General features: G+C 40.2%; 1 protein-coding gene across 2 annotated transcripts; it reads right to left on the bottom strand.

The window, feature by feature from the left end:
- Positions 1 to 2,115: 2,115 nt before the first annotated feature.
- LOC140197687 (5,6-dihydroxyindole-2-carboxylic acid oxidase-like) lies at positions 2,116 to 32,129 on the bottom strand. 2 transcript variants are annotated; one of them, XM_072258011.1, is made up of 6 exons: positions 31,432 to 32,129; positions 21,233 to 21,437; positions 10,656 to 10,823; positions 6,868 to 7,047; positions 5,116 to 5,262; positions 2,116 to 3,228 (listed from the first exon to the last, which is right to left on the bottom strand). In XM_072258011.1, exons 1-6 carry the CDS (start codon positions 31,990 to 31,992, stop codon positions 3,020 to 3,022), a joined length of 1,470 nt encoding a protein of 489 aa, XP_072114112.1. In that variant the 5' UTR covers positions 31,993 to 32,129; the 3' UTR covers positions 2,116 to 3,019. The 2 variants fall into 2 exon arrangements, with proteins under 2 accessions (XP_072114112.1, XP_072114111.1); XM_072258010.1 differs by having other exon boundaries at positions 2,118 to 3,228; positions 31,312 to 32,127.
- Between the last annotated feature and the right edge of the window lie 30,056 nt (positions 32,130 to 62,185).

The raw sequence follows: 62,185 nt of genomic DNA, 5'->3' as shown, positions 1-62,185 counted from the left end.
CACTTCAACCAAGACCCTCAGATGCCAAGAAGCTTTTAGTGTAGGGAGTTCCTTCAACCCTTGTGTCAGGTGCCTTATTTTGTGTAGCTGAGAGGCTTTCATTGTAAAGCCATAGTAAAACCTCATCACCTATCCAGATTCTGATAAGATGAGGATGAGGAATCAAAATAAGTAATGAAAGATTTTATTAATAAAATACAGGCAACCCCTCCATTGCAGAGTGCTTGTGTTCCTAGATAACATCCATTTTACAACTTCCCATTATGCAAAACTGCAGTATCTGAGGATATGCCAAGAAATGAGAGTTGAAAAAGAATTACTTGTTTTGGCCAAAGACTTTCATAAGAGCAAACTGTATTCTAGACATTCTTTGGTAGTAATTAGTGAATTCCGCAAGGAATCGTCTCCATTACTGCTGTAATGCTGAGGTTGCTTGCAAATTTAACATAGTGCCTGCAAAGCAAAATTGGGTGCTTTAGATTGTCTAATTTTAAACCTCCAAAGCCAAGTGGAGCAGTCTGTTAGAAAAGCATGAGATCTTTGAGTTACTTCACAAAATAAACCATGAAAAGTTAGTGAGATGTAAGTGGAACCAACCTTTAGGAAAGTTAAAGGCCTGTTGAAAATAATTCTTCAGTTAGTCAGCTAACCCAGGACAGCTAAAATGCTGCAGTTATCTCTCAGTGTTTATCTGAGATAAATGAAAAGCTGTAGAGGTTTTATTTATCATTGATATTTAATAAATCAGTAATTTTTTTCAACTTTTTAGTACATTAATAGGATCACAGAATATAATAGAATTGATAAGACACAAAAACTTAGATTGAGTGGTTAAAAAGGCAGATGCAGTATAAAGTAGATAAATATGATGTTACTTATTCATCTGGGTGTGAGAAATAGACACTGTATTTTATTTAAATAGTCTTGTGTTTGGAAGTGCTGATGTACAAGTAGGCCTGAGTACCTCGTGCACCAGCCAAGAAGGCAAAAAAAAATGGATCTCCAACCAGGAGTTAAGATGGCAAATGGTGTTTTAACCTTCATAGCAAGAGGACTCAAGTACAGAAGCAAGGATGTCTTGAAAAATTAAACTAGGCCAAAGTTAGTTTACAGTCGGAGTACCAACAACACAATGCTACACCAGTTCACCTCATGGAAATTCACCCTTAAAGAATTCATAAATACCTAAAATAAAAGTATTCACTCCAAACAGACACAGAACAAGTATTCCATCCCATTAAATTTGTCAAAAATTAAATAAGTGCAAAATTTATCTTTTCAACTTGTGTTTCTAGACAGAGGAGCAGATGAGTTTGCACTGCAGTACAGGAAATCACAATAAGGGCAGTTTTCTAGGAATGCAACCTCCTATGATATGGGGTGAGGAGGCAGTTGTGTTGTGTGAAACCTTACTCAAAAAAGGTATATAGTTGCTGTAGATGGTATTCAGTGAAAATTGACCAGAATGGCAGTATTACAATATGAAGGGCAATGAGGTTTACTAGGTTGGTATTTACTCGAGCTTACGGGAATGAGATGTGATATCATTGAAACTTACAAAATTCTGACAAGACCAGGGTTACTGCATGCAGGGAGGATGTTTCCTGTTACTGCAGTCTCCTTGCAGGGAGGCAAGACATTCAGGACTGAGATGAGAAATGTTTTGAGGCAGATGGTGTTGAACCTGTGAAATTCACACAGAGCAGTAGAAGCAACATTGCTTAATATATTTAAGGAGGAGATAGGTAATTTCTAGAAGCAAAAAGGCATGACAGGGTATGGGGAGAAACTGGGAATGAGATCAACACACACAAAATGCTGGAGGAACACAGCAGGCCAGGCAGCTCTATGGAAAAAAAGTACAGTTGACGTTTCCAGTAGAGACTCATTGGCAGGACAAGAGAAAAAAAAAAGATGAGGAGTAGATTTAAAAGGTGTGGGAGATGTGTTGTGATGTGGACACTCAGGATGGAGGAGCACCACCTTATATTCCATCTGGGTAGCCTCCAACCTGATGACATGAATATCGGTTTCTCGAACTTGCGGTATGCCCCACCCCATCCCCCACCTTCACCATTCCTCATCCCCTTTCCCCTCTCTCACCTTATCTCCTTGCCTGCCCATTGCCTCCCTCTGGTACTCATCCTCCCTTTTCTTTCTTCCATGGCCTTTTGTTTTCTGCTATTGGTCTCCCCTTTCTCCAGCCCTGAATCTCTTTCACCAATCAACTTCCCAGCTCTTTACTTCACCCCACCCCTCCCAGTTTCATCTATCATCTTGTGTTTCTTTCTACTCTCCCCCACCTTTTAAATCTACTAATTTTTTTTTCCCAGTTCTGCTGAAGAGTCTCAGCCCGAAACATCAGCCATACTCTTTTTTCCATAGATGCAAGCCTGGCCTGCCGAGTTCCTCCAGTATTTTGTGTGTGTTTTGCTTGAATTTCCAGCATCTGAGAATTTTCTCTTGTTTGTGACTGGGAATGTGATATTTATTTGGATGATCAGCAATGATTGCCTTGAATGACATGCAGATTTGAAAGGTTGGACACTCTAGTCCTGCTTTTAACAAACCTAACTTTTGAAGGGTCAGAGTATGAAAAGCTGTAGATGAACTATTGGCTCAATTTTGAATCTCAGGCTCTCATTCACTTTGACTCAATATTATTTTGAACAATGGTCACATTACTGAGTTAACCATAAGGCCAGTAATGTAGTTTATTAAAGATACAATTTACATCAGTATAAATGTCATCATTCTTACTTAACTAAACAAGGCTTACAAATTATCTCCAACGTTCCTCAATTTGAAATTTTATTGAAAGGTTTTCAAAAACAGCAGAAAGATTTTCATTACAATACTGAGTGGATTATTTCACTGATTACAAGGGCAGCATATAAATTCCACGGATAACATCTCGTGTGATGTATGAACAGGAAGCCATTCTATTTCTCCAGCAGCATGTCATTAGCCTTTCAAAAATATGACAAATAAAACCAAAAGGTGCAATCATAGTAGTAGATTAAGCTACATTTTGGAGTATGGTTGATTCATTATTATGTGAGTAGTGCTGCTGTGGAGTGTCTAAGAGAGGTTCATTCAGTTCACTGGCAGCCGGCTTTCTCCTCATCTTGGGTAAAACGATGGTCGAGAGGGTATAAACTACAGCAATCAGTACCAGAGCTGCCAGAATCCCCACCGTAATCATCTCCAACAATGAGAGGGGCTGATCTGCAGAAGATGTGTCAAAGACAAAAATTTTTCAAAACGATCAGTCGCAATCGAACATATTCAGCTCTGAACGTATGGCTGACATTGCATTATTCAATGATACATCATAATTAATGAGCTTCAATGTGGAACTGGTTCAGTACAAATGCTGCTTCTTCAATAATAACTCCTTTTTGAATTGCCATGATTTATGGACAGTAATACTTTGATAATCACCATCCAAGTCTACAGATATACCAAGGGTACAGCTTATGACTCACCAGATGTTTACCATGTTTTGCTTCCACTTATTGGACACCTGATTTCCATGGACCTTTCAATCCAGTGGGGCCTCAGCTCGCATGTTATTTTTTTAATTCACTGGGCTTCTCGTTTTAACTGACCAGCTTCATTGGAAAATCTACCATAATATTACCATAACACAAGTGTTGGGATAATAATAGGAATGATATCCAAAGTATAGACAAACTGCCAGACCCAAAACACTAAAGCTCCATGCTTGCCAGATTATCAGTTTTATTATAGGTGGTAAATTCACATTGTAGTTGTTAAGTTACTGGAATTTACTGGGCCTGACAGCATGTTACTCACTCAAAATTCTTCTTCTATGTGTTACTTGGCATTAAGTACATTTTTATCATATTAGCTTTTAAGGTTATATCTGTTGTTACTGCTTCATTATTTAACGTATTCTGCTTAGAGATGTGTGGAAAGACAGACTACTGGAAGAGATTTTAATGAGTAGTAGTAGAAATTTCTCAATACAAGCCTATTCAATATTGGTTATCATTTTAAAGATAAAAAATATTGTCTGTGTATGACAATGCTGAGCAAAATGTGATTAAGCATCAATCTAGAATGAAGACTGGCTCAGTGTAGTAATATGTGCTGGTTTCAAGGGAGACATGTACAGTATAACCTCTGATGGAATTACTTTAGAGAGAATGACAAGAACAAAGTTATGAAATTATTGTCTATCTGTATACCTGGGCATGTTGCATTTCATTAGTTGAGGAGTACAGGCAACTTGCTTGGCCAGTTCATCACTGAATGAATAATGCTTAAGCTATTTCTCTATTGGGGAGACCATGTCATTTATACCAGGTGAAGTAAAATTCTAACTGAAAGGCTAACTGAAAGTAACTAGTAACTGGAAGCAACTTCAAGATTTGTAACAATCATATTCCTCATTGCCTTCCTTCTTTTGAGACCAAACTTAATCTAGATAGCCATCTTAAGACATTGATACAAATCAGTGACTTTCCATCTGGATAAAAAAAAAGTCGCTCCTCCTCCCCTCTTCTATTCTCCACTCTGGTTTCTTGCCTCCTCTCGCCTGCCTATCACTTTTCACTCCCCCCCCCGCCCCACCAAGTGCCCTCCTCCTTCTCTTTATCCCAAGGTCCACTCTCGCCTTCTTTCAGATTCCTTCCCCCCCCGCCAGTCCTTTCACCTTCCCCACCTATCTGGCTTCACCTATCACTTTCTAGCTCTCCTCCTTCCTCTCCCCCCACATTTTTATTCTGCCATCTTCCTTTCTTTCCAATCCAGAAGGAGGATCTTGGCCCGAAACATTCACTTCCATAGATGCTGCCTGACTTGCTGAGTTCCTCCAGCATTTTGTATGTGATGCAGTGAATTTCCTTTTATTGGTTTCTTAGATTCTGGACTTTCACAAGTAAATGCACCAAATGCTCAAAAAAAGCTGCAATTTCTTCATTAAAATAAAGAAACCTTTTAATTAAACCATTATGCAGACACTAATCTTCTGTAATTTTAAAGGTTATGTTTGATTGGAAAGTGAATTAGTTACTTGAATTGAATACTCAGATTTTTCCCATAACCCCATAGCAGCAGATTAGTCAATGGTTTCAAAAATCAGCTTACTTGGCCATTCAACTTCGTAGCTGTAACCAAGGTATTCAGATGCTGGCACAAACATTTCCAGATTTGTAACAGGAGGCCAGAAAGGAACCATATTGTATGCTCCATTATGGCCGATGGGAGCAAGTTCAACCGGAAAGATGGATATATCTGTAAGGGAAAGCAGTTTGACTTCATCAATACAAAGACATAAATAATGCACAACTTTGGAGCGGGTACAGGTTTATTAGGATGCTGCCTGGATTGGAGAGTTTTGGTTATAAGGAATGGTTGGATGTACTTGGTTTGATTTTTCTGGTAAGCCAAAGGCTGTGGGGGTGGGGAGGGGTAGGCCTGATGGACGTTTATAACATTATGAGAGGCATAGGTAGATTAGCCAGTTAGAAACTTTCTTCCCCAGGGTAGGAAGGTTAAATACTAGGGGAACACATATTTAAGGTGAGAGGAAAAAAGTTTAAAAAGATGTGCCGGGAAAGTTTATATTTTATGTAGAGAGGGTAGATGCCAAAATGGGTTGCCGGGGCAGTGGTGGACACAGATATGACAGTGACACTCAAGTGTTTTAACAGACACATGAATATATGGAGAATGGAGAGATATGGGTCATGTACAAGCAGAAAAAGAATTTGTGATACAGAGATTGTGGGCTGTAGGACCTGCTCCTGTGCTGTAACATGCTACATATTAAACTCAAATTTCACAGTATATAAAAAAAACTGCACCAAGATGGTACAATGTTGAAGTTAGCTAAGAGGCTATTATTTCTTGGTGTAGTGCTGGATGGGATAAAAATGATTTACATTCTGTATAAAGTGAAACAGAGGTGACTGAACTGGGTGCAAGTGGACTGTGGTGAGTGGGAGAGTGGGTGAGTGGCCCAGGATAGGGCTGCATTCCAGAAACAAATACAGGAAAATTGGTTAGATGTCAGCCATCAAGTGCCTGTGGATAAAGAAGTCAATCAATGTTTTGGGTCAGCATCTTCATCAGATAGTGTACCAATGAGCAAGTGATCACAGCAGTTCTGGTTCAGAGGGCCATCAGAGATAGCTGGTAAACCAAGTCTCCTGAACGTGCAGACAGAGAAGCTTATGGTAGTGTCCAACCTTTCTGAAAGTCCCATGAAATAAAGAGTCTTAGAGAAATACAACAGACACAGGCCCTTCAGCCCCCAGGTACACGTGGACTTTCACACCCATTTACATTCAGTCCACTTGTTTTTATTCTCCTCGTGCTCCCATCAGCTGCCCCCACCCAACCCCACAGTTGACTACGCACCAATATATTAGGGGGGCAGTTAGTGGCCAATTAAACTAGCAGCCCACATCTTTGGGATGTGAAAAAAATATATAGGTGGCCACAGGGAAAATGTACAAATCACCTCAACCCCCCTACCCACAGACAGCACCTGAGGTGAGGATCGAACCAGGTCTCTCGCACTGTGAGGCAGCAACTCTATCAGATGTGGATGCTGGGAAATGCAGCTCCAAAAAAAAAAAAGTCGATAAATCAATAAATCAATCGCACATTGTGTGATGGAAAGCCCTGGGGGGCACCTTACACAGGTAGAGGCAACATGATGAAGCAGCACATGAAGAGGAATCACTGATCAACACATAGCAAGAAATATTATCGTATGGATTATTAGAACTGAGGTTAAAACATTCTTATGTCAATGCCACAGATCTATTTAAGGTATAAATAAATAAATAAAAGGCCTAGTTAACAGTAATTAAAACCAGTTATGTCATTTACCTGCTTTGCTTCTCTTCAACCACTCATCAAATATTGCATCAGTAAATGTATGCAATAACACAAAGATTGGGTCATTTGGGGACAGGTGAGTTTGTCCACCGGTTCCATTAAGAAACAAATGTGCCAGATTATGCAAACTGCGAACTGCTGGATTGTATGTTCCTGAAGGGTCACTATAACCTAGAAACAGAACACAATCCAGGGTAAAAAGATTTATAAAGATTGCACATTCCAGATCATTCTAACCAAGCACAAGAGATCTGGTATAAAAGAGCATTGACAATAAAAGATATAATTTCTCTAAATGCAATTGATTTGCAGATTTAAATTATTTATTTAAAGGGCTGCATAATATATATTGCCCTAAATGAGAGTCCCAAATGGATCTTTAGATTGTACACAACCCAAAACTAAAGAACCCCTTGGAATGACTGCCTAAACTACACCTTGAATCCCCTCTGCCATCTAATTTCTGAATGGATATTGAACCTACGAACACTACCTCACTGCTTTTTTATTTTTGCACTACTCATTGAACTTTTATATACCTATTGTAATTCAGTTTTTCATCTCTATTATGTAATTTTATTCACTGTTGCCACAATGACAACATTTTTTTATGACATATGCCGGTGATATTAAGCCTGATTTTGATAAGTCTGGAGATGGCAAGGTTGCAGACGTAAACCAATATTATACAGTGATGCAAGCAGTAAAAAACAATGATCATTGTATGGTATCTCCTCATTTCGTTGACTACCTTCTTTCAGATAGCAGATACAAAAATATGTGAAATAGATTCTTAGCACAATTAGTTAATACAAATTGAATTAATAGTTCAAGTGTAGCTGGACAAACTCCTTTAGGACCAGTATGCAAGGTTATACAAGCAGATGTAGTTAAAATCACTTTAATTATCTCAGATATGGTTAATAGTTCTATTATCTGAGGAATACAGACAGCTACTAATATACTATAGAGACGAGAAAATTTTCAAATGGGTGGCAGGTCTGTTTTTTCAGAATCTCAAGTGATCTAATTTAGTTTGCAGATGTCAAATTCTATGTCAAAGTAGCACTTCAGATGGGTCACATGTGCATCGTTGTAAACAGAAATAACATCATAGTCGTTAAGTATAGCGCTCAGGTGCCAATCTGAACAATGGAAAATGAGAATGTGACCTCTAGGTAAATGTATAAATATTTTAGTTAGCAATCATCAAACAGAAAGCATCAATGCCATCTGTTTACATGACCACCAGCACATACTGATGCACTGGAAGACTATACATTGGTATTTTATCACAACTTTATCAGCTGACTAATGAAAAAACTCAGTTTTATCAGATATCTATGGAGGTGGCCATCCCTCTGGATCTTATGTCAATTACAATAAATCTATTTCTTTTGGTTGCACAACCTTTCAGCACTGGAAACAATTCCTCCTCTATCACTGTACACATTAGGAGTGTGTCACCCTGCCTAAAGTGAGGTGCCTAAAATTGGATACAAATAAAGGATTGGCACAACATTCTTGCTTTCATGCACCATGCCTTCATGAAGTTAAGAACTGTGAAGACATTTTTAAAAGTTTTCTCAATTTTTCTTTAGCATTGTGAAAAGACACTCATGTACAAGAGCTGCTTTTGTTCTTGATAGTGATAACATTTCAGGAGCTTAGATGTTTAATTTAAGTACCATTTCTACATAGGAGATCGCAGACACTATGTGCTGAAGTGAAAATGATGATTTCCTTCTTGAGGTTGGTGGGCTAACACTCAACCAGGCTATATTGTCCTGGGTACCTCACTGAAGCTTCACTGATCCAAGCAAGTGGAGTGTATTCAATCTCATGTCTGACTTTGAGTCACTCACCACAGGATATCTAACTTCTCACCTTTTGGCCTTTTCAGTTTTGGTCCAAGACGTTAATGATGGGCAACTCTGATGCTAATGAAAATCAAGTACAGGTGCTTAAGCTCTCTCAGTGGAAATGCCTGGCACCAATGTGGCAGGAGTAACACCTTATATACCCAGGTTCAGGACACGAATACAAACCAATGTTGCAGTGGTCATTATGTAAATCATTCCAGTCTGAAAACCATTCAGCATTAAATCCTAAACAACACACACAAGTTGCTGGAGAAACTCAGCAGGTCAGGCAGGGTTATAATCTGCTGCTTAATTCCGTATCCATGTTCTCACAACCCATTAAATAAAGAGATTTTAATTCAGCTAACAAATTTTATGTGGCAATTATTTAAACTGCACTAACTTTAATAATATCACTACCTACAACCAAGGTTATCACATGTTGTCTACTCCCTCCTGCTTTTGCTATACTTCGAAGCTACCAGAACAGGCACACACATTTTGTCCCACAATCTTCAGTCAAGAATTGTGGTGAGCAATTAAATAAATATTAGGAGGAGATGGCTCCAACAACCTCCATATTCAAATGATTTCAGAGCTGAGAGTGCCAAAGGCAAAACACTGAAGTGTTAGCAAACATCTTCAGTCAGATGTATTGGATGCTGACCCATCTCAGCCTCCCCCCAAGGTCCTCATTATACCGGAGAAAATTTCTGCTTGGCTACTTCTATTAATTGACTGTAAGAGGATCAACTGCTGTTTGTTCTTATTTCTGAATGTTTAGTTTAATGGAATTAGAACAAATTGTGTAGTGGTGAGCTTTCACTTGGATACTAAAGATAACTGTATCCCTTATATCTTTAATCATGCATGGAGAATAGCTTTGGGAATGTGCCTGATCTGTATCCAAAATTTCTTCTCTTCAAAGTCACTAATTACACATTCATTAGTTAACCTGCCAATTTTCATTTCAAAGTATCTGGAAAAATTACCTTTAAAATTCACTGAAATTAGGACTCCAGGAAAAGTATTTTCACCTTCATTGTCCTTCTTTTCTCCAGCTAATCTGAACCTGCGGTTGATCTTTAACAGGTGCTTCCTCATTTTAAACAGGTCCTAATGCCCTGAACCAGACTGAGCACCATCTCTCCGATTACATTAAAAAAATTGCAATCAAGGGATTTCTCCTAAATACACTTCAAGAATTCCACCTTTAAAAAAAACATTCACAATACTGTTTTACAGCATCTGCATTATTGTCGATGTTCTCCATTTTATGGATCCATAAATCTTGCATTTGTATGAAACCTGCTTACAAATTTGGCCAACTTTTCATCTCTTTCTCACAGTTTCGTAGTCAATTGTATACAGCATGTATCATGTGGCTCTATTATTCCACTTTCTTAATCAAATAGATTCAGTGTTCAGGTGTATACACTTTGTTACCATGCTGTAACTGTGTGAAAGTACTGCCATTCACACTTTTTCCTTCATACTGGGACTTTAGATACAAGATTCCCAAACTTGCATTGTTTAAGCCCTATTTCTATAATTTGCCATATTAATATTGTTGCATAGGGAAATATCTTTAGCTTATTCCACTTTACTACCACATCATCCAATTAATTCTGCTTGCTACAAATCCATCTAAAAATGCATCATATTGTGTTTTCTTCTATTCAGATCTCTCCTGTTACCGGCACCCAATCATTTAAACTTTCAATCTTGCCTATGGTTTGTAGTGACTAGTGCTCAAGTTCAGAAGCACTGTGCTCACCTCATCTGTAGGTGCTGGTTTTTGTGTATAGTTGAATGGATACCAACCAGCATGGGCTTGTTTATAAACTTAAGATAAACCTTTCTGTCATTGGGATAATTGTACAAATCACTATTCAAACATCCTTTAAATACACTTACCTTCAACTGAATTTCGGAAACTTTCAGTTGAATTGGAGTAGAAAGGCGGTGTGTCATAAGTTGATATGCCTAAACATTGTGCTATATCCTCGGAATTGGGTAGACGTTGCACCAGTGGTCTGGCAACATTCCCACCTGGATTCCGGCGAATTGGGCCACCTTCAGTGCCTGGATGAAACAACAACATGGCGGCATTAGGATTGATCTCCAATTTACTGTAACAGAGGTACTCTTTCTACTAAGCAAAGAGTGAGATTGTAAGGAATAAACATGGCAGCTTGTCATTAACACTTTGTTTCCTTAGCCATTTTGGGGAAAAAAAAGCAAAATAAATTATTGTCCAAAAGACATCGGAGCAGAATTAAGCCATTCAGCCCAACAAGTCTGCTCCACCACTCGGTCACGGATCCTTCCCAACTCCATTCTCCTCATAATCTTTCATGCCCCGACTTATCAAGAACCTAATCAACCTTGTCTTTAAATATTTCCAATCACTTGGCCTCCACAGCCATGTATGACAACAAATTCCTCAGATTCACCATTCTCTGACTAAAGAATTTTCTCCTCATCTCCATTTTAAATAGGTGCCTCTCTATTCAAAAGCTGTGTCCCCTACTATAAGAAACATCCTCTCCACATCCACTCTACCCAGGCCTTTCAACATTCAATAGGTTTCAATGAGATTCCCCACTTATTCATCTAAATTCCAGTGAGTGCAGGCCCAGAACCATTAATGCTCCTCATATGATAAGCCTCAGATGATATGGAATCATTTTCGTGAATCTCCTTTTAACCCTTTCCAATGTCAGCACATCCTTTCTTAGATAATAATCCTGTCTTGGACTGCTTACTAGACTCCAAGTGAGGCCTCACCAATGCCTTATACAGATTTAGCATTACATCTTTGTTTTTATATTCTAGTCCTCTTGAAAAGAATGCTAACATTGCATTTACCATCCTCACCATTGTCTCAACCTGCAAGTTAACCTTTTGGGAATCCTGCACAAGGATTCAGTCCTTTGGCAACTCAGATCTTTGAATTTTCTACCTGTTTAGAGAATAGTCTACGCTTTTACTAAAGTAAATGACCATACACTTCCTAGCACTATTCCATCTGTCACTTCTTTGCCCATTCTCCTAATCTGTCTAATTCCTTCTCTTCACAAACAAGAGAAAATCTGAAGAGGCTAGAAATCTGAGCAACACACACAAAATGCTGCAGGAATTCAACGGGCCAGGCAGCATCTAGGAAAAGAGTACCATCGCCCAAAACTTCGATTGTACTTTTTCCATAGATGCTACCTGGCCTGCTGAGTTCCTCTAGCATTTTGTGTTAATCAGAAAAGGCTCCCTTTATTCCCATTTTTTGCTTCCTGCCAATGCTCCAACCATGCTAGTATCATTTTTTGTAATATCATGGGCTCTTACCTTGCTAAGCAAACTCCTTTGTAGCAGTTTGTCGAAGGCTTTTTGAAAACCCAATTACACAACATCCACCAATTTTCCTTTGTCTATGCTGCTTGTTACTTCTTTGAAGAATGCCAAGAAATTTGTTGGACAAGATTTTCCCTCAAGGAAACTATGCTGACCTTGGCCTATGTTATCATGTGCCAAGTACCCCAAAACCACTTCCTTAAAAATTGACTTCAACATCTTCCCAACCATTAAGGTCAGGCTAACTGATCTATAATTTCATTTCTTCTGCCTCCCTTCCTTCTTGAACTGGGGTGACATTTTCAATTCCTCAAATCTCTCGAACCATGCCAGACTCTTGATTTTTGAAATGTCATTGCTAATGCCTGAACAATCTCTTTCAGAATACTATGGAGTCGGCCATCTGGTCCAGGTGACTTATCAATCTTCAGACTTTACAGCTTCCCAAGCACCTTCTCCTTAGTAATAGCAACGGCATTCACTTATGCCCCCAGACACACTCAAATATCTGGCAAACTGCTAGTGCCTTCTCCACAGTGAATTCTGATTCAACATACTTCTTCAGTTGGTTGGCCATTTCCTACCTCTCAAGTGTCATCTCCCAGCGGTCCGATACCTACTCTCGCCCCTCTTTTACTCTTTATATCTCTGAGAAAAAACTTTTGGTATCCTCTTTGATTATACTGGCGAGCTTACCTTCATATTGCATCTTTTTGCTCCTTATGGCTTTTTTTAGTTGCCTATTGTTAAGTTTTTAAAAGCTTCCTGTTCCTCTAATTTCCCCACTAATTTTTGCACTATTATATGCCCTGTGTGTTGTTTTTATGTTGGCTTTGACTTCCCTTGTCAGCCAAGGTTCTGTTATCCTTTCTTTAGCACACTACTATTTCTTTGGAATCTACCTATACTGCACATTCCTAATTCCTCCCAGGAACTCCAGCTATTGCTAATCTGCATGATCCCTGCTACTGTCCCCCTTCAAATCAACTTTGGATAGTTCCTCTCTCATGTCTCTGTAATTCTCTTTACACCAATCTAATACTGATAATCTGACTTTAGCTTCCCCTGCTCAAATTGCAGGATGAATTTTACCATATTATGATTACAGGCTCCTAAGGGCTCCTTTACTTTAAGCTCCCTAATCAAATCCCATTCATTGCACAATACCCAATCCAAAATAGCTGATCCCATAGTGGGCTCAACTGTTGTAAAATGCCATCTTGTAGCCATTTTACAAATTTCTCTTGGGATCCTAAATCAGCACCAACCTGATTTTACCAATCTACCTGCATATTGAAATCCTGCCAAACTATCATAATATTGCCCTTTAACATGCAATTTTTTATTTCCCTTTGTAATTGGTAGCCCATATCCTAGCTACTGTATGCAACTCCCACCTGGGAGTTTTTACCCTTGAAGTTCCCTCTACCCACAACAATTCAACACCTTCCAACCATATGTCACTCCTTTCTAAGAATTTGATTTCATACTTTTACCAAAAGAGACACATCAGTCCCTCCGCCGACCTGCCTGTCCACAAGACCATAAGACAAAGAGCAGAATTATGCCATTCAGGCCATCCAGTCTGCTCTGCCATTCCATCATGGCTGCTCCCAGATCCCACTCAAACTCGAACACCTGCCTCCTCGCCAAATACTTTGACAGCCTAATCAATCAGGAAATGATCAACTTCCGTCTTAAATAGATGCACATACTTGGCCTCCACCGCAGTCTGTAGCAGAGCACTCCACAGATTTCCTATGCTTTGGCTAAAAAAAAGTTCTCCCTTGCCTTTGTTCTAAAGGGTACAGCCTCAAATTTGAGGCTGTACCCCCATTTCAATGAGATTTCCCCCACACCCCTGCATTCTTCTAGATTTCAGTGAGTACAGGCCCAAGGCTGCCAAATGCTCTTCATATGTTAACCTATTCATTCCCAGAACCATCCTCATGAACCTCCGCTGGACTCACTCCAATGACAACATGTCCTGAGATACGGACCCCAAAACTGTTGACAATACTCCAAGTGCAGCCTGACTAGTGTCTTATAAAGGCTCAGGATTATCTCCTTGCTTTTATATTCTATTCTCCTTAAAATAAATGCCAACACTGCATTTACCTTCTTTACCACAGACTAAACCTGTAAATTAACCTTCTGGGAGTCTTGCACAAGGACTTCCAAGACCCCTACACTTCTAATGTGTGAACCTTCTCTTATTTAGATAATACTCCACACTACTGTTCCTTTTACCAAAATGCATTATCATACATTTCCCAACACTGTATTCTATTTGCCACTTTTTTGCCCATTCTTCCAATTTGTCTACGTCCTGCTGTATTGCTTCCTCAGCACTACCTACCCCTCCATCTATCTTCATATTATCCACAAACTTTGCCACAAACCTATCAATTCCATTATCTAAATCATTGACAAACAATGCATCCCAACACTGACTGCTGAGGAGCACCACTAGTTATTGGCTGCCAACCAGCAAAGACACACTCACTGCCTGTCAGCCATTCTTCTATCCATACCAATATCTTTCCTGTAACACCACAGGATTTTATCTTGTTAAGCAGCCTCATGTGTGACACCTTATCAAACGCCTTCTGAAAATCCAAGTAAATGACATCCACTGCCTCCCCTTTGTCCATCCTGCTTGTTATTTCCTCCAAGAACTCTACCAGATTTGTCAGGCAAGATTTCTTTTGACAGAAACCATGATGACTTTGAGTTATTTTATGCTTTTGATACAATGTGTAGCCTTGGATGTTAAGCTCCCATCTATAATCTTCTTTCAGCCATAACTCAGTGATATCCACAACGTCATACCTGCCAATGTCTAACTGTGCTATAAGATAACCTTATTTTGTATGGAGTTTGCATCAAATATAACACTTCCAGTGCTGTATCAGTCACCCTTTTTGATTTTGTCCCCGTGTTACACTACTCCACTGACTGCAATTCTTCCCTCCCCCCCCCCCCCCCCCATCATCTGCCTGGCCTTCCTGACAGTTTCACTACACTCTACTCTTACTTGTATGCCAACTGCCCCATCCTTAGCTCTAACACTCCAGTTCCTATCCCATGCCAAATTAGTTGAAATCCTCCCCAATAGTTCTAGAAAACCTGCCCGCAAGGATATTAGACACCCTCAGGTTCAGATGTAACCCATTCTTTTTGTAGAGGTCATACCTTCCCCAGAAGGAATTGCAATGATCCAGAAATCTGAAACCCTGCCCCCTGGACCACCTCCTCAGCCACAGATTAATCTGCCAAATCATCCTATTCTTACCCTCTTGTGCGTGGCACAGGTAGCAATCCAGAGATTACTACCCTGAGGTCCTGCTTTTCAGTTTTCTACCCTACTCCCTAAATTCACTCTTCAGGACCTCCTCCCATTTCCTACCTGTGTCATTGGTGCCAATATCTACTATGACTTCTGGCTGCTCATACTCCCCCTTTAGAATACTGTGGACCCAATCGGAGATGTCCCTGACCCTGGCACCTGAGAGGCAACGTGCCACGCAGGAGTCTCTATAGTGTCCAAAGAATCTCATGTCTAATCCTCTAATTACTGAATCCCCTATCACTACTGCAGTCCTCTTCGCTCCCTCTTCCTTCCCTTCTGAGCCACAGCACCAAACACAGTGCCGGAGACCCGATCACTGCAGTCGTCCCCACCTTATGAATTTAATACGCTCAATTGAGTCTTGTTAATTGTGTTATATTGTTTGTTTTTAACACCTTTGTTTCATTTATTAATTTCAGGTGCATTTCAATTATCTAAATATAGTACATTGAACAGACTTCCATTTACTCATGAGCATTGTTTCCTAATACATTTATGCTATTTAATTACTGTACTTCTAAGAGCGCACTCATAGCTCAGAGTAAATGAAGCTTGAAGCTGATATCAAAATCTCGACTGAGACCAGAAGAAATTATTTTATTGTCATTTTGGGCCTTCATACCCAAATGGAGCTATAATTAGTATTTATGAGAAGGTTGAACTTGCATATCATATACTTGGGGAAAAAGAAATCACAGCATCTTTAAAGAAATGCAATTGATAACAACTAGTAAGGAACAACTTAGTCACTTAGGACCAGTTCCTGGAAAGTTTCATGTAATGACAGACAGTTAGCATTAAAAACCCAATGCAGCATGGGCAGATGTCAGGAGAATGCAAGCATACTCAATAAAGGAGTAAACATTTACTGAAAGAGAAACCGCTTGTTGAAGCTTATGCTTTGCATACGATCAAAACTGAAAATGTACATAGCAAAGTTATTGACATTACAATGTTTTCAAAGGTTTGATAAGATAGATGCAGAATTGTTTCCTTTCAGCAGTGCCTTGAGCCAGGGGGTCAGTATCTCCAAATAAGGTATATGCCATTCAGAAGAGCAATAAGAGGAAGTTTCTTCATTCATTTATAATGTATGCTCATAGTCTCTGCTGAAGAGAGATGCAACTGCTAAATGTCTTTGAGACAGAATGATAGAAACGTTTGATATTTGGACATGAAGGATATCAGGACATGAGATTGCAAGTGAATAGCATTGAACTAAGATATCAGCCATGACCTTATTAAACGGCAGAGTACACAAGGGGACAAATAAACGACACCTGCTTCTACCTTTTATGAATAAGAGTTAAAGCAAGATATAATTGCTTAGAATTTGTCATGTACCTTAGAATCTGTAGAATAGTGTCTTTGTCCAACATACCAAGGAAGTGTTTTGGTTATGGGCCCCACTGAGGCAAACTTCAGTTAAGCCCGAGTCCCAAGGCTGACTGGGAAATTGGGACTTAGCCAGGGTTGGGGAGGTGGAAAACCTGGGACCTTAAAGTTAGGATGACAAGTGCTGGGGTCATTTTAGTCTAAAGGCTTGGGCCAATTGGCCAAAGATCAAGAATGATGTTTTTAAATCACTGGGGCAAGGTGGAACTAAGAGGATTTCATTGGGGTTGGGGTGCCATTGGTGTCCTACATTGCAGAGTAGATACTGTATTACGACTGATTTGTTCCAGCAATGCACCATAATATATGCCCTTAAAACCACATCCTAGTTTCTCTGGAAATGCTTTTGAGTATTTTTGCATTGAAAATACACCAATTGAGCACAAATGAAGCAGACGTATAGTCAGATGCAAAATGGTAAATTCATAGGCAGATGTGCTTGGCTGAATTTCTAATATGACCAAAATGAATCTGGATATGGCCCCATCTAAATTCCATTCAAGAAACTCAAAATAATTTTCGAACACACAACTCTGATAAAATATGCTATACATCTAACTTTTCAAGCCAAGGAGGTAATATTCCTGACCGTGGGATGGAACTGCAGGAACGGTTATGGGAAAGCTGATGAGGGTTTGGTTCTGGTGTTTGTACAATGATAATCTCCAGCACGTGGATGAGATGCCTGTTCACTTCTCAATTTTACACTGTAACATGGCTGGGTAAAGATGCCTCCATTTCTACTCATTAGTAATAATAAGCTAATACTTATTGATGGTAAGCATGCATTCCAGGATATCATCTAGATATGTCACCCATAATGTCATTAACAACACTTTAGTTTGAGAATTAATTGCTTTTCGACCAGCACATGCCAAACAGCAAAACTTTGGTTCTATATTCCTGGTCCCCTTGGGAACTGAGCTTATTTTATTCTATGGAAAATGCACTACTTATGGGATTTGAGAGCATCAAGACCACCCAATTTTGAAGGCTATACCTGGACTACCTCTTAGCCCAGTTTTAAAATTATAACTCTGATCTGAAGATAAATTGTCCCAAACTATTGCTAGTGGTGTAAGAGATTCACGAGAACTTGCATTCTGCAGGTGCTCTCTCCTGTAGTGGATTCAGTCACCAGGTATAACATTCATTCTAAAAATGCTACTGCTTGTAAAATGTGCTTATTTTCACAGTTACCCAATTGAAATCTTACATGTTTTTAATAACAACAGTGACATATTCCTGGTAGCTTTCTTCATCACCCTCCATCACAAATTCAGCAAGGACATGTACTGAATGGAGCCCATCTCCAGAATTTAATTCATCTAGATCCTTCACAATGGCTTTGGGGTCTCTCCAGATCCAACTGTTAAAATATTCTAGTGTAACAATGACCATCTTTATTATTTCATTCAATCAAACATACCCTCTTCTGAACTTACAGTATTCCATACAAGGATCAACATCAGTATCATCAAGGAGGTGCTATTGTGGTCAAGTGAACTGATATCACTCCCAGAGACCAAGTAGACACATCCACATACTTCCCATGACCCAACACTGAACATCAGGCTATTGTCTCCCAGATCATGAAGAATCATTGCTGGAGGGTGGAGAAGATGGCAGCGCGACGCAGCGCATGCGGCTGTTCCGAATGATATTGTATATGTTAACTAGGGGGCCGTGCACAATCCTGATTTGATGGAGACAGCCGTGAGAAGCTTGGAAGAACACCTGGAGAAACTTCCGAAATGCCCGCTTCGCTGCTGCTGCTACTGTGCAATCGAGTGTCTCTGGAGGGGAAGGCCCCAAATCCTCGGCTTTGCCTGTTGCCGGGGCCAGGGTCGAAGCACTCGGCAAAGATGGTGCTTGGTGCTCGGTGTCGGAGAACTGGTCGGACGGACTCGGAGTCAGACTGTGGTCGGATACTTCCAGGATGCTACATCAGCAAGTTTGCGGCGCTGGAGGTTCACCGTCTGCGTGAGATGATGGGACTTTATAGAGACTTTGAGACTTTTACCGTGCCCATGGTCTGTTCTTATCAAATTACGGTATTGCTTTGCACTGTTGTAACTATATGTAATAATTATGTGTTTTTTTTTGTCAGTTTTTAAGTCGGTTTGTCATGTGTTTCTGTGATATCATTCTGGAAAACCATTGTATCATTTCTTAAAGCATGCATTACTAAATGACAATCAAAGAGGACTGTGTGTCCTCATAATCTAAATCTCATGTTTTCAGGAGATTTTTCCTCCACAACTTATAGCTTTATAGTCTTGAAGTCATGCAAAACCACCTTCTCAAGATCCACAAGCAGGAATCTCCTGGGAAGACCCTTAGTTTCAGTACACTCCTATCCCACTAAACTTTTCCTACCTTAATTTCACTCTTTCTTGTGATCCTGCTTGTTCCTACTTGCATCTGTGGGAAATCTGTAGCCCTCCACCTTGTTGAGAATCCCGATTTCCTAGTGCTAATTCACTCTCCAGTTATAGACAACACCTCTGTACCTTCTTCCAATGGGTCATGCTTTGCAATTTCCACTAGCATCAACAACATTTTGTCAGACACATTTTCCCTTTCTTTTTGGTATTGCATAGGAATGATAACTTGCACTATTCTTATGGCTCCCCTTTCTGCAGCACTTTTTTTTAACATGACCACAGAAAACATGCCTCCTTTTCCCTTTCCTCCCAAACAGTGCTTCTCGATGGAGAATGGTGTACTTACACTTCTAAGTGAGTGAGCCGCATTCAGTACTCACAATGGTCTCCTGTGCAGGAGCAAAATTAAATGGAAATAGTATAGCATCTGCATTCAGTATGTTGTGGGGACCAGGACGTACCTGTTGCATTCTACTTTCATTGTTCATCCACCCTAACCTGAAGGATCTGTGACCTCCTACCTTCTATAATGAAATGCAATGCAGGCTTCAACCTCAAATTTTAATCTTTTGTCCAGCATGAAGTTTTCCAGGCTAAATATTGAATTACACAATTTCAGGTAACTTGTATACTGTCAATATTGAAACCTTTTTTTAAAAAAAAATAAAGTCATCAATTTGTCTTACTGCCTCAAATTTAAAAAAATATTTCCATTGGCACAGCTCAACTTGCTCAGCAGGTCACAGCTGCTCCAGTCCTTCATTTTCTTTTCACTCTGATGGTCCTCAGCTTAAACAGCTTTGGTTTGATTTCTCTCTGACCATCCCCTTTAATCCATCAAATAGGTGACCTCTACAGCTTACCCTTACCGCAAACCTGCTCTCACCCAATCAGACATCAAAGCTTTGTTCGATCTATCCCTACCCCAAACTCTCTGAAACATAAAATTAACTTCTTTTCTTTTGCCAGTTAGATAGGTAATCATCCTGAAGTATCAGGTCTCCTTTAACAGATGCTGCCTGAATTGTTGAGCATTTTCCTGTTTGTTATTTTTGATTTTCAGCCACATGATTTTTAATTGCTTTTGTCATGAGCTTTATCAGAATAAATATATTTTAGTTATGTGAGTGATTGCACATCATTTACTTTTAATCGACATACCTCAGTCAAGATACATTGTGAATTTATGTGGCATTTAGTTGTGATGGATATGAACACACAAATTCTATATATGATGATATGAACCAATCACAGCAGCCCCATCATCTCCCATTTATCTAAAAATATATAATTGAATTTGAGTTCAGCCGCAAACAAACATAATAGTGAACAGTTTCTCTAAACAGATTATTTACCCACCTTTATCTTAAATGAACCAGAGTTCAAGACTTGCTGGGATTGGATTTCAAACATTTAGGATCCCAACATATTCCTTATAGTTCAAATCCCTCAAATTACAATGAAAAGTCAAGCCTTCAAAAACCAAGGCCCTGACTCAATTTTGTGTATTGAACTTGTAATTTTAAGACTTTCAAAGTGGTTCTCCAGTACCTCAGTGTTTGCTTGGGGAAAAGAAAGTGATGATAAGGATGATGTAGGAATACTTACAGCAGAAGAAAGCAGCAATTGGATTTGGATTAAAAGGAAAGACAACAACTGGGCTGCAAGATGAAGACAGGAGGGTATGGAACTGAGGGGGGTGTATCTGGGATGCCTGGTAGCAACATTGAGCCCTCTGGAGACATTGTGGGCTTATCAACGAAACGTCAAAGGAGGGTGCCCACCTGATGACCCTGATGACGTACCTACCCTCCCTCCTTGTCACCACTCCAAGCCCACTGCCAACATCAAGAGTGCCGATTTACCATAGGGATTTAAACATCAAGTCCTAGTACCTCTACTGTGAATTTCCCCTTAAGGGGCAACAAATTCATTCTCTTATCCAAAAGACAGGTATTCAGGATTTCTTTTAGACCAATTTAATTCCATTATATTATTAAAGTTGTTACCATTGCAAATAGTTCCCAATGTATCATAATCTTCTAAACTTTCACACAGATTACGCCACAGGGAGAAGACAGAGTTAGAACTTATAAGATTAGGGTCAAAGTTGCTTCGGGCTCCCATTAAGTCATCTGTACAGATGTCACAGGTGTTTCTGCCAGTAGCAAAATTCCAGTATGGAAGAGCAAAGGTCGGATCTCCCAACATAACCTATAATGACAAAAAAAAAATCCAGAAAATCAGACATTAAAAAAATAAACTTGAAAATACAATACATCATTCACTTAGAAATTATGATTTCCAACCAACTGTTTTGGCATTGATTTTACAGTAAGAGTTGTTCTCCTAAACCCAACTTCTACAAGATTCCTATCCAATTATTATGTAGGTTAAGACAGAACAGTATCTATACAAGTCCACTCCAATTTTTATATTCTCACACATATCCATCCACACATTGCTGAAATAGTCCTGCATCCTCCATGAAGCTATTTTTATTTTTGCAGCCCTTCTCTTAGCTACAACTGAAATCATGTACTCAGAGTATTAAATCACTATTTGCTTGTCACAAAAAAGCAGGTACTTTTCCTTCTACCAAATTATATACAAAAATAAAATGGTGCCAGAGAAGATCACACAACCCTTAAGCCTGTCCCACTACTCAAGATGATCATAGCTGATCTGCCCCAGCTCTCAACTCCTAATTCCTGTGCATGTCAATCTTGTGTTACAGTGCTATAAAAATGTTTATAATATTTCTAGCACTCCAATCACATTACACAGGCTAATTCAATTATTGTATCTTAGATTATCCTTATGCACAGGCAAGTCCAAACTCCCTCTTGGATCGTCTAACCTTGGTTACAATACACACCATAATCTACTACAAATCTTTTATGCTTTCCACTAAATCAAAATCTTTAATATTATAGTCTTAGATACTCTTGTGTTCAAGAACTTTGGCCACTAAATTTACCAGACCAGATAGCTTTCAGTTAAATGTTTACTAATGCTAATCTATGAGCAAATTTATAGTAAGAACACAAAAAAATTCTGAAATAGAAGCAGGTGTAGGCCATTGGGCCTGTCAAGCCTACTCTGCTATTCAATAAGATTATGGCTGATCTGGCCATAGATTCAACTCCATCTACCTGTCTTTTCCCCGTAACCCTTAATTATCTGTTATGCAAAAATCTGTCTAACTGTGTCTTAAATACAATTAATAGGGTAGCCTCTACTGTTTCCCCGAGCACAAAATTCCACCGATTTACTATTCTCTAGGAAAATAGTTTCTCCTACTAATCAATTGCCCAAACTTTCAGGTCATGTCTCCCAACTCTAGTCTCACTTTCCAGTGGAAACAACTTTCCTGCCTGTAATCTTAATTATTCCTTTCATAATTTGTATGTTTCTGTTTCTGTGAGATCCCCTCTCATTTTTCTTAATCCAGCAAGTATAGCCCAGGCAACTCAATCCCTCCTCCTAGATTAACCCCCTCAACTTCAGAATCACCACTTCCCAAGCCAGTAAATCTTCTCTCAAATAAGGAGGCAAAAACTGCACACATTTCTCCAGGTGTAGCCTTGCCAGTACCCTGTACAGTTGCAGCATAACCTCCCTGCTCTTAATTTCAATTAATTTAGTACTGGAGATGAATATTATATTTGCCTTCTTGATAAACTATTGCATCTACAATCTAACCTATTGTAATTTAAGCACAAGCACTCCCAAGTCCCTCCGTACAACATGTTGCAATCTTTCACCATTTAAATACTAATCTGAGCTTCCATTTTTCCTTCCAAAATAACATTCCTCACATTTACCAACATTGCACTCCATCTACCAGACCCTTGTTTAGTCACTTAACCTATCTATACCACTCTGCAGGCTCTCCACAATTTGCTTTTCCATTCAGTGTTGTTTGCAAATTTAGATACACTATGCTTGATATTCTCTACCCAATCATTAATGTATATCATGAACAGTTGCAGGGTCCAGCACGGACACCTGCAGCACTGCTTTCACCACTGATGTCAACTACAGAAGGTTCAAGTTTTCAGGTATATTATCAAAGTATGTACGCAGTATACAACCGAGATTTGTCTTCTCCAGACAGCCACAAGACAAAAACCATGAAAGCCATTCAAAAGGAAAACATCAACTCTCTCCCGACACAAAAGACAAAATAATTCAAACAGCAACATTAACATCCCCACCTGCAAAAATCTAACAAATCACACAAATATCAAGAAAAAACAGCCAAAAACATGAAATATATAAACATTAAAATTGAAGGAGTCCATACAGTCCAATTCATAAACTACAGACCCTGATCTTCAGTACCATCCTCCGACAAGACACAGAGACTATTGGAAAGCAAGGGCCTTCCTTTGGGAGCAGCCAGTGAGAGATAGTCACATGCAGACACCTTCACCCTGCAGCAGCGAGTAAGAGAAAGGCTGGCAGACAGTGCTGAAAACTGGCTTTGATGTTTCAATCTTCCTCAATGTTTTAAGCACCCATTTATCCCAACTCTCTTCTTTTAACTAATCAATCCTTTATCCATGCTAACACATTACTTTCAACTCCATGCATCCTCATTTTATAGGCAAGTCTTATACAGCACCTTATTCTGGAAATCCAAGTATACAACTTCCACCTATTCCCCTGTATCCACTTGGCTCATTATATCCTCCAAGTACTCCAGCAAGTTTGTCAAATAGGACTTGCAATTAATGAATCCGTGCTGAACCTGCCTGATGGAATCACCTCTATCCAGATGTAACACGACTTCTTCCTTAATGATTGCTTTACACATTTTCCCCAACTGCCTGCTTTAAGCTACCTGACCGACTGTTACCTACCTTTTGCCTACCTCTTTTTAAAAAAAAAAACAGGGACATGATATTGTCTTCTAGTCTGCTGGCTCCTGCCCAGAATCCAGTCAGATTTGTTTGGTGAATTATCACAGATATGTCTACAATAACCTCTGCCACTTCTTTCAGTACTCTGGGATGCATCCCATCAAGTCCGGGTACTAGTCAAGCTTTAAGCCCATTTGTTTTCTCATTTGCTACCTCTTTAGTGACAGCAACTGTATTTAACTCCTCACCTTGCATCACGCCCATAACAACTCTTTCGCACGTTAGACATGTCCTCCACTGCAAAAACCAACACAAAATGGTCATTGAGTGCTTTGGCCTTACATTACCCAATATTAATTTTTCACCTTCCAAGTGACCCATGTTCACTTTAGCCACCCTTTTCCACTCTTCATACAATTATAAAATTCTGATTGTAACCTCATTGCAGGCCCCAAATAGTCCTTCCCGGTGAGGTGACTGTTCACCTGTGAGTGTTGGGGGTCATCTACTGTATCTGGTGCTCCCAATGTGCACTCATGTATATCAGTGAAACCCTGTGTAGGTTGGAAGATCAGTTCAGCAAGTACCTATGCTCTGTCTGCTAGAAAAAAAAAGTGGATCTATCACTGGCCTCCCATTTCAATTCTTCTTCCCATTCCAACATGTCAGTCCATGGCCTCCTCTACTGCTACAACAAGGCCACACTGAGGTTGGAGGAGCAACACCTCATATTCCATCTGGATGGCGTCCAACCCGATGGCCTGAATATCCATTTCTTGAACTTCGGGTAACTGCCCTGCCTCCCCCTTCACCATTCCTGTTTCCCTCTCTCACTTCATCTCCTTACCTGCCCATCAACTTCCTCAGGTCTCCCCCTTCCCTTTCTTCCATGGTGTTCTACCCGCTTTTATTAGATTCCCCCTTCTCCAGCCCATTATCTCTTTCACCAACACCTCAGCTCTTTACTTCACCCTTCTTTCCTCTCCCAATTTTCCCTATCACCTCCCTCCTTGGAATTCTTCCTTTCCTACCCACACCTTCTTACTCTAGCTTCTCATCTTTTTTTCCCCAGTCCTGATGAAGGGTCTCAGCCTGAAATGTCAACTGTTTCCATAGATGCTACCTGGCTTGCTGAATTCCTCCAGCATTTTGTGCTTGTTACTTGGATTTCCAGCACTGCTGATTTTCTCATCTTTGAAAGTCTTCCATTGTTCCTCAATTGCCTAGTCATATAGCAGATGTTCCCAGTCTACACTAGCCAACTCGTCCCTCATTCCATTGTAGTATCCCTTATTGGTATGATACCTCATTTTGGATTGAAGTACTGCACCCTCCATTTGTGTAAGAAATACAGTCATACTGTAGTCACTCTTTCCAAGAGGATATCTAACTACAAGACCATTAATTTTACTTGTTTTATTGCACAGGACCACATCTATGAAAGCATTTTCCCTGTAGGTTCATAAACATGCTGTTCAAGAAATCTATCAGATATCCTGTTGGATTAGATTGTTATTTTCTTTGCAGTTTAATTTTCTTATACCCATGTACAGTATATACAATTGTTCAGAGTGATTCCTAGTGGTTATAGTTTTGTATTATTCTGGAAGCTTCTTGTGTATCACATTATCTGAATGGAGGCTATTTGACTGGTTAACTCTTATTTACCAGTTTGATTCTATGGTAAAAAAGCGGAGCACATTGGCTCACCATCTTATTCTTTTCTTTGTCTTTTCCTGTCGTTACATTTGTTCTCCTAGTAATTAATAAAATGATCATGAAGCAACAAGTTTTATGCCTCATTCATGACAAGTAAAAGAACCTTGGATCAAAACAGAATCCAACAAACTCAATCAACTTGATAGGCCCAATCTATGTGCTAGTTAAAGGCCCCCATGACAACTGCCATGCCATTATTACATGCATCAAATATTTCTTGATTTGTCACCCATGCCACTGCAATGTTATTATTCAGTGGCCTATAGACAACATCCACCAGCGTTTCCCCCCCCCCACCCTTTACCATTCCTAATCTCTACCCAGATGGACTCAACATTCTTCTCCTTGGATCTTGCATCTTCTCTCACTATTACCGAGATTACATACTTAAGAGTGCTACCCCATTTCCTTCACCTTCCTGCCTATTGTTTTATTAATACCAAATACCCTGGGATATTTCATCCCCAATCATTTCTGCCCTGCAACCACGTTTCTGTAATGCCTAGTGAATAATACTCCTTTGTAATGATTTGTGCCACAAGTTCATTGACCTAGTTTTGAATACTACAGGCATTCAGATAAAGTGCCCTCACATTCATTGACCTTTTAGAATCTAGTAATCTTTGTGTCCTTTGATCTTTCTTGTTGACTTGAACATTTCATAAGTATTCTAGCTTGTATACCTCTATATAGTACACTTATTCCCATCTTATCAAAGCATGGCCAAATACAAAAATCACAAACTAGACAGTTTGTCATGAACACAAATCTATACCATTCAATTGGGTCTGTGATAACTAAATCACAATACATAATTTTTCTCAGTTCATTTATAGCCACACTTCTTGGGAGAAATAATAAAAAGCTTCTACTCTGGATTTTATCAAAATTAAAGTATAGATCGATGTTAGTGACTGGATTAGGAAACTGGTTGGCTGTGGAAAATAGGGTATATAGTTTTTGGGACACGTCAAGGACTGCACCTCAGTTTGCAGTTGATTCCCCTGCAACTACTCAAGCCACACCAAGTCCAGCATGATAGAACCTCCACATCAATCTCTGGAGAATATAGCCATGTGAAGATGACAACTGGAAACTCCCAGGAACCAAGAGTCAGCCCAGTGGGTATGCATACAGACAAGGTAGTAGTGATTGATGCAGGTCTCAAATTTAGAAAATATTTATTACTGACTTAGGGGTAGTGTTGATTACAATAGTTAGAGACATAGTCAGTAATACACAAACGTAGTTGAGAACAAAATTTCAAAGACATTGATAGGTTAAGTCAGCAAATTAAGGAGATGAACATCACCACAAGCATGATTTTAACAGGTTTGGACTAAGTTGAAAATCTAGCATTTGTAATCATTTTAACATGAGGAACCACTAAACTTAAAATCTTACTTTCCTAAGCCTTCAGGCTGATCAACACGTCCATCCATTAAAACACCCCACCTCTATTACATACACATCATCTATCATCACTATATACCTATAATCAGTCTAAGCATACAAGTTACGTACATTGGGTTTTATAAGATTGTTTTTATATTTATAGTTTTGTGGGTTTTTTAGCATTTTGTACAAAGTGCTTTTTAAAAAAATACTGCATCGGATCCAAAGTAACAATCATTTTGTTCTCCTTTATACTTATGTATTGAAGAATGATAATAAACAATCTTGAAGTGTTAGAAATTGCAGAGGTTGAGATATATATATATATATATATATATACATATACACATGCACACACACACACACACACACACACACACACACACACACACACACACGTGCAATTTAAAGATCATTAGTATTAGTGGCCAGGCGTCAAGAACAAAACGCTAATTGGAGTGCTAACCTCCAAAAATTAGAGGAAAAGAGAGAAGGTACACTCCATTCACTCCACTCAATCTGGAATATTGTGTAGTAACTTTGAAATGAAGTGGACTGCCAACTCACAAGGATGTTATCAGGACTACAATGAGGACACTGATCCTGTGCAGCTTTACCAAGTTATTAATGCCAATTAAGTGAAAGCTTTCAAAATGAGAGTTGGTACTAGATCTGGCTGAGGTTAAATTTTTCTCATGAAAGCCAGGTAACTTTAAATTTCCTGTATTAATTTTAATCACCCAGGCAAAGTGACAGAGGTTTTACAGATTCATTCTCTCTACTTATGATCATTACAGCAGTCCAGGGTCTACATAGGAACAGGATTATGCCATTAACTCACTCAATCTATTCTGCCCTGGCATGAAATCACAACTAATGTGCAGCTCAACTCCAATTTATTTTGGCTCCATTTCTCTAAGTAGAGAAAATAGTAACAGGAAGCCAAGTTACATTATTTTATCCACTGTTTGGCATAAAAGTGTGGAATTCTTGCATGAATAGTCACTTTCAAACTTCTGTCATAATTGGCCAGGTTCAGATTTTTTAAATTAGTTTCTTTTTGTTGATCATCTTTTTGTTTTGTATTGTCCCATCAGTTAAAATTGATGTACAAATTTATTTCACAATATGAAGATCAGAATTCCAGAGGAAAATACACACTGCTAATATCGCACACCATTTTGCCTTTATGGGTCTAATATAACCAGCGCAGTGCTTTCTTTACCATGCACTCAAGACTTGTTTCTTGAAAGCTTAGACAATGCCTTCTCAGCTGCTGTGCAATCATGATGCACTACAGTTTGCTTATTTTCTGATCCTTACAGTTCTTCCAGAAGTCAAGAGTGAATGGCAGTCTTAATTCTTAATGGTTTTAATGTTCAAACATACAAATACTAACCAAACTAAACAAAGAGCTGTGGAAAAAAAATGGAAGTGAATGAACAGCAAAGATTAAAGAGAATAAAGATGGTGCCTCTGAAAAATCCATTCCTATTATAATTGAGATAACAATTCCTTAGATAAAATAAACCAATGATTACACACATACATCTTGTGGGTAATACTTAGCCAAAGAGAAATTAGAAAGATGATAAGCTGTTAGTTTAACTGCTGTACTACTTTCTGCCAGTAAGTGGGGACGAACCACCACATTCTGTGAAAAATACACGTTTGTTAAAAAGTACAAATGATTAAAATACAACTTTAGCCTTACACCATTTTATGAAAAGTTTTTAAGTGGTAATTAGTTTATAGTCCTCTCCTCCAAATATCCAACATACAAATAGAACAAACATGTACAGCATTCTAGCTGTGACCACTTGTGTCTTTCCTTCTGTGCTGAATAGCCCTGTTATTACAGCCTAATGTGCTATTTACAGATCATTTTCTCACCCCCAAAATCTAGATTAATAAAAGTAGAAACAACCCAGGTATCAATTTCTGCACAGCATTTGTCAATATTCAAACAGATTTAAATTCACTTGTAACTTTTTTTCTGCCTTCATGGCTTCAGGCAATTACTCAATCAATTTCCATCAACCCATAACATCTTATCTTGCAGAAAAACCACTAATGTGGCATCTCATCTTGGAGCAGGCATTTCCTTCCTGTTCCTCATCCACTATAACATTACGGTCACAGTTATGAGGAATGACTTGGCAATGCTAGTTTAGCAAATTATATTAAAAAGGCATGACTGTACACAAAAGATGGCCAACATTTAAAGAATGAATACAGTTTACAACAAATTTATATCATAGTAAAAGGCCAAAAGAACTTCAATAGGAAGGGAAATCAAGCTGTGACTAACAAGTTAAACAAATCATTACATTGAAAGGCTAAGTGTTACCACAAAAACAGCAAACATGGGCATTGGACAATTTTAGAATTTGGCAAACAAAAACCAAGATTCCAAAAGAGGAAACAAAACATTGGTCATAGGGGAGTCAAAGAACACAACAGCATAGAAACAGGATCTTTGGCCCATTTAGTCCATGCCAAATTATTAATATGCCAAATCCCATCGACCCAGACCATAGCCCTCCATACCTGTATCATCCAAATATTTCCAAACTGTTAAAATCCAACTTGAATCCACCACTTCCACTGGCAACTTGTTCCACACTAACCACCTTGTTTGAAGAAGTTCCCCATCATGTTTTCCTTAACCATTTCACCTTTCACCCTTAATGCATGACCTCGTGGGTTCTAGTCTCACCCAAACTCAGTGGAAAAAGCCAGTTTGCATTAACCCTATCTATACCCCTGATATATATACTGGTATCAAATCTCCCTTCATTCTCCTATGTTGTACGGCATAAAGTCCTAACTTCTTCAACCTTACCCTATAACTCAGTCTTCCAGTTCTGGCAACATCCCTGTAAATTTTCTTTGCACTCTTTTAATCTTACTACAATCTTTCCTGCAGGTAGGTGACCAAACCTGCACACAATACTCCAAATTAGGTCTTATACCATCTCAACTTAACATCCCAACTCCTGTATCAATACTTTGATTTATGAAAGGCCAATGTGCCAAAAGTTTTCTTTATGAGCCTATTTACCTGTTAGGCCACATTCAAAGATTATGGGTCTGTATTCCCAGATCCCTTTGTTCTACCGCACTCCTCAGTACCCAACTGCCCATTGTTTATGTCCTACCGTGGTCTGACCTCTCAAAATGCAATACCTTATCTGCATTAAATTTCATCTGCCATTTTTCCAGCTGGTCCAGATCTCACTACAAGCTCTGATAGTGTTCCTTTTTGTCCACTATACTCCCAACCTTTGTGTCACCGCAAATTTGTTTATCCAGTTTACCACATTATCATCCCAATTATTCACATAGATGACAGACAACAACAGACTCTACACCAAATCCCTGCGGTACGCCAGTAGTTACAGCCCTCCAGTTAGAAAAGCAACCATCTGGTACCACCCTCTAGCTTCACCCATGAAATCAAAGTCTAATCCAATTAACTACCTCATCTTGAATGCCAAGTGACTGAACCTTCTTGTCTAACCTCCCATGCAGGACTTTATCAATGGCCTTCCTAAATTCCATGTAGACAACATCCACTGATTTGCCTTCATCAACTTTCCTGGTAAAATTCCCAAAAAACTCAATAAAATTGGTTAGACATGACTTACAATGTACAAAGCCATACTGACTATTTTTCATCAGGCCCTGTTTATATATCTGGTCCTTTAGAATACCTTCCAATAACTCACCCACTACTGATATCAGGCTCATTTTCATTCAATCCCCTGTCTTATTCTTACAACCTTTCTTAAACAGCAGAATGACATAAGCTAGCCTCAAATCCTCTGGCATCTCACCTGTGGCTCAGACATTTTAAGTATCTCTGCAATTCCTGCATTAGCCTCCCACAGAGTCAGAGGGAACACCTTGTCGGTCTGTAGTGCATTTAATATTTCGTTAATATTTGAGTAGTGGACACAGATTTTGCACAATAATTAGGGCAGTTAATGTGCTTGCAAGTGAGAGAGTGGAAGAACCAGAGAGGCACAGATTTAAGGACAGTTAACGGGTTTGTTAAGACAGCGAGCAAGTCCACGGATGTTGCCCCAGGTGGGACAGGTTACCTGCATGTCTCGCTCCAGCTGCAGTAGGTGGTAACGGTGCCAGGTGAGGAAGGCGGGCCCCTCGTGGGAGAAGTCGACATCGCCAAAGGTGCGTCCGGCGCCCAGATAGGTCTTGCTTACCGAGTAATAGTGGGTCCAGACGAAGAGATTGTAGATGGAGATGTTGTCGAATTGTGGACTGTTGCCGTCGGCGCCCAGCAGCTCGGGCCGGCGACGGGTGGCCACTACCAGCTCGGGGTGAGGGGTGAGCTTTGCCCTATGCAGAGCCGACACCAGCCTGGCCCTCTCATCTGGGCTCAAGCTCAGCACATTCTGGCGGAGGATCCGCAGAGGCTGGCCACAGTCAGAGCCAGTCCAGCCGAAGCGGCAGCTACTACAGTCGGGTCCGCCAAAGTTAGCCGCACAGCGGCAACTACGGTTGAAGAAGCGGAGCGGCCAGCGTTCGCGCTCGTCGACGCCGTCGTGCGGGTACTGGGGGCCGTGCGCTGCCAGGTCGACCCGTACGTCTGCACACACCCCCCGGCCCCGGCTGGATCCACAGCGATCTCCCGGCGCGCCGCTCGGCGCCGGGCAGCACTCGCCACTCCTCAGCACCTCTGGGCTCACGCACTCGCGGGGGAACTGAGCGCACACGGTGTTCAGCAAACCTATCAACAGCAGCCAGTCACGTACCCTCTCCATCCGCAGCTTTAAAGTTGTTCTCAGTAACTGGCTGCTATCCTTCAAAGCTCCTGCTTCTTCTTCTTCTCATTAATTCCTCGCTGATCCTTTGAAGCTCCTGATTCTTTGCCCGCCTCTTTCTAAACTTATTACTAATCCGTTTTCTTCGCACATCTTGGGGGAATCCTCTTTAAATACTAAATCATCCCATGTCAGGGGACAGTCTGCTGTTCACCTCGTGATTTCTTTTTCAGGCCAATAATGTGTAGGAAAATTGTTAACCTCTATTCATTTACAAAGGTATTTTCATTAGTGATCATTGCATTTCCACAGTGTTGTCATCTGCTCTTACAGCAGGAGATCAGAAAGGTCATTATTAGACCCAATGGGCCATTCAATCCGTGTCTGGTAATCCTATCAATCACACCTTTCCTCCCACTTTCCACTCCAGGTTGAGGGCTCATGCTTGTCATGGATGTGCATTTTAAGGTGGGGGGGGGGATTTAAAGAAGGAGGCGTCGTGTTTTTTTACACTGAGAGTAGTGAATGTCTGGGAGGGCTATCACTGTAGTTGGGAACCAAATATACTAGCAGAGTTTAAGAGGATTTTGGATAGGCACATGAATATGCAGGGAACGGGATATGGATCATGTGCAGGTAGAAGAGATTTAATTTAATTTGGTATTGTGCTCAGTACAGACATTGTGGGGAGAATGGCTGTTAGTGGCGCATTGCCCTATGTTCTACATGCTTCTGAGGCATGAATCTTACAGACATGATTTTTTTTGTATTGACACTAGGGACCATTCGATCCAAAGCCCATGTGTCATGGTCCGGTTGTGAAATCTGCATTCCAGTTCAGAGTCTGGTCCATGTGCCTTATTCCAGGTTTTCCGGCTTTCCCCAGTTGCTGTTGAGGCAGCTGATTCTCGTTTGTGCTGGCTTCATAAATAGCTTCAGGATTCAGCCTCTGGTTGCTGGATTGTTCCTGTCCAAGCCCCCTGTCTGTATCCCTTCTCTGCTCCTACTTCCTGAAGCCTTGCCTTGCCTCATCTGAAGCCTTGCCTCACCTGTAACCCTTGTCAGTACTGCTGTCTAGTTCAATTGCTGGAGCAAGATAAGGAACTGTCCTTCGTTGTTTTGAACTGTCTCTGTGTCCATGCCTTCACAAGGTAGGTCTGGCCGTTTGCCGCTACCTAGTGTTCGGATCTGTCTTTATGTCCTTGCCTTCACTAGGCAGGTCTGGCTGTTTGCCACTACCTAGTGTTGGGAACTGTCTGTATCCATGTCTTTGCTAGGTAGGTCTGGCTGTTAGCCACTACCTAGTGTTGAGAACTGTCTGTGTCCAGTCCTGTTACCTCTCCTCATCCTGTAGCCACGTCTTGCCCTTGCCTAGTTCTGGAGTCCGAGCCAGAGTCAAGTCCCAGGTTCTGGGTCCTTGCCCAGTCTCTGGCTCGGAGTCCATACCCAAGCCTCGAAGTACCCTAGCCTCAAAGAACCCAAGCCTTGTCATGTCGTCACCCAGATCTGTGGTCAGAGCCTGAGTCAAGACCCAGGTTTCAGGTCCTTGTCCAGTCTTTGGCTCGGAGACCAAGCTCAGGCTCCTAGTTCCAAGTTCCAAGTTCCATGTCCTGGTTCCGCTATCCTAGTCAAGTCCTAGCCTAGTATCCTTGATTTGTCGAGGGCCTGTGTCATGTCCAGCGTCCTTCCTTCCCCAGTTCTCTTGCTCAACTCTAGTCCTAGTGCTGTTCCTTGTTCTTCAGTATCTGTGTCTTGCATTTGGGTCCACTCCCAGCGCCCACCTTATGACACCATGTACAGCAATCTCATCAACCCCACTCTGCCACTCATTTAACTCTAAACCTTATACTTTTTGTTTTGCTTTTGCAGGCCCATTATCTCCCTTCAATTCTTTTGTCAGTTATCTACTCTGAAGGGGCAGTTTACAATGGCCAGGTCACATGCAGAAACCCATCCATGAGAGAGAGAGCATGTAAGCTCTGGGCATATCTAATGTCGGTATGTAACATGGGTTGCTGTTGTCGTGAGGTTCTCTGCAATTCAAACCCAGCACTCCTCATGTTAACTCAGTGAAAAATGTCCTCTGGTATGGTAGAAATATTCTGACCGTCAAGTTCCGGGAGCTCCATGCTCTAGAGGTATGTGATCAGGAAGTTTGGTGCAGCTAGCACAAAGGTTCGCTAAAGAAAGTGTAAAGTAAATTTATTATCTAAGTACATATTTGTCACCATATACAACCCTGAGATTCATTTTCTTGTATCATACACAGTAAATCCAAGAAGCACAACAGAATCAATGAAAGACTGAACTCAACAGGACAGACAACCAGTGTGCAAAAGACAACAACTGTGCAAATAAATAAATAAACAACAAATATTGAGAACATGAGATACAGAGCCCTTGAAAGTGAGTCCATAGGTTGTAGGAACAGTTCAGTGATGTGGCAAGTATAGTTGTGTGAAGTTATCCCCTCTGGTTCTTGAGCCTGATAGTTGAGGGGTAATAACTCTTACTGAATCTGGTGGTTGGAGTCCTAAGGCTCCTGTACCACCTTCTTAATCACAGCAGAGAGAAGAGAGCATAACCTGCATGCTGGGGGTTCTTAATGATCGGTCTTGGACTGAAACGTCAACGGTATATTCATATCAATAGATTCTGCTTGATGTGCTGAGTTCCTCCAGCATTTTATGTTTGTTGCTCAAGGATCGATGCTGCCTTTCTGTGACAGTGCTCCGTGTAGAAAAGCTCAATAGTGGGGAGGGCTTTACCTGATTGAAAGGGCAGTATCCAATTCTTTTTGTAGGATTTGCCATACTAGGGCATTGGTCAAGGCCAGACCTTTTGTTCAAGGCCCGAGTTTCCAACCCTACAGTCAGTGCATATTTTGGGAGTGAGATGTGCATGAAGGTGCCTGTTTCTGTTTGTGCAATAGATATATACAATGCTGATATAATCTACATGGAGAGATCAGGCTAGTACTGTGGATGATAATACTGGACAGAACAGTACAAGATAATTCGCAGATTTTCTGAATAAAGTATTTTTGAAGTAAAAATGAATAAGGACTCAGTCCTCATGACCAATGTATTATGGATAAGACCATCTCTCATTGGGGATGTGTGTTTGTCTCGCAGGTGAGAAAAGGAGTGTACTCAGTCTCTGGAAAATAAAATTGAAGATCTCAGAACAAGACCACACTACAAAGGGTCATCAGGAATTATTGTGTACTCTGCTTCACAGATTCATGTCTCACCCTAAGCAATTCAGACACAGCACTTTAGGCTAAGGGCTTCACCTTCTATCACAAGGACCAAATGGCAGCATCAGGTAAAGGCAGAGGTAATAGCATTTGCTTCATGATTAACTCATCAGGTTGCACAAACATGGCAACTCTGTCTCCGTTCTGTTCTCCTGACCTGGAACATCTGTTCTATATTCCCAGGGAGTTCTACACTGTCATCTTGGTAGCAGTGTAAATTCCGCTCTGGCAAACATCAAGTTGGCACTGGAGGAGCTGAGCACTATGATCAACAGTCAGAAGACTGCACACCCTGGTGCCCTGCCAGTCATGTAGGGAATTTTAGCTAGGTTAAGTTGAAGAGGTCTCCAGCCAACCATGTCTCCTGCAGAACTAGAGAAGCCAACATACTCAATCACTTCCGATGTTCAGATTGGTGATTGGTCATTGGTTAAAAGAGCTTTGACTAGTGGCCAATCTGGACATCGGAGGCTTTGAGTGGAGGGGCCTTCAATCAGGTCCAGTGCCCAAGGATAAAAGGCAGCGGCAGGTTGCTACAGTGAAAAAGAGCTTTGACCAGCAACCAATAGGTGTTTGGAATTGATTAGCAAGAGCAAATTAAAGGAAGGCAGGAGCAAGCGGAGCGACCATCATCTTTGTGGGTAGAATCAGAGTGGTGATCTTGAGGCTTTAGCTCTGAGGCTTTGTGAAGAGAGGCTTCAGTCAGAGAAAACAATGACCAGAAAAGCCCTAGGTTAAGATTTTTTTTCCTTTCCTTCTTTATATCTCCTCAGATAGGACAGTTGAGATGCTAGGCAGGATGGTTGAATGCTCCTCTTGTCGGATGTGGGAGGGCAAGGAGACCTCTAGTGTCCCTGACGACTACAACTGTGAGAAGTGTATCCAGCTGCAGCTTCTAACAAATCTGTGTAAAGGAGTTGGAGCTGGAACTGGATGAGCTCTGGAACATTTGGGAGGCTGACGTGGTGATAGATAGGACATATAGAGAGCTGGTTGCACCAAAATTGGGTGACAGTCAGGAAGGGGAAAGGGTTTAGGAGCTAGTGCAGAGTACCCCTATTGCCACCCCACTCAACAACAGGTATACCACTTTGGATACTGTTGGGGGGTTGACCTAATAGAGGAAAGGCACAGTGGTGGGTCTCTGCCTCTGTGTCTCTGAAAAGGGGGGGGAACAGGTACAGTGTGGTGTTGGGGGTTTCATTCATTAAGGGAAGGGACAAGTGGCTCTGTGGATGAGAATGGATTCCCAGATAGTATGTTGCCTTTTGGGTGCCAGGGTCTGGGATATGTCAGATCGAGTCCTCAGCATTCTTAGGTGTGAGGGTGAACAGCCAGAACTTGTTGTACATGTAGGTACCAATGACATGGGTAGGAAGAGTAACGAGATTCTGCTAGGGAGTTCAACGAGTTAGGTGCTAAGTTAAGGGCAGGACCTCTGGGGTTGTGACCTCAGGATTGCTGCCTGTGCCATGTGCTAGTGAGGCCAGAACTAGGAAGATTAAACAGTTTAATATGTGGCTAAGGAGTTGGTGTATGAGGGAAGGCATAAGATTTTTGGATCATTGGGCTCTCTTCCAAGGAAGGTGTGAGCTGTACAGATGGGATTGTTTGCACTTGAACTGGAGGGGGGACTTGTATCCTATTGGGAAGGTTTGTTAATACAGAATTGCTGTCAACAAGAAATGGGATGAATTGCAACATAAAAGACAGATAAAATTTTCTTTCTTTTTAAATATTTTTATTGAATAAGTATACAAAAAGGTAAGCCATATCGGCACTAATACACTGTTAGAATATAATAAAATTACAGGAGATATTAATACAGAAAAAAAGTGATACAAACAATGTAATTTAAACATAACATACTAAGGTAACATAATAGTATACTAATTTTTATATATATATATATCAATAGAGAAAAGGAAAAAAAAAAAACCCAAAAAAAACCCACCGTGCAACTAAACTAAAAGCAAAGCAAAGCCATGGGCTAACTTGGAACCAAGTAGAGTTAAAGAACTTAAAATCACGTCCTCAAACCCGACCCCCATTAAAAACAGTAAAAAAAACAAGAGTATATAAATATGGAGCAAAAAAAGGAAAAAAAATTACATTAAATGAAAATATTGAATAAAAGATCTCCAGGTCTGTTCAAATTTAAGTGAGGAATCATAAAGATTACTTCTAATTTTCTCCAAATTCAAGCATAATATCGTCTGAGAAAACCAAAAAAAGGTGGTTGGAGCGTTAAGCTCTTTCCAATGTTGTAAGATACATCTTTCCGCCATTAAAGTAAGAAATGCAATCATTCTACGGGCTGAAGGAGAAAGATTACTGGAAATTTTAGGTAGTCCAAAGATAGCAGTAATAGGATGAGGAGAGATATCTATATTCAATACCTTTGAGATAATATTAAAAATGTCTCTCCAAAAAGTTTCCAGAGTAGGACAAGACCAAAACATATGAGTTAAAGAGGCTATCTGCCCTGGACATCTATCACAAAAAGGATTAATATGAGAATAAAAGTGAGCTAATTTATCTTTGGACATATGTGCTCTATGAACAACTTTAAATTGAATTAGGGAATGTTTAGCACAGACAGAGGAAGTATTGACTAATTGTAAAATCTGCCCCCAGTCATCCACAGAAATGATAGACCCCAATTCCTGTTCCCAATCTACCCTAATCTTATCAAATGGAGCTTTCCTAAGTTTCATAATAATATTATAAATCATAGCCAATGCACCTTTCTGACATGGATAAAGGTTAATTATAGTATCTAAAATGTATGTAGGAGGAAGCATTGGAAAAGAAGAAAGTATAGTACTTAGGAAATTTCTAACTTGTAGATATCTAAAAAAATGTATTCTTGATAAATTATATTTATTAGATAATTGTTCAAAAGACATAAGGGAACCATCTAAAAATAAATCCAAAAACTGTGAAATACCCTTAGTCTTCCAAATTTGAAAAGCACGATCGGTAAAAGAGGGAGGAAAAAATATGTTACCTAAAATAGGAATTGCTAGCCCAAATTGGTTAAGATCAAAAAATTTTCTGAATTGGAACCAAATACGTAAGGCATATTTAACTATCGGGTTAGATACCTGTTTAAGGCATTTCAAATCAAAAGGAAGAGAGGAACCTAAAATAGAGCCAAGTGTATAGCCCTGAACGGATTGTAATTCCAATGCTACCCACTTAGGAATGGATAGTATATCCTGGTCAAGTAACCAAAATTTTGTATGTCGAATATTGATTGCCCAATAATAGAATCTAAGGTTAGGTAATGCTAAACCTCCATCTCTCTTAGCTTTCTGTAAATGTATTTTACCCAGTCTCGGGTTTTTATTTTGCCAAATAAATGAAGAAATTTTTGAGTCAACTTTATCAAAAAAAGATTTTGGAACAAAAATCGGTAATGCCTGAAATATATATAGAAATTTTGGCAGAAAAAACATCTTAACTGCATTAATACGACCAATCAAAGTTAAATATAAAGGAAACCATTTAGATGAAAGTTGAATAATATGGTCAATTAAGGGTAAAAAGTTAATCTTAAATAAATCTTTGTGTTTACAAGTAATTTTAATCCCAAGATATGAAAAATAATTATTAATCAATTTAAATGGAAAGCTATGATATAAGGGAAGTTGTTTATTAATCGGGAAAAGTTCACTCTTACTAAGATTTAATTTATAACCTGAAAAGAGACTAAATTGTGCTAATAACTCTAAAACAGCAGGGATAGATTTTTGAGGATTAGAAATATATAAAAGTAAGTCATCAGCATAGAGTGATATTTTATGGGACTTTAAGCCCCGAGTTATCCCAGTAATATTTGGAGATTCTCGAATGGCAATTGCAAGAGGTTCTAATGCAATATCAAATAATAAAGGACTAAGAGGACAACCTTGTCGAGTACCTCGAAAAAGAAGGAAAAAAGGTGAGCTTAGAGAGTTAGTAGACAGATAAAATCGAAAAGAGTGAATATAGGCTTGAAGGTGCATTTGAATATTTGCAACATACAGAATAAGGTAGGTGAACTTGCAGTACAGTTGCAGATTGGCAGGTATGTTGTAGGCATTACTGAATCATGGCTGAGAGAAAATTATAGCTGGGAGATTAATATCCAAGGATACACATTGTATCAATAGGACAGGCAGAAAGGCAGAGGTGGTGGCATTGCTCAGTCAGTAAAAACTGAAATCAAATCATTAGAAAGAAATGACATAAGGTCAGAAGGTGTTCATTCATTGTGGATAGAGCTAAGGAACTGCATGGGTAAAAACACTCAGATGGGAGTTGTGACCTCCAAACAGTAGTAAGGATGTAGCCTACAAATTGCAATGGGAGATAGAAAATGCATGCCAAAAGGGGAACGTTACAATAGTCATTCTCATTGTTACCCTTTTCTCATTGTTACTGTCGGGAAGGAGGTACAGAAGCCTGAAGGTGTACACACAGCCACTCAGGAATAGCTTCTTTCCCCTCATCCATACGATTCCTAAATTGACATTGAAGCCACGAGCACTACCTTACCTTTTCTTTTGTATATCATTTCTGTTTTGCACTATTTTTAATCTAGCATATATATATATACATACACACACACACACACACTTTTTTCTTTCTATTTTATCATATATTGCATTGTGCTGATGCAAAGTTAACAAATTTCACAACACATGCCAGTGAGCTTCTAATTCATGGGGCAGTTCAATATGCAAGTAGGTTGGGAAAATCAGTTTGGTGTAGGATTGCAGGATGGAGAATTTCTCAAATACCTACGAGATGACTTCTTAGAGCAGCTCGTGGTTGAGCCTACCAGAGGATCAACTATTCTGGATTAGGTGTTGTGCAATGAGCCAGAGTTGATTAGTGAGTTTAAGGTTAAAGAAGCCTTAGGAGAAAGTGATCATAATATGATTGAATTCACTCTAAAATTTGAGAAGGAGAAACTAAGGTCAGATGCAACATATTACGGTGGAGTAAAGGGAATTAGAGGCATGAGACAGGAGTTAGCCAGAATTGATTGGAAAACAAGACTGGCAGGGATGACAGCAGAACAGCAATGGCTGGAATTTCTGAAGGCAATTCAGAAGGCATGGGATATATACACCCCAAAGTGGAATAAGTATTCTAAAGGAAAGAGGGCACAACTGTGGCTAACAAGAGAAGTCAAAGCCAACATAAAAGCCAATGAGAGGACATAAAAGAGCAAAAATTGGTGGGAAGTTAGTGGATTGGGAAGCTTTTAAAAACCAATAGAAGGCAACTAAAAAAAGTCATTAAGAAGATAAAGGTGGAATAGGAAAGTGAATCAGCCAATAATATTAAAGAGGATACAAAAAGCTTCAGATACATAAAGTGTAAAAGAGAGCCAAAAGTGGATATTGGAATGGAATGCTGGCAAATGATGCTGGAGAGGTAGTAATGGGGACAATGAAATGGTGAACAAACAGAGTAAGTATTTTGTGTCTGTATTTACTATGGAAGACACCAGCAGTATGATGGAAGTTCCAGGTGCCAGTGGTCATGAAGTGTGTGAAGTTATCATAATTAGAGAGAAGGTTCTTGGGAAACTGATAGGTCTGAAGGTATAGAAGCCACCTGGACTAGATAGTGTACACCACCATGTTCTAAAATAGGTGGCTGAAGAGATAGTGGAGGCATTAGTAATGATGTTTTAAAAAAATCACTAGATTCTAGAATGGTTCTGGAAGACTGGAAAATTGCAAATGTCACTATACTCTCCAAGAAGACAGAGAGGCAGAAAAAAGGAAATATAGTCTGCTTAGTGGCTGGGAAGATGTTGGAGTCGATGATAAAGGATGAGGTTTAGGGTACTTGGAGGCACATGATAAAATAAGACCATAAGATATAGGAGCAGAATTAGGTCATTTGGCCGATGGAGTCTGCTCCACCATTTAATCATGGCTGATCGTTTTTTCCACTCCTCAGTCCCACTCCCCAGCCTTCTCCCCATAACCTTTGATGCCATGTCCAATCAAGAACCTATCAAGCTCTGCCATAAATACCCCCAATGACTTGGTCTCCACAGTTGCCTGTGGTAATAAATTCTATAAATTTACCACCCTATGGTGAAAGAAATTTCTCTACATCTGTTTTAAATGGACACCCCTCTATCCAGAGGAGTTAAAAATAGGCTGTAGGCAGTATGGTTTCCTCAAGCGAAAATCTTGACTGACAAATCTGTTGGAATTTGAAGAAAATACAAGCAGGATAGACAAAGGAAATTTAGTTGATGTTATGTACTTGAATTTTGACAAGGTGCCACACATGAGGCTGCTTAACAAGCTATAAGCCCAAGGTATTACAGGAAAGATTCTAGCATGGATAAAGCAGTGACTGATTGGCAGGAGGCAAAGAGTGGGAATAAAGGGAGTCTTTTCTGGTTAACTGCTGGTTACTAGTAGTGTTCCACAGGGGTCTCTGTTGGGACTGATACTTTTGACGTTATATGTAATGATTGGATAATGGAATTGATGGATTTGTTGCAAAGTTTGAAGATGATATGAGGATAGGTGGAGGAGCAATAGTTTTGAGGAAGTAGAGAGGCTACAGAAGGACTTAGACATGGACAGATTAGGAGAATGGGTAACAAAATGGCAGATGAAATACACTGTGAGGAATTGTATGGTATGCACTTTGGTAGAAGAAATGAAAATGTCATACAGCAGGGCGCTGGGAGCGGACCCAAGTGCAAGACACAGACACTGAAGTACTAGGAACAGGACTAGGTGTGTCAAGCAAGCAAGGGAAGTGGGGAAGAAATGATGCTGGGCAAGACACAGGCCCTGGACGAGGATAGGATACAGGGCTTGGGCTAGGACTAGACTAGGAAAGTGAGACCTGGACAAGGAACTAGGAACTTGGAACCTGGACAAGGACTCCAAGCCAGAGACTGGACAGGGACCTGGAACCTGGGTCTTGACTCGGGCTCGGACCCCGGATCTAGGCCAGGACAAGACGTGGCTACAGGACGAGGGAACCCCAGCACCAGGCTGGGCAACGTACTCCTGGGCTGGGCGAGACACATGGACAGGATGAGAACACGAAGCCTTGCCTTGGTCGAGGGAGAACAGGAACGCAGAGCCTTGGTCGAGGGAGAACAGGAACATGGAACACACAGCCAGGACCCCTTCTTGGGAACAGGACTTGGGGCCAGGCTCTACACAGAGTCAGGACCCCTCCGAGGGAGCAGGATATAGGGCCGGGACTCATACACAGAGACAGAACTCCACTCAAGGTAGTGGCAAATGGCCAGACCTACCTAGCAGAGGCGAGGGCACAAAGGGATGGTTCCCAACACAAGATAGTGGCAAACAGCCAGACCTACCTAGTGAAGGCATGGACACAGAGACAGGTCCCAACACAAGGTAGCGGAAAACGGCTGGACCCACCTAGCGAAGGAATGGATACAGAGACGGTTCCCAACTCAAGGTAGCGGCAAACAGCCAGACCTACCTAGCGAAGGTGTTGACACAAAGAGACAGTTCCAAACAACAAAAGATAGTTCCTTATCTAGACACAGCAAGGCTCCAATCTTGCTCCGGCGGTAGAACTTGATGGCGAGAATAGGCAAGGATGCAGGCAAGGTTTCAGCCAAGGGCTAAAGAAGGAAGGGGAACAGTCCAGCAACTGAAGCTGACCCCAGGAGCTGTTTATGTAGCCAACCCAAAATGGGAATCATGTGTCTTAATTAAGGCACACAACAGGACAAGGGAAAACTGGAAAACCTAGAATAAAGATCGCTGGACCGGACTGTGAACCGGAATGCGGAATTTACGGACCGGACCATGACAGAAAGCGGTGACTATTTTCTAAATGGAGAGAAAATACTAATGAATGAGGTGCAAAGGATCTTGGGAGTACTTGTGCAGGATCCCATGAAGGTTAATTTCAAGGTTGAGTCTGTGGTGAAGAAGGCAAATGCTATGCCAGCATTCATTTCAAGAGAACTAGAATATAAAGGAAAGGATGCGATGTTGAGACTTTCTAAAGCACTGGTGAGGTCTCACTTGAGTATTGTGAACAGTTTTGGGTCCCTTTTCTTAGAAAGAATGTGCTGAAACTGGAGAGGGTTCAAAAGAGGTTTATGGAAATGATTTCAGAATTGAATGGCTTGTTATGTGAAGAGCATTTGATTGCTCCAAGCCTGTATTCACACAAATTCAGAGGAATGAGGGGTGACCTGATTAAAACCTATCAACTGGTGAAAAGTGTTGATAGAGTGGATGTGGAGAGGATGTTTCCCATGGCGGGAGAGTCAAAGACCAGAGAACATAGCTTCTTAGAACGGAGATGAGGGGGGAATTTCTTTAGCCAGATGGTGGTGAATCTATGGAATTCTTTGCACAGGTAGCTGTGGAGGCCAAGTCTTTATGTACATTTAAGGCAGAGGTTCATAGATGTTTGTTCGGTAAGGGCATGAAAAGATACGGGGAGATGGCAGGAAACTGGGGCAGAGAAGGAAAATTGGATCAGTCATGATGAAATGGTAGAGTCGACTCAATGGGTCAAATAGTCTAATTCTTTTCCTACTTCTTACCACCATCAGGAATGTTTAATGTGTCATCCCATGCCTGTAGTTTTGCAAGTCCAATCATCTGGCTGAACTTCAACCCCTGGTGTACAGGAAGGGACTGAGGATTGCAGCACCAGTGGTGAAGACCTCTAAGGTGTGGCTGAGGGAGGTAGAGGAGCATTTACAGGACTGATTTGTATTAGTGGACTGGATGTTATTCGGGGATTCATCTTTGGTTCTAAATAAATATGCCACTGCTGTCACTGACATCATCAAGACCTGCATGGATGTGTGTACCTTCAAGAACATGCCAAATTTTCACAAACCAGAGGCCCTGGATGAATTAGGAGATTTGCAGTTGAGGGCTAGATCTGTCGCAGGGACCCATAAATCTACTAGAAATTTAGTTACTACGATATGCCTCAATGAATATTGCCTGGTAGCATTCACATTTACAGTAATGTGAAGAGTTGTTTGAGAGGTTAGTTATGGTTGGAATGAATTCACTATGACAGGCCCTCCACTTGGTTTTTGTGCACCTAAACAATAGCAAAACATTCAACAGGCTGCTGTTTGTCAATTAGACTCAGCATTTAACAGTATTATCTCCTCAGTATTCATCAGCAAGCTTAAAATCTGGACCTCTGTACCTCCCTCTGCAAGTCTATCTTTGACTCTTTTTATCCACAAACCACAGTTAGTGCAGTTGGTTATAATATCTCCTCCAAGCTAACAATCAATACTGGCGCACCTCAAGGGTGGGTGCTTAGCCCACTGCTTTACTCTCTCTACACTCATGACTGTGTGGTTAGGCACAGCTAAAACAGCATCTATAGGGTCACCAGTGACAACACTGTCATCAGCAAAATCTCAAGTGACAATAAGGAGGCATACAGGAATGAGATAGATTGGCTGGTTGAGTGGTATTGCAACAACAACCTTGTACTCAGTGCCAGCAAGGCCAAGTAAATGAGTGTGAACTTCAGGAAGGGGAAGTCAGGAGACTACACACCAGTCCTCATTGAGGGTCAATAGTACAAACGGTGAACGGGTTCAAATTCCTGGGCATCAAAATCTCAGAAGATCTGTCATGGCCAAACATTGCAATCATGAAGAAAGCATACCAATGACTCTGCATTGTTAAGAGATTGATGAGATTTGGTTTGTCACCGAAGACTCTTGTAAATTTCTAGAGATGAATGGTGGAGAGCATTCTAACTGGTTACATCACAGTCTGGTATGGAGGCTCCAATCACTGGAGTTCCCAACATGGGCTCTACGGACACCTTGCTTAATGGTATTGAACCATGGCATAAAAAATGTTGGGAACTCCTGCTCCAATGCATAGGATCACAAGAATCTGTAACAGTTGCAGTTTCATCATGAAACAATCTCTTAGGATTGAGGACATCTTCAAGAGGCAGTATCTAAAAAGGCAGCATCTGTCAGCAAGGGTCCTCATTATCTGATGCAGGCCCTCTTCTCATTTCTCCCACCAGGGAGGAGGTACTGCAGCCTGAATTCCCAAACTCAACAATTTAGGAAGAATATCCTCCTTGCCACAATCAGAGTTCTAAACCCTTCATGAGCCTATGAGAAGTCCCTCATTATTTCTTTATTTTGCATTTTTTTGTAGCTTATAGTATTCTTTCTGTTTCTGCACTGTACTGCTGTTGTAAAATAACACACTTTACAAATATGAGTCTGTCATAATAAACCTGATTCTGACTCTTTAGAGGCATAATACATTACAGATGCTGGAATATGGAGCAACTAAAGCCTACTGGAAAGACTTTGTGGGTCAAGCGGTATCTGTGGATGGAAAGGAATTGTCTGTGTTTCAGCTCCACATCCTGTATTAAGACTGTGAGTGGAGAGGAGAGACAGCCAGTATAAACTAGAGAGGAGGAGCAGAGGCCAGGGAAGATTGATAGACTAAGAGATGGGGACTGTCATCTCAAATAGCTGCATAGCACAGAAGAGTGCTTTAAATATTACCCCCTAGGGATACACACGTAGACTCCTGCTAGATGATTATTAACTGAATAAAGATACATTATGGGCAGCCTTGAACCATTTGGCCTTCGGACACAAGGAACTGTTCGTGATAATGTTACAGACTGACACATTCCAAGGTGCAGAAATACATGCAGAGAAGCACACAGATGCTTGGTGGTGTCACCACAGAAGTTCCATGGGGAAGTGTCATAGTTTACATTTGCACAGGAAGGGACTTGAAGCTTTGGGCAGTTTGGTCATGGGTATTATGTCACTGGGGTGAAAAATGTCATGTTATTGTAATGTTTCTGTCTTACATACGGACTTTGTGGGTTACAACAGACCCAATGCCACTTTACAGAAATTCTCTCATAAATATTTAAATAATTTTTCAAGCTAGTAGTAGTAATAATAATACATTTTTTTGGTATTCATGAACAACTGGATACTAAACATATTCCATTTGTTTAAATAAAGTTCATGTTAGGTTGAATAAAAGAATGATAGCGAGCTTATGCAGTACAATAGAGCATTAACTTTCTATGGCTACATGGGTAACTTAGAAAATGGATGTTTCTGACTTCAGAAAAGATTGATTTGTAAATACCTCTCTGGAATGTAGCCCTTACCAGTCATGTGGAATACCCAGACATTAACAGTTCCTTCCCTGCTCACTGATGCTGCTCAACCCACTGAAATGTTTGTTGCTTCACATTCCAGCATCTGCAGTCTCTTGTGTCACTACCTATCAGTCATGTAGCAAACCCTTGAAAACTCAGATTGAAGTTCAAAATTTTCTCTGAAGAATACCAGGATTAAACAAAAATTGGATTATGCCTTTTTCTCATTGTCCTTTTTTTAAACAAAAGCAGCATAATTGTTTTTTTTTTGGAGATACTTTATTCGCTGGGATAATTGAAATGTGAAAAATACCTGAGAAATAGAGACTGATACAGTTGGTTTCTTAATAGGGGCCCCATACCTGATAATTACTCCTTGTTATGATCATGTGGTTATTCTTCATGATTCAAGCTTCATTAAGAATGTTGGCAGGTTAGTCAAAAGCAGAGTGCAAGTGCCAAATCGTATTACTAGTGTGCACTTTTAGCTGCACATGCTGGTTAATGTGCTGGAGGGTGGAAAACCTGGCTAATTTTGTCCTTCGGGCATAAGATGTATTGATATTGCAATAGGGTGCATATTCAATCTGTGCGAAACAAATGCTGTAACATGAGCATCTCCCCTTCCTTTTGACATTCACTGGCTTTGCAGTCTGCTTAGTTAGGGCCAGAATTGTAACTGGACTAGCCATATCCTCAAAAGAAGGTAAGTGCTTGAGCATTTTTTTTTTTACTAACGTTTAGATTTTCCAATGTGTTTTCAACCAGCCAGAAGTGTAATGATTTCTCTCTCATTCCCTGCATGTCCGTACCTTCAATAAGTTTGACCCCATCTGGGACAAAGCACCCTCTTGAACAGTATGTAATTCACCATATTATTATTCACGTCTTCCAAAATCAAGATATTGTGTACCATCTCAAAAAAGTACTGCGGCCACTCATCGAAGTTGGTTAGACATTACTTGCCACTGAGACACCACTGGTACATTCTTCCTCACCATCAGTTGTATCTATCAGACCATGCAATCTTTTCACAGGTATTGGGCAAGAGGTACAGAAACCTGAAGTCTCATGCTACCAGGTTCAAGTACAGCTGCTTCCCTTCAACCGTTTGGTTCTTAAACTAACTAGCACAGCTCTAATCACTACAGTATAGCAACACTATGACCATTTGATCATTTGGAACTAAAATGGCCTTTGATTTTTTTTCATTCTAGATGTGCTCTTTCTTGTAAAAACTGTGTATTTTTCTTCTGAATGATGGTTACATGATATTATGTCCCAGTGGTGCTGCTGTTAGTAAGCTTTTCATTTGTGTATATATATATACATGTGCATGTGACAATAGACATGACTTTGACCTTTGACTTTGAGAATTTCAAGGCCAGCACATGCACAAGAACAGAACTTTCAAGATTATATTGGAAATATTTTGCCAACCCTTGTTTGTTTCTCAGTCAAATTCCTTGAACACATTGGCAAACAGGACTGTGGGAACCCTCACATAATAGCAATGGCGACATAGGCTTTAAAGAAAGTGGATCACTATCAAAGTTTTATGAGCTTTTAGGCTGGATGATAAATGCTGACCTTGAACATTGTGTGAACATCCTCTAATTACTAATATTAAACAGGAATGGGAAGATCAAATGGAATATTTAAATGACTCCATTATTTTAAATCAAAACCATTATATGTTGTCTCTGTTTAGGTCCCTCGTGACGAAGGCCCGTCACTAACTACGGACGGCACATGGTGCACTCGGTAAAACACTCATCCCCAGCAGTAATAGTGACTGGGTCTGAACCAGAGCTGCTGCATGGAGCTGTCTGGTATAGAGGCAGCAGCAACCTGCACAGGTGTGCTGATGGTGGAGGATACCATCTTTAATTGGATAATTGAGTTAATTAGCTTTTGGTTGGTCTAGGGGGAGGGTGTGTGTGTGTGATGTATGTCTAGTGCACATTCTGGAGCAGAGGGTGGCGGTAATGCACCATTAAGCTGGATGCCAACCGCCATAAAACAAGATACAGACAGGCTTTGGGGTTGATTGAGCAGGCTTCCGGTGTCTGAGAAGGGAGTGGCTGAGTTGGCTCGACTGGAAGCTGGCTGTGTTTTGCTTGATGCGTGAATGTGGTTTGGAATCTGTTGAGGGAAAGAGTGAGGAAGGAACGGAAATTGCTGGGAGGGGGTCGTGTGGGTCCGGTAATGGTGGACAAGATAAGAGGTGGGGTTGAGGGAAAGAAAGTGGAGAAGGAGAGGGATAGAGACTTGGGACCAGAGGTAGGCAGCTGGGGAGAGGTAGATTATTGTGAAAGGAGAAATAAAGGGAATGAGGAGGTAGTGAGGGGTCGGATGAATAAAAACCAAGACAAAGGGAATGAAAGAATAAGAAATGATAGTGGAGAAAGCTCTGAAAGTGAGGAAGATGAACAAGCTCAGAGAGGAGGTGTTGTCATAATTAGGTTTAATGAGAAGGCTCAGGGACATATGAAGAAAATTAACCCGTTTGTGCTAACAACAACTCTGACAAATAAGATAGGGGAAATAGTATTTGCAAAAGTCCTTAATGCTGGCAACTTATTGGTAAGATGTGCGAATGAGGAACAACTTGAGAAAGCACTCAAGCTAAAAGAGATAGGAAAATGCAACGTGGAATACACTGGGAGGGTGGGAGCACAAAACAGTGGTTGTAAAGGAGTGATCACGGGGATACCAATGAGTATAAATATGGAGGAGATAAAGAGGAATATCAAAGGGGGGAAAGTAATGAATGTTCAAAGACTGAAAACAACAAAGGAAGGAGTGAAAAAGGAAAGTGAATCTGTATTGATTGAATTTGAAGAAGAAAGAGTGCCAAGGAAGGTGTTCCTGGGTTTCATGAGTTACCCGGTAAGGGTGTATGTGCCAAAGCCATTGAGGTGCTATAATTGTCAAAGGTTTGGATACGTGGCTAAAAACTGTAAAAGGCAGAGGAGATGTGCTAGATGTGGGGGTGATCATGAATATGGAAAGTGCGGAACAGGAGTTCAACCAAAATGCTGCAATTGTGGAGGAGCTCATAATGTTGCATATAGTGGGTGTGAGGTTGTGAGATGGGAGACTAAAATTCAAGAAATAAGAGTGAAAAGAAAGATCACTTATGCAGAAGCTGTAAGAATGTCAAGAACAGAATAATGCTCCTAATGAACAGGGAGCAATAGGGATACGAGAGATGCAACGAAGAACAAATGACAGGATTTATGGAGACAAAAAGGCTCTAGTAACATTCATTGCAGGAGTGATTAATAGTACTGCTGAGGTAAAGTCAAAAAGTGACAAAATTCAGCTGGTGGTAAAAGCAGCAGTAAAGCATTTAGGGTTAGTAGGACTGACATGGGAGAAAATGAGGGAGAACCTCAGTAATCAGTCAAGCCAGGAAGTGTCATGTGTTGGTTAATACTAATTATGGTGATTCTTTTACAATGGAATGCAAGGAGTTTACTGGCCAATAGCCAGGAATTCAAGCACTTTATTAAAGAAATGGTTTTAAAACCGGATGTAGTGTGTATTCAGGAAACTTGGTTGAAACCAACTTTAGACTTTGTGGTATATGGGTATACAATGATAAGGAAAGATAGAAATCTAGGGGGAGGAGGGGGTTGTGCTATGTTAAGCAAGGTATACCATATAGGGTACTGGAAAAAGGAGATGATCAGGAATACATAGTGGTGGGAGAGGGGAGGGAGTGGTTATAATTAACTACTACAATCCATGTAAAAGGTTGGATTTGGACAGCCTATTAAATATACAAGGACAAAACAGACATAAAGTAGTGTGGTCTGCAGATTTCAATGCTCATAGCACAATATCAGGGGATCAGATTACAGATCCAAATGGAAAGGTAATTGAAGATTTGATGGAAGAAAGGGATTTGGTGTGTATAAATGATGGTAGCGGCACAAGGATAGATATAACAACAGGAACTGAGTCAGTGTTAGATACTACATTAGTGTCTAATACCTTGGCTGGCATTAGTAACTGGGGAGTTTGGACTGCTTCAACAGTAGGCAGTGATCACTACCCAGTTTTGTGTTCAGTGGGTGAAAGAGTTGAAGTAAGACCAGGTGGCAGAACCCCAAAGTGGGTGTTTGAAAAAGCTGATTGGGATAAGTTCCAGAAGTTGAGTGAAGAAGGGTTGACAAAGATTGATATTTCTGGAAATGGAGATGAATTAAACAGTCAGGTGGCTTCAGCAATTATGGCAGCAGAAGGATCTATACCTAGGAGTAAAAATAGGATGAATAGAAAACTGGTACCATGGTGGACAGAGGAATGTTGTCAGGCTGTAAAAAAACAGAAATAGAGCATTCAGGCTAGTTAAAAGAACCCATAATATGCAGCATTTGGTTCAATATAAGAAAGCACAGGCAGTGGTGAGAAGAACTATACGTCAAGCTAAAAGGGCAAGTTGGAGGAGTTTTTGCGACAAGGTAGGAAGAACAACACCTGTGGGAGAGATATGGGGAATGATTAAGAGGATGGGAGGAGATAGAAGGGAATGGGAATATCCAGTAAGGATACTGAGGAGGAAACTGCAGTCTCCAGTAGGGATAAGGCTGAGGTCATGGCCAAGTCATTTGTACTGATACACAGTTCAGAAAATTTGTCTGAAGGAGAAGAAGGGAAAGAATAATGAGCCAACACCCAGGTGTGTTAAGCAGGAGGGAAGGAACAGATGATATAATTGGTGATCCATTTACATTAGCAGAAATGGTGAGAGCAATAAAGAGATCGAGACCAACCTCCCTAGGGAAAGATCTGATATGTTCTGTGATGCTAAAAAATCTAGGAGAAGGAGCGCTCTTGAAGTTGCTGCATTTTTATAACAGTGTGGAAGGAGGGAAGATTACCAAGTGCATGGAAGGAAGCAGTAGTAATTCCAATAAGGAAGCCTGGCAAGGCTCTGTCAAAACCCACTAGCTACAGACCAACTGCATTAACAGCAAGTATATGTAAGATAATGGAACGGATGATAACAGAAAGGTTATCATATGAGCTTGAGAAAAGGGGAATGCTGGCAAGTTATCAGAGTGGTTTTAGAAAGGGAAGGAATTCCATGGACTCAGTGATTATGTTAGAGACTGAAATAAGGAAGGCCCAGGCAAATAGAGAGTCAATAGTGGCAGTGTTCTTTGACATTGAAAAAGCCTATGATATGATGTGGAAGGAAGGATTATTAATTAAACTGCACAAGATGGGGGTTGGTGGGAGAGTTTTTAATTGGATTAAATGTTTTTTGTTTGGTAGAAAAATTCAAGTTGGGATTGGATCAGAATTATCAAAACAGTACATAGTGGAAAATGGCACACCTCAAGGTAGTGTGATTAGCCCGTTACTTTTCATCATTATGATCAATGATGTCTTCACAAAGGTACCAGTGGATATAGGTAGGTCACTGTTTGCGGATGATGGGGCCTTGTGGAAAAGAGGCAGGAACATGGACCATATAATCAGGAAACTACAAGAAGCAATTGATGAAGTGGTGGAGTGGGGTTATGATTGGGGATGTAGATTTTCAGTAGATAAAACTCAAACTGTATTTTTTTTTTAACCAGGAAAAGGGTTGAGGTAGGGAAGAAGTTAAGAATGTATGGGGTTGAATTAGAAAGGGTTGCATCATTTAAATTTCTGGGAGTTATATTTGATTCACGATTAACATGGGCAGACCATATCAGGAAAGTTGAGGAAAAATGTAAAAAAGTAATAAATGTGATGAGATGTTTGACTGGTAGGGAATGGGGAGCAAGTTGTTCAGCTTTGAAGAGAATGTATGTGGCTTTAGTGAGATCTGTATTGGATTATGGAAATATAGTGTATGGATCAGCATCTAGGTCTCTTATAAGGAAACTGGATGTGATTCAGGCTCAGGCCTTGAGAGTGTGCAGTGGGGCTTTTAAAACGTCACCAGTGTCAGCCCTACAGGTAGAAATGGGAATAATGCCTTTGGAACTAAGAAGGATGCAACTGATGGCAAACTACTGGGCTAACTTGCAGGGGCACAATGATTCTCACCCTACTAAAGGAGTGTTGCAGGAGTGCTGGGAAAATGGGAGGTTTCAGAGGGATACCTTTAGTCGGGTAGGGAATGATATCGTGAAAGAATGTGGAGTATTTGATCTGAGGATAAGTCCTTCAGTAGTTTATCTGGTTGTAGCTCCATGGAAGCTTGTATGGCCTGACATAGACTGGCATTTGTTAGAGGTAAGAAGGAAAGAAAGATATAAAACAGATTTGGTAAATGCAGTTAACTGTCATGTGATGGAAAAGTATAGTGATTATACTCACATTTATACGGATGGTGCGAAGGAACCTGAAACAGGAGTGACAGGGTTTGGGGTGGTAATACCAGCAAAAGAAATTGGAATCAGCAGAAGAACATCTAATAAGTTAGGAGTGTTTACAGTGGAGATGCTGGCAGTGTTGGTTGCGTTGCAATGGGTGCAGAAAGCCAGACAAGCCAAAGCATTGATATGTTCAGATTCATCCTCAGTTCTAGCAAGTTTAAGGTCTTTTCACACAAACAGTTGGCAAGATGTACTTTATGAAGTCCTTCAGTTAGTTACAAGAATTGCAAATCAGGGAGGTCAGGTAAAATTTCTATGGGTTCCAGCACATGTAGGGGTGAAGGGGAATGAGAGGGTGGATGAGTTGGCAAAGAAGGTGTTAAAGAAAGAAAATGTGGAAATGCACATTAGTATCAGTAAAGCAGAGGTTAAGTGTGTAATCTGGGAAAAAATCAACCGAATGTGGCAAGAAAGGTGGGACAGGGAGGGGAAAGGGAGACATTTATATCAAATACAAAAGTGTTGCAGTTACTAGGGTAGGTAATGGAAACAGAAGAGAGGAAATTGTGTGGACTAGGTTAAGGCTGGGGCCTTGTGCATTAAACAAAACATTGAAAATGATAGGGAAACACCAGGCAGGATTGTGTGAGGAATGTCAGGAAGAGGAGTCAGTAGAACATGTAGTTCTGAGTTGCAGGAAGTATGGGATACAGAGAGATGATGAGAAATAAATTAAGGGAGTTGGGGATGCAGGAATTCACATTCAAAGGGTTGCTGGGCATGGGTGAGAGAGCACAAGTCCAGGTATTTTTAACGTTTTTAAGGGGTACAGGGGTTTTTATAGAATATGACGAATAAACAGGAATAGGATACTAGGATGGTCAAAGATGGGAGGGTGAAGTGTTTGTTTGTACATATGTGTGGGTGTGTGCACGCGCATGTGCGCACGCGATTGGGTGAAGGGATTTAGAATGTATGTCTAGTGCACATTCTGGAGCAGAGGGTGGTGGTAATGCACCATTAAGCTGGATGTCAACTGCTGTAAAACAAGATACAGACAGACAGGCTTTGGGGTTAGTTTTCTTTTGTGTTTAGTCTGAGGGTGGCTATATATTGTGTTTTTCCCAAGTTTTTGTCTTGTTTTGAGGTAAATAAAAGCACCTCAATTTATTTTTGTGACTCAAGCCATCTGGTTATTTTTCTTAAACAATTGACCCACAGTTTTTTGTGACATCCATGCAGCTGGTTCTAGGCCAATATTTTACCCATTGACTTTACCAACTTCAGCTACTGTAGGGCTTACCATGAATACCATCCTCTTTGTACATGGTCAGATTACTCTGAAGTACTCAATCAAATTTACATGAGCAACTGGCATTTCAGTAATGTTTTAACAGAGTAAAATGTTCCAAGGTTTTTCAGGTGCTTGCCATTGTCATTGAGTTTTACAGTATAGAAACAGACCCTTCCTTCATCCCCAAATGGGACTGCTTCATCAAGTACTTCCTCTCCATCCACCAAAAGCAAAAATTCCTGGTGGCCAAACACTTTAATTCCAGTTTCCATTCTCATTCTGACATGTCGATCCATGGCCTCCTCTTGTGTCAAAATGAAGCCATGTGCATAGCGGAGAAGCAACATCTTGTATTCCAGAGCAACACTCTCAAAATGCTGGAGGAAATCAGCAGGTCAGGCAGCATCTATGGAAAAGAGTAAATAATCAATGTTTTGGGCTGAGACCCTTCTTTAGGACTGAGAAGGAAGAGGGGAGATGCCTGAATTAAATATTGGTAGGAGGGGAAAGAGGCTGGCTTGAAGGTGATTGGTGAAACCAGGTGGGTAGAAAAGGTCAAGGGCTGGAGAAGAAAGAGAAAGGGGAGGAGGGGACCCAAGGGGAAGTAATAGGCAAGCAAGAAGAAGTCAAAAGTCAGAATGAGGAATGTAATGGACGGGGGGGGGGCGCAGTTGGAGATTTTGTTCACTGGAAGGGGAAATCAATATTCTAGTTGGCTGATGGTGAATAGTGATGTTTCACAGGAGTAGGTGTTGGGATTGCTTCTTTTCACATTATATGTCAATGATCTGAAAATTTGTGGAATTCATTGCCACAGACAGCTGTCAAGGCCAAGTCATTTGGTATATTTAAAGTGGAGGTTGTCAGTTTCTTGATTAGAAAGGGCATCAAAGGTTATGGGGATGAGGTAGGAGAATAGAGTTGAGAGGGATAATAAATCAGCCATGATGGAATGGCAGAGCAGACTCAATGGACCAAATACCCTAATTCTGCTCCAATGTTTTAATCTCTTGATGATAATTAAATATACCTATGGGACAAAAAGATCCATCAGGAAAAACGGACAGCAAAAACTGGAATTTTGAAATGAATATGAAGTAATCTACTGGCAAATATGCTAAAATGAAACAGCCCATCATATGCAGAGCCAAATCATCATGGAAAGTCCCTGGTATAAAGGAATTATTGCTCCACTGCACTCTAAAGATTACTTGTGTGCAGATTCACACTTGAAAAATAAGACAGCAATCAAATTTTGCTTGTAATTACAATAATTTTATACAGTATAAAAGCAGAGAAGGCATCTCCAACAAGCAACAATGTAGAAGGTGGAATAAGAGAATGAGAGCAATCATCTCTGTTTCGCTGTGAATAATTTGCTCTTGACATTCCAAGCAGATTACACATAGTCTGATTTTGATGTTCCAAAAAGTAACTTTACTGGATCAGTGAAATGCTGTATTCAGCAGCAAACAACTACAACAGTGTGAGTTCTATGGCTTTATGATTTTAAAGTAATTCACATTTGTTCTGGCAGAGATTGTAAATGGGAAAGGAAAATACACTTCTAAAAAGCTGATGTCTTTCTTGTTGTGTTTCTCTTTTGTGACCATGTTAGATAGGTTTAGGGATTAGTCATTCACTGTTTCCTTCTCTGCTTCAGAAAGATCTTGAGTCTCTGAGGTTTCCAGAGGATTATTTGTTCTAAAATAAAACAATAGTTAATGTTAGATAAAACAAATCTGTCAACCGAAAACAAATATAGGAGCAGAATTAGGCCACTCAGCCCATTGAGTCTGCTATGCATATATAACAAAAATCTTAGTTTACCTTTTTAAGCAAGAAATATGCCTGTCAGAATATTAATTTATAGTTTTGCTTTTTTTTTCCTAAATAAATAACAGAATGGTGTTGTTATGAACGGAATATTTAATGGTGCTTTGACAAGGTGGAAATAGTGGATGTACTGGTTGTCATCTTTCAAAATTCTATAGATTTTACCACAGTTACCACAATCTGCAAAGTAGCTAATGTAATTTTTTTTTTCTAAAAGGAGGGATTAGGAAATCAGGGAAATATAGGCAGATAAACATCAGTTCTTGATTCTGGGGCTTCAGTTGTTCTTAATCTGTATAAGTGATATACTGTATATTTGTAAATGAGCCTTGATGGGAATTATGCATCCAATATGGCCAACCTAACATTGTGACTATAAATTGTAAAAGTATCATCAGTGTAACCTTTATATTTCCTGTATAGCAATATTTTTTTCTCATTCCATAAATAATGCCATTGAAAAATGATCAGGGTACAATGCCAATTTAAAAACAATTAAGAAGATGTTATCATTTGAGCAATGAAATGCACACAGTTTCTAAGATTAAATAGTTTGTGTTATTCTTAATTTGTGCTGTACTAGCATTGTCAACAAAAGAGGAAGGTATTGCTGGTGTACACACTGTAGGAGTGATGTGTTCACTGTTACTGTATTCTCATTGGATTCAGCATTAATTGTTTCAGCAGCTTCACTATCGTCACAGCTTTTGGTTGATATTGTTTTCCTGTTGAAAAAAGATATCAATATAACTATTGGTTGCACTTCTATTTAATATTAAGCCACAATTCTACAACATACAGTTTTTCTAATATTCTTTTTACTTTTTTAATTATAAACAAAAAAAAGCACATTTACGAAAACCACGACCTTAACATAATCTAATTAAATATTGAGCAGAAAAAGGGAGAAAAATATAAAGGCAAAAGTAAACATACACAGCAGAGGTGCACCACACCAAAAAACCTCAGTCCTCACCCCGTAAGAAAGTCCAATACAGGGCCCCATATCCTTTCAAAGATGTCCCCTCTGTCCTCATTACATAGTCTCAGTCTCTCCAAATGTAAAGTATTTGCCAGTTCTCTCAGCCACAGATCGTATGTAGGAACAGTGTCCATTTTCCACATTTGCAGGATTAACTTCTTAGCCATCACCATGCCAAACAATACACCCATTTTTTACAATATACAGTTAAATGAATTACTTTTTCTTTTATTTCTTTGCAAACCTTTGGTGAAATTTGCCAAATTAATGTTATCTCTACCAAGATATTTATAGTTTTAAATTATATGCTTTCTACTGCAGAACTTTAAAAAGCACACTAAAAAGTGCTGAAATTTTCAGTCCTTGTACAGTACTACATTATTTGATCTCAGTTGATATGAGGGGGCACTACAATTACTATTAATATACTTGAGGTTACACTATAGCAAGGAAATAGGCCATGGACCTCTGTGCTTATTCGTATGGGGAAATAGATCAAGCTCTGGTTTATTATTGCCATCTCCATGAATTCAAAAGTTAAACAGCGTCTCGGAACTCATTAGTTAGATGACAGTAAGATGGTAAGATGATGGTGCGCTCAGACACAGTGGCCTCTCTGGGTCCAAACAAATGCATGATTGTTTGTCCTTTTTCATAATTACAAGACACTGCTTGTTATCAATGACATCTACCCCACTAGCAAGTTGCTGGATAGTATTGAAGCTGGACTTGTTGCGCACTGGGTGGATGCTGCAGCCTGCTTCAGCCACCCAGGGAAGGAGACGTCAGCGGTGGTCCATGATCCAATGGATAGGAGTGATTTTGTTGTATGTTTTTTTTTATGATCGCAAGACCCCATTGGACATTGATAACATAGAAAACCATGAGTCTAATTCACAGGTTCATTTGTGAGACTGTTGGTGGGGGTGCTGTGTGGCCTCAGTTGTGTTGTAGACCCATGCATTATTTATCCCTCGGTGTCACTTGGGGCAATGGGGAGGGAGACACCAGAGCTGACTGAGTGCCATTGGACTCCATGCTGGCTTGGAGGTTGACCCCTCCCATTGTTGCTGCCTCCAGTGTTCGCTTGGTGAGAGATGAGCTGGATTTCGTTTGACTGTGGCTGCACTGAGCGATAGTCAGTACCTGTAACATGTGCTCCACACTTTTGTCTGCATTCAAATTAGATCACATGCCTCTAACCACCATTGTGTCAAAAATGTAAATATCATTAAGATGCATGTTGCTTGCTTTCCAGTAAAGCATAGGATTCTAGTTCCAGGAAGAACTGAAAGTGTTTTACTGAGCAAGGAGGGCTACAGGAACTCTGCCACCCTGCTATTTGCTGTTTAGCCTTGGTAGGTACTCACTTGCTCTCTATTTGTAATATATCATGTTAAAAGTTGTGTGCTCTCCTCCATATTCTGAAGTGTTATAGCAATGATTATGCATGTTGAATTATATATAATGGGTAGTTTTGATTTGATGTCAGTGCTGTCACTTAGGGCATTAATGATATACACTAGCTAACTCCATCAGTGAACTCAGTGACCTTAGAAAGAAAGCTTTCGATGTTGAGAGTTTCGTTGCAGAAATCATCAATTCTTCTCAGGTTTGTCTGTGATTGGTTTACATGATATTGGTATGAGTTAATCTTATTTTCAAATGGATTTGATAATCTTCTTGGATACTGGAATAGGCTTGTGGAGTCCTGAATTTGGAGGCCTGACAAGTCTGCCAGTCTACTGCAGGCTGGAGGCTCGAGACAGCCTGCTCTGGGGTAGAAGGCCTGACTGTTTTTGTGTGGGTGGCTGGTAGGGAGGAAATAGGCTTAATTTTCTGTTGTTATTTTGTTTTGTTGCCTTTGTTATGTTAGTTATCTTGTTCTGTTGAATATTATAGGCATGCTATATTTGCACTGGAATGTGTGGAAAGACTTGCGGGCTGCCCCAGCTCATCCTTAGGTTGTGTTGGTTGTTAAGCAAAACTACACATTTCACTATGTTTCGATGTACTGTACATGTGATAAATAAATGAATCTGAAATGATTCCCATGTTGTGTTCTTCTACATCGTTGGTTTTCTGACTTTTAATTCTAAATGAAGCAGATCTGAATTTTTCAAACCAAGAGTATGGAATTGATGAATTTCATGCCTCACACTGCCTGACACTGAGCAGGCTGCCAAATGTTCTTGGCCTGATCTTTACTTTTCTTCTAGGTCCTGTGATTAAACAGAATGCAAAACATGGAAATGCTGAAAATCTATAATTAAAATGGAAAATGCTGGAAATATTCAGCAGGTCTGGCAGCATCTGTGAAGAGTTAAACAGAAAGGATTTCAGGTTTCAATATTCCCTATGTTCTGTGCGAATGGAAATCTTGATGTGAATCTTTTATATATTTAGAACGTGCAGGGTGCTGTGTCGGCCTATAAACCTATTCTGTGATCAATCTAACCTACACCACCTACACAGACAATAGCGCTCTATTTTTCTTACATCTGTTTGCCTATCCAGGAGTCCTTTCACCTCTAACACAACCCACAGCAGTGTGTTTCAGAAACCCACTACTTTTGTGTTTTTTTAAAAAAAAAAAAAAAAAAATTACCTCTGACATCTCCTCTGAACTTCTACATTCATCTTAAACGGATGTCTGCTGCTGTTGACCACTGCCACTCTGCGAAAAAGATATTGGCTATCCACTCTGCTTATGCCTTTCATAATCCTATATGACTCTTAACAAATTGTTTCTCATCCTTTGTCACTCCAAAGACCCTAGCTTGCTCAAACATTCCTCATAAGACATGTTCTTTAATTCAGGCAGCTTTCTTGTAAATCTCCTCTGCACCATCTCTAAAGCTTCCATATTCTTCTTGTAATGAGTTGAACACAGCACTCTAAATGTGGTCTAACCAGAATTTTACAGAGTTGCAACATTTTCTCATGGTTCTTGAACTCAATCCACTGATTAATGAAGGACTGCTTTCTTCTTACACTTCCTTAACTATCCTATCAACTTTGAGGGACATTTTGACTTGAACCCCAAGGTCCCTCTGTTCCGCCACAATGCTAAGAGTCCTTGTATTGATCTTGTACTCCACCTTCAAGCTCAATCTTCCAAAATGTATCACCTCAGACTGTACTGGATGAATTCCATCTGCCACTTCTTTGCCCAACCTTGCATTCTGTTTACATCCTATTGTAACCTACTGTATCCTTCTAAACTATCCACTGCATCTCCAACCTTAGTGTCACCTGCAAAATTACTTAACCCACTCTTCCACTTCCTTATTAGATGTTTATAATAATCACAAATAGCAGTGGCCCCAGATCAGATTCCTGTGGAACTCCACCAGCTCTTCTCCAGGCAGAACACTCTCCATCTGTCTTCTGTCAACACACCAGTTCCAAATCTAAGCAGCCAAGATCTCATGTCTCATGACTTTCTGAAAGAGCCCACAAGGGAACCTTGTTAAACGGCTTACTAAAATCCAAGTACGCCAAACTGATGGTGCTCCTTCATCAATTTGTTTTATTACCGCCTATAAAAACTCGATCAGACTTGTAGAGCATGACTTGCCCTTAAGAAAGCCATGCTGGCTATCCATAAGGCTATGCATCTCCAATTGCTTATAAATCTTATCCCTAAACATCCTGTCTAATGCTTTGTCCACCATTGAGGTAAGTGTCAGTGATCTATAGTTCCCAAGATTATCATTATTATATTTCTTGAACATTGGAACAACAGTTGCTATCCTCCGGTACCATTCCATTGGCCAGTAAGAATCTTCAACATCTCAGCAATATCTTCCCTTGCTTCCCATAGTATCTTGGAGTATACCTCATCCAGCCCTGGTGATTTATCTATCCTAATATCCTTCAAATACTCCAACATTACCATTTTTTTGAACTCCACATGTTCCTGCATATTAACATGTTTACATTCATCAAAGTCACTCTACCTGGTGAACCTTGAAGCAAGATATTCATTAAGGACCTCTCTACCTCTTCGGACTCCAGGCTCATTTCCGCCATATATACCTGAGCTGTCCTACCCTCACTCTAATCATCCTCCTGTTCTTCACATATTTGTAGACTGCCTTAGGTTATCCTCAATTCTGCTTGCAAGGCCTTCTCATATCCTCTTCTAGCTTTCTTAATTCCCTTATTAATTTCCTTCCGGGCTACCTTATAATTTTCAAAAGCCCTGCTTGATTTTCACTTCCTAAACCTTAAGTATACTACTTTTTCTTGACTAATTGTTTCACCTCTTTTGTCAACCATGGTTCCTTCAGTTCACCATCCTTTTTCCCTCCTAGTGGGGCAAACCTATCCAGAACTTGAATGGAAGTTTACTCTGAACTGAAGTAAATTAGATTAGGTGATTCAAAGAATGAAAGATAAATCTTGTATATTAGATTTATGAGGGAAAAGTCAAGTTATGCAGAAAATAAATAACAGAGAAATTTTCATTTTTTGTGAGGTTAAAGCACATTTTGGTCATGTAAACCAACTAGATTTGTTTTACCTCTTTATCTGTGAACTTACCCTTCCTTGAATTTGGAATCAGTGAGGTTTATTATTGTCGGTTTTTCTAACATGAAATTTGTTGCTTTGCAAGAGCAGTTTAGTGCAGACACAAAATTGCTACAAATTACTAAATAGTACAATAAAAGAGGAATAATCAGAGTGGAGAGCCACTGACATCACATTCACTATAGACTTGTTGTAGTGGTAAGCAAATGGAGGTAGTGTTGATGAGTTCATGGACTGTTCCGAAATCTGATCTGATTGTGGATTTAAAGTTTCTGGGTGAAGATTTTGTGAGATTTAACAACCCGAAACTTGAAGCTACTCGCCCTTTCCACTGCTGACCTCTCAATGAGGACTGGTTCATGTTTTTCCTGAAGTCCACAATCAATTCTTTGGTTTTGCTGATGTTGAGTGCAAGGTTTTTGTTGCAATTTCACTTCTATACACCACCTCATCACTGTCTTGAGATTTTATCAACAATAGTTGCATTCTCAGATTTTATAAATGGGACATGAGCTTTGCTTAACAACACAGTCATGAGTGTAGAGAGAGGAGAGTAGTGAGCTGAGCACACATTTTTGAGATGTGCCTGTGCTGATTGTCAAGTGAGGAGGAGATGGTATCACTGATTCATACTGGCTGTGGTCTCCCGATGAGGAAGTCAAGAATCCAGTTATTGAGGGAGATACAGAGACACTGATTAATCGTGAGGGGATGATGGCATTGAATACCAAGCTCTAATTGATAAACAGAAGCTGGAGGCATGATTTGCTGTTATCCAGGTGCTCCAAAGC

The sequence above is a fragment of the Mobula birostris genome, chromosome 5, assembly GCF_030028105.1.
Source record: "Mobula birostris isolate sMobBir1 chromosome 5, sMobBir1.hap1, whole genome shotgun sequence".
Classification (NCBI taxonomy): Eukaryota; Metazoa; Chordata; class Chondrichthyes; order Myliobatiformes; family Myliobatidae; genus Mobula; species Mobula birostris.
Note: the sequence above shows the minus strand (reverse complement) of the source record. Positions and strands in the feature narration are given on the sequence as shown.

What these genes read in the sequence shown, in the direction of transcription:
- LOC140197687 (XM_072258010.1), bottom strand. Translation starts at nt 31,992, where the DNA reads ATGGAGAGGGTACGTGACTGGCTGCTGTTGATAGGTTTGCTGAACACC. An exon ending in ATTGGGAACTATTTGCAATG is followed by an intron (nt 10,824 to 21,232) that starts GTAACAACTTTA and finishes TGTTTCATCCAG; the next exon opens with GCACTGAAGGTGGCCCAATT. An exon ending in TTTCCGAAATTCAGTTGAAG is followed by an intron (nt 7,048 to 10,655) that starts GTAAGTGTATTT and finishes TTCTGTTTCTAG; the next exon opens with GTTATAGTGACCCTTCAGGA.